At 48.7% G+C, this 60,948-nt stretch overlaps 2 protein-coding genes and 2 long non-coding RNA genes across 4 annotated transcripts; 2 read left to right on the forward strand and 2 right to left on the reverse strand.

Annotated features, from left to right (window-relative positions):
- Positions 1 to 23,293: 23,293 nt before the first annotated feature.
- On the forward strand, positions 23,294 to 26,973 carry LOC135311137 (protein ELYS-like). The gene is made up of 4 exons (XM_064440278.1): positions 23,294 to 23,416; positions 23,504 to 23,685; positions 24,160 to 24,221; positions 26,869 to 26,973. The coding sequence occupies exons 1-4, from the start codon at positions 23,400 to 23,402 to the stop codon at positions 26,971 to 26,973; spliced, it is 366 nt and encodes a 121-aa protein (XP_064296348.1). The 5' UTR covers positions 23,294 to 23,399.
- Positions 26,974 to 37,479: 10,506 nt separating this feature from the next.
- Positions 37,480 to 38,910, forward strand: LOC135311129 (olfactory receptor 14J1-like). Its single transcript, XM_064440270.1, has one exon. It carries the CDS (start codon positions 37,728 to 37,730, stop codon positions 38,682 to 38,684), a length of 957 nt encoding a protein of 318 aa, XP_064296340.1. The 5' UTR covers positions 37,480 to 37,727; the 3' UTR covers positions 38,685 to 38,910.
- A 3,305-nt stretch (positions 38,911 to 42,215) lies between these two features.
- On the reverse strand, positions 42,216 to 43,812 carry LOC135311130 (uncharacterized). The gene is made up of 3 exons (XR_010370975.1): positions 43,705 to 43,812; positions 42,407 to 42,554; positions 42,216 to 42,321 (listed from the first exon to the last, which is right to left on the reverse strand). It is a non-coding gene; the product is annotated as an uncharacterized LOC135311130 (long non-coding RNA).
- A 13,180-nt stretch (positions 43,813 to 56,992) lies between these two features.
- Positions 56,993 to 59,943, reverse strand: LOC135311175 (uncharacterized). The gene is made up of 3 exons (XR_010370987.1): positions 59,757 to 59,943; positions 58,338 to 58,454; positions 56,993 to 57,375 (listed from the first exon to the last, which is right to left on the reverse strand). It is a non-coding gene; the product is annotated as an uncharacterized LOC135311175 (long non-coding RNA).
- Positions 59,944 to 60,948: the final 1,005 nt, after the last annotated feature.

Raw genomic sequence — 60,948 nt, forward strand, 5'->3', positions numbered from 1 at the left:
AATGTCCTCAGGCTGATGGAGAAGCCTGAGCAGCCCTGACCCACGCAGCACCCTCCGGACAGCAGAAGGACCCTGCCCTGCCAGGGTCACTCCTTCCACCCACAGCTTGTCCCCACAGCGCTGTGGGGAGCTCCCCGGGCAGGCTGAGTGCTGAGCCTGGCAGGCGGCAGAGTCCCTGCCCCAGCACACAGACCCCTGGGGCGCAGGGACCCTGCTCGCAAGGACAGCCCTGGGCACCCCTGCCTGCACACGTGCCTGCAAAGCCCTGCAGCATCCCCGGGCGAAGGCAGCCGCCGTGCCCTGTCCTTCTGACAGTGCCGCAGGGAAGTGCTGCTCCTCAGCACGTCCTCCTCCTCTGTGCAAGGGCAGCTGTGAGAGTCCTCCTCAAGGGTCACCTATGCTGTGGGATGCAGCAGCTTTTGGATATCCCTCCCAGAACACCAGCAACATTGTCCTCCACCCAGAGACTTACCATGCAGAGGGCTGTGAAGATCCTTCCCTGCAGTCAGCTCCCAGCATCCCCCCAGCCCAGGCTGCCTTTCCCCTCTCCCTGCCCGGCTCCTCTGCCCTCGGTGCCTGCAGGCAGTGCCCTCAGCCCTGCTGCGCTTGGCAGAGGAGCTGCTCCTGGGCAGAGCTGTCTCTCGGCAGCGCTGCCTCATTGCCAGCAGCTGCCTTTGTCCCAGGAGCCCAGCCCAGCTCAGCAGCAGAGGCCCAGCCCCAGGCAGCCCTTTCTCTGCCCCTCGCGGCTCCCTCCAGGTGTCCCTGGGGCTCCAGGGGAACCTGCTGTGAAACGGGCTGAATGAATCCCTGAGGTTCCCTCCCTCAGCCGGGGGAGTCACTGCTTTCCTGCTGGGTCATTACTCCTATTATAAAAATAGTTGGACAAATAATGACATTTTTTTTGTCCCATCTTTGGACAGGACACTGAGGAAGGTGACAAGGAATGATCTAATTTCTCTGATTATCATGTATATCATTAGATTAGTAGATGGGTAAAGAACCAGAGATGGTGGGGCTGAGAGAGACGTGGTGAATGAGTGGTACTCTGCCTGGAGGCATCTGGCTCGTAGGGGCCTGCAGGGGGCTAGACTGCAACCTGCATTATATGATGTGTTTTTAAGGACAAGAGAAGGTGAGAGAGTGGTTTTTCAGGAACATTTGTAGACGGCAGCACCTTGAGAGGCGCAGAGACTGCACTGGAGGGCAGGGTGGCCATCGCAAAGGACAAAGTCAAGCTGGAGTCATGGGCCAGTAGAACCTCAGGAGAGTCGGTAAGTTGTGCCCTTAGGTGCACTAAGCCATGCAACGACATAGGCCAGAGGGGGTCTGGGTGGGCAGCAGCTCTGCAGGAAAGGCTTTGGTGGTCCTTGGGTGACATTGGGCAAAAGATGAGCAATCAAGAAAGAAGGCCAACAACGTCCTGGTCTGTAGGATCCAGAGCACAGCCATTCTGCTGAGCAGTTTTTACACCGCATCCAGAGTATCGTCCTCAGTGTTGACATCCCACAGTGCCAGAGAGCCCTTGTCAAACTGGAGGCAGTTCAGTGGAGGGCCACCAACATCAGTAGGGTGGGAGAACTTGTACTGTGAGAAGAGGCTTAGAGAGCTGGGGTTGTTCAGACAGGAGCAGAGATGTAGCAGCATTGCACAGTTCCCAGGAAGAAGGAGTCAGGCTCATGTCCATGATACAAGGACAAGAGGCAATGGGCTGAAACAAGAGAGGGTCAGGCTAGATGTGGGGAGAAGCTTTTCCAGCATAAGGAATGCTTTCCCATGGAGCACGCACTGGATCTATCCCAGAATGTGACAAGACGTGTTTCAATAAAGCCCTGAGTAGTATGTCTGACCCTGCTTCGAGCAGGAGGTTGATGAAGGCACCTCCCAAGGTCCCTTCCAGCCTGAATGTTGCTGGCCTTCCTTCCCCTTCATGTTTTCAACTTAAGGAGAGTTCTCAGGGTCTCCCTGACCCCACAACTCGCTCCCATCTGTTTCAGGGCTGTTTCACAAGTGACCCCCAAAATCCCTGACCACGCCCTTTGCTTCCCTTTTCTATTTGCCCAAAGCCAAGGTCTTCTCTTTTACTGTCCCTGTACCCTCCAAAAGTAACAGCCTACCCTGTTAATCCTTTCAGAGGAGGTTGCTCAGGTAATGTCAACACCCATGGACAGAGTCTACAAGTGAGACAGGCATTGAAGCCCTCGTTGAGGAAAAGAGACAAGGCATGTGGCCAGCTCCTTGAAGCCAGGAACTGGTATTCCATGCCTCATGAAATTCCTGGCTACACCTAAACTTGAAGGTGAGTTGTCTTTAGGTGTCCAGGAGACAGGGAGAAGAGAACACGCTTCTGTTTCCCAAATCCCATGGCAGTGCCCGAACCATCCTTCCCTTGGACTCTGGCATCTCATTCCCTGAGATGCAAACCTGGTGGGTCGTCTGTGAATAAGGCATCAACAATTCTGTCAATGAAGGCATCCTTCAGGTGTTCCTGTCATTTCACGAAGAGTGGCAGCATTTATTAAATAATAATAAAAAAAAAACCGGCAGTATGCTTCTGCGGTAGCCCCTGGGGGCAATGCCTATTCAATCAGTATTTGTCATACAAGACATGAAAGCTCATCCTCAGGTACCCATCCAAAGTAGTTCAGATGAAGGGTGCTCTTGCAAACATCACCTTCTGTATCCCCAGGTGACACAGACACTGCTGGTTTCCCCCTCCAGGGACTGGCAGAGGCTGGATGCCCTTCTCAGGACAGACTCCTTCCCAGGAAGGAACAGCCATGGGGGTGGCTCATCAGGTTCTTGCTGGCTCTCCCCACAGCATCTGCTTGGATGTATACGGGGCTTTTCTGTGTCTACGGAAAACAACAACCATTTCAGAAGAGGTGGTCATAAAAGCCCTGTCATGGTCCAGAAAACTCACCATGAGCTCTGGAGGAAACCAGGAATAATGTAACAAGCACCAGGAAGATCACCTTTCAAGCATGACACACAGAGAGTCCTTGCTTTGACGCTGGCTGCCTCTCACAGCACCTTTGGACGTATGGCGCAAATGCAGGCTTGTGGATACGGCCGACTACACCAAGTTGTCACAGATACACAAGGTTGTATCAACCAACTCCACCAAACTGATGGGAATATGATTTGCTACACAGCTTTAGATCAAGTCTGAGACTAAGACTGGACTTAGCCGCACCTAGACTCCTCTCGGAGAAGGAGTTCAGAAAGCAAGGGGGGCTTCCTGAATGAACCTTGGGAATCAAAGGCAGGGTCTCTCCCAAGCCACTCCTCAGACTCCTACCGTTAACACAACACCATCAAATCTTGTCAAACCACTGTCACGTTTGCCAACAAATCTTGCTAGCTCATTGTAATATATTAATAAAATATATATTTTGCTTCTCTCCTGTGCCAGTCGATGTCACATGTAGCTGAGTCGCTTTGAAGGCAGAAGCTGGACCCTGGCTTCTGCACCTTTCTGTGATGTCCCAGGAGTCTGAGTAGGTGCTGGGGCTCAAGAAGGCCCTTGATTGTGCCGGTGCTTGTTATGTTTTTACTTCACATGGGTATACATATATGTATATTATTCTTGGATGAAATAGAATAACGCAGCAGTTAGTAGTTAAGAAAGGCTCATAGGAGTAGAGACTAACAGCTGAGAATTTGAACAAATTAATAAACAATCCTTGGGCCAGAGAGGAGGCTATTAGCAATGACTGCCCCATTGACAAGGACCTCCTAAAAGAATACAAATCAGTAGAACTTCAAGGACTGACAGTGGGAACATCCTGCTACAAAGAAGGGTGTGAAGATAAGGGAAGGCCATAAATTGTCAGCAGTCATAGCAGGGAACATGTTGGCCCAGAAGGCAACGAAGTGTGGAAACCAGGTGAAAGGTAATTCCAGTAGAGAAGAACAAGAGCTGTCCAGACACACGCCATGAGGAAGTTAAAGCAGAAGAAAGGCCAGCGTGGCACACGCTCAAGGAGAGGGCTGCCTATAGCCCTTTGGCAGGGAAGCTTCTCCCCAGCCAAGTGCATTTCTCCTCCTCTCCTACAGTTCTCCTCCCTCTCTGTCCCCGGACCTTCAGCTGGAAGATCTGACTGCAATTCAGAATAATGCAGTGATTATAGCACTTTCAACGCCTGGAAAGTGAACTGTCCCAGGAGCCTGCCCTGCTCCTCAGGTTCTCCCTTCAGGCCCTCGATTGGGGAAAACAAGAGTGCCTCGTACACCGTGGGAAGACTTAACTTCAGTCGGCGAAGCACGGGTTTATTTCAGCTACGTAGTCCAAGGAAGATGAGCACAAGGAGCAGACAAGAAGCTGCACCTTGGTGGCATGCCACAGTTGCCTACTCAATGAGTCTAAGCTGCCACTTGGAAAAGGAGCAGATGTTCCCAGGAGTGGGGGGTAACCTGAGGGTAACAAATGTCCACGGCGATTGGAAGCCAAGAAGGTCTAGGAGGGTGCACTGCACCAGCTCCTCTTCCCTGTGGCTCCTGGAGTTCCATCTTGCCCCATACACTTCCTTTCAAACGGTACATTGGAGGAATACAACTCCAAGGAGCTTGCTGATCCTGTGAGCCAGGAGGAGGCCACAGGCTGCCGGACTCTTTGACCCATACTCAGCCCCAGCTTAGAAATGCTGTGCAACGCCCTGCCCCCCACTCTAGAGAAACAATTTACGTAGGCACCAAAGTCCTTTGGAGCTCTGGAGACACTGTCTCCAGGGAACGCTGTCCATGAAACATGGTCCATGCTGACTGCTCTGTGAAGGACTGGCACAGGCAGCTTGATGAAGACTTGTCCCTGGCTTCCCGGCAAGGGCCAGCAGTTTCCCAGATGGTTTTCAGGCTGGAAGGAGAAGAAACTACATTCACATGGAGAAGGGTGGCCTGGCTCTCATTGCTGCTATCAGCATCAGAGGATTAAGAACTGATTTGGCCAACCAGCTCTGCTCTGAACCGCAGCCAGTACCTTTAGTCGGACCCTGCAATTACGGAACAGAGAAGCAGCCATGGGAATTCATGCGTCACAAGCGCCCTTGAGCGAGAAGCACTTGGATGGCAGGGACCTGGGTGCGCTACTTGTAGAAGCTCTCTGGCCTCTCCCAGTGCGGAGCAACTCGTCAAGAACAAGAAAGGGATGGTGTGGCTGAAAGGCACCTTCCCAGAGCAGGTGGCAACTAAGGGACCACCTGGACGAGCCTTTCCTGTAAGGGGAAGCCATTGCTCCCCCTCATCCAGTCCCACCTCCTCCCACTGGCACCAGCCAACTCTTCAACTTGTGCAGGCAGCTCAGGGGCAGTGCCAGGACAGCTTGCAAACACAGCGTGGGGCCCTCCAGCAGGGCAGGCTCGCAGCGCCCGCTTGTGCTCCCTAAGGGCCCCGCGACCTCACGCCCTAGACCTCTGCAGGCACCTTTTCCATTCTCCTTCCGTGCCACGCTGACAGTTTTCACACTGACTGGGAAGACACAGACTGCAGGACCAAGTGACCCTGTTAGAAGCTTGTGCAGAGGACCTGGGGCACTCCGGGGGAGGAAATACTCAGCAGGGAGACACAGGAGGCGAGCAGGTCCATGCAAGAAGGCAGGAAATGAAAGCTTCAAGGAGCAAAGGGAAGGGTAAAGGCAACGCTCAGCAGTGTGCTTGGTTCCTCCTCCCAAAAACCTTTGTTTCTCAGTTTCTTAGTGCTCCTACCTCAAGAATAAGCTCAGAAGACCTCACGTAATCCAGCAAGGGCAGGGAATAGAAAAAGACTTTTCCTTTCGTATTCTGTGCCGAGAGGAGGTGCGGAGGCAGAGACTGCACCCAGCTGCTCCGACCCCAGCCCTCTGCCACATCTACGTTTCTTGCTGAATTCAGTAAAGGAGTTGGGTGTTGGCTTTGCAGCACCTCTCTCTGCCTACGGGCATTTGCTCAGCGGGAGGCAGTGCGGGGGAATTAATGACCCCTGCCCACACCACGGGTGGCTGAGCTGGGCTGGGGGTGGCTTATATACAGAAAAATGTAAATTTTTGTATAAAATAATACTATTTCAGTATTAGATTTATATAAATATATTTGTATTATGTGGATGTCTATGTATAATATAAATTACATATATATTCATACATAAATACATATGTACCTACATATCCCACCACAGAATCCACAGAGGGAAATGGAAGGGGGGTGTCAGGGAGGGACTGGATGCGGAAGAGGGGTGACATGACCCCAGGGCCCAGGACTCACCGCAGTTCCTGCTCTCTGCACTGCCACGCACATGGCACAGCTCAGGCACTTCTGTCTCTCTCGGTCTGTCTGTCAGTCTGTCCCTCCCTCCCTGTGCTGCAGCCCCGCTCACCCGACTGCCTTCCACCTCAGGGCACCCACGGGTGCCTCACAGCTTGCACCCCACGAGGCCGCCCAGAGGCACAGCTCAGCGGGGCCGGAGCGGGGCCCAGGCCCAGCTGGCTGCTGCCAGGACAGGCCCGGGGGCGGCCTGGGGCTGCGGGACAGGCCTCGGGGCAGGGGCTGGGGCCGGGGCAACATGGCCGCCCGGCAGCCCCTGCCCCAGGCCTGCAGCTCCCAGCATGCCCCGGGGCGCGCCTTCCCGCCCCCTGACCCTGCGCGGGCACCGCGCCCCCAGCCCGAGCCAGCCGCCCCCCCGCAGGCCCCGAGGGAAGCAGGGCCGGCTGAGCGGGGGATACAGGCGGGAGAGAGGGGACAGGCGGCAGCACAGAGGGGAAACAGGCGGCCAGGACGCGGCGACAGAGAAAGGAGAAGGCCAGGGAGCGGGAGAGAGGTGTGGGGAAAGGAAAACATAGCAACAGGCTGCAGGACAGACAGGGAGGAGTCAGGAAATACAGGCGGGGAGTCAGGCAGAGAAGAAAGAGGAAGGTAAAAAAGAGTGATGGGCTAAAGACAGAGAGGGAGGAAATAAATAACAGGGACAGGGAACTAGATAGAGAGTGATGGGGAGAGCAAAAAGAGCAGTTCTGGGCAGCTGCCCCAATTCTTGATCAATCTCTAGTGACTGCCTTACCAGGAACCTCAAGAAATATGCTGCTTGCAGAAGCCCTGCCCTGGGCCCTCTCCTACACCCTAAAATTAGGGACAAGCATCGCCTTGCAGAGGGGCCAGGACTGGGGAAAACAAGCCCAGCTGAGGGGAAGAAAAATCACCCAGCTGGTTTTTGCTGGTTTGCTTGTTGGTTTTGCTTCTAAAGAAACCCGAGGCTTTTCACCACTGGCAATAGCATCTTACTCTCAAGGAGGTGGTCTGCGGTGGAAATTTTGGTCTCAGATTGCCTTGTGTTCTCCCTAGCCCTTCTTCTGTGAGCAAGGTCTCTCAGCTCTCCCGTAGGAGACAGGTACAATTGAGAACAAGTGCCCGCATTTCAGATGTTACCACCCTCTTTGCTCTCCAGCCTGGCAGGGGGAGGAGGAGCCACAGCCAGGCAAGCTGAAGAAGGAGGGGGATGAGGCAAAGCTGGGCTCACAAACCCTGTGGCAAAACAACCCCACCCCTATCTGCAGCCAGTTTCTGAGGCAAAAGCAAGGCAGAAGACTGCTGCCCTAGAAGCAGTCATGCTGCGGTGACTTTGCCTCGTTAGATGCCTGAGCAAGAGGACAAGCCTGAGAGCAGTTTTTGTCTGTGCCCCGTACAGCTGTAAGCCAAGCAGCCAGCTTAGCCATGATCATGGTGGTAACTCCCTAAACGAATACTTGCCAGGCTCTGAAATACAAAGAAGCATCTTCCTACCCTATAACCGAAGCAGCAGCACACGTGCACCCCTGATTTCCAAGCAGGCAGTGGATGTTCCCAACCGGCAGTAAGGAGAAAAGGCAAGCTTTTATTATCCGTTGTTACTGTGTTTGGAGATCAGGGCATGCCAAGGCAGCAGGAAAGGCTTAGTCTGGCCAGTCACAAGAGACTTGCTTTTCAGACTTAGCCAAAAGAAAACGGGTACGTCGAGGAAGAAGTTCCCCTCTAGCCCGTGGGGGATTTGCTGCTGCACAGGTTGAATGTGAGCCTGCTTTCCAGCACTTTCTCCTGTGACTGTTTTTTGCAGAAAGAGAGGCAGGAGGGACCAGGCGCTGCATATACTGATGTCCTGGATGGTTGTGTTGGTTGCTGAGTCAGTCTTCCAGATCAGAGGAGCAACAGGTAAAGCCTGAATATACCATTGTAATTTTACCTCAAAGGTGTATATTCTGCTTGGGTGAAATGGAATAGGGCAGGAGTTAGTAGTGTTATCCTGAAAAGCGGGTTTGTTTGTTTGCTTCTGCCATGCTTTTTGCCAGAATGAATGAAATAAAATACCTCCGAACTGTGTGTAATTTGGCATTTTGCACACTGGGTGAGGGAACCCGCTCATTGGGATAAGAGTAGAAGTTAAGAAAGGATCACAGTTAGGAGTGGAAACTAACACCTGAGAATTTTAACAAGGTAGTACCTAATGCTTAGGCCAGAGAAGAGGCTATTGTCACCTCAGACGTGTCCGTATATGTATATTATTCTTGGATGAAATAGAATAGCGCAGGAGTTATTTGTAGTTAAGGAACAATCATAGTCAGGAGTAGAAGGTAACACCTGAGAATCTGAACAAGATAATAAACAATGCTTGGGCCAGAGAGGAGGCTATTAGCAGTGACTGCCCCATTGACAGGAACCTCCTAAAAGAATACAAATCAGTAGAACTTCAAGGACTGACAGTGGGAACATCCTGCTACAAAGAAGGGTGTGAAGGGAAGGCCCCAACTCAGTCAGCAGTGATCAAAGGGAACTTCTGGCCCCAGAAGGCCCTGAACAACTGGACATTTGCCCACGCAGAGTCACCGGGGGAGAGGTAATTCCGGCAGCGGGAGATTGCGACCCCCGACTCAACTGAGGGATGAAAGGGCTGACCCCCACCCCACTCCTCTTGAGCATGCGCAGTGAATTAAAATCACACTGTACCTTTAAACTTAAGCGGCGGAGATAGAGACCCATGGAAGAAGGGGGTGCCCGGGCAGGTCAGTGATTATGTATTAGAGAGGTGCGGTGTGTTAACTTCCATGTGTGAATGTCAGAAAGGAACTATGGCAGGTGTGCACGCTCGGAGGAATCATCCCGTTTGCCGTGCGGCAAAACGTCGGGCAAAAGCGCGTTGGTTTGGGGATTATTATTTTTTTTTTTTAACTGCCGTGTCTCTCTGACGCGCCTCAGCTGGTACCAGAGTCGCTGTTTATTTTCCAAAGCTCTTTAGTGGCAGGGAGCCCCCTCCCAGCCCCCCCATCTTCGGGACTGCGTGTACCCGGCAGAAAGTTCCCACTGCTCAGGGAAGGGTTTGAAGCCTGTTTGCACAAACGTGCCAGGGGAATGAATGGTCGTGGTGGGGGCTGGGGGTGAGGGCATTACTTCCATAGCCCTTTAGGGTAAACCTGTGAATCACAGCGGGTGTTGTTTTTGTTTGCAAGGAAGTCCCAGTAAAACACCACATTCTTAGTGTAACTCGTTTGGCTCATTTTCCACAGCCAAAAGCACTGATTTCTGGGTCACCATCTCAGCAAGTTGGTCGGAGCGAATGCGGTCGGTGAGCAGGAGGGAGCGAGCAGCCTGTGCTGGCCCCGGGGTTGGGAAGCGGCAGAACCAAAGTGTCCCCAGTTCTCCCCGTTTTAGGCTGAAGTACGTACTGACGCTGTCACTTGGGGCACAGTTGAACCCCCGGCGGGTGGGGAGCACCCTTGGCGCCTGCCTCGGCAGTCCCCTGGGTTTCACCTGCCGCTTCAGCCCAGAGCTTGGGGTTGATGCTGTGTTCGAGTGGCGCTAAACCCTTCCCGTGCTCTGAGACACCTTTGCACGTGAAGGCTTGGGGATGCTGTTTGCATCCTAACAGGTGGCGTACGCGGAGGTGGCGCTGAGGGAAGTGTCCCTGTGGAGTAATCGCTGGAGGTGATTTATAAATGAAACTTATGTTTTTAGAAAAGGTACAGCATGGAAGAAGCTGTCAGGGTGAAGTGCAGCTGCTATGTGAGGAACCCATTCCACGGAAGGTCCCCAGTAGCCATAGGTGTCGGCAATGCCAGGAGACCTTGGTGCCCTGACTCTAAGAGGAGTTGTCCGGAGGGTGGAGCCGTGTGGAGGCACTGCGGCCAGGCTCTGTGATAAATGGGAACTCGAGGTACTGTCACCGAAATCGGGAATGAGCCTCCTAACACCAATGTGGTGTTAAAAGGCAGGCATTCTTTATTTGCGGCGCCGGGTTTAATTGTGCCAGTTAAGCACATGCTTCATATCCATATTCATTCACTTTCTGATAAAAGATACACATATTCATTATATGCAGACATCATTTGCGCAGGCCTATCATTAGCGCATGCCTGTTGGTGTCTCCGGGTGGTCGTCAGGGGTCTCTGGATGAAGGACATACTCTTCCTCCCTGTGTCCGCGTGTTAACCCTTGTGTTTGCGCAAACTCAGTTCTGAGATTACGCACGTGCTGCCCGTGAGGGCTGCTCTGTTCTGGTTTTGTGTCTGCTCTGCAGTTCCTTATCTTTATGGCTCTGTACGTCTGCTTTTCTTCAGGCCAAATGTCATCGTGACTTTGTTTAGGTCCTTCGCATCTTGAGGCCTCTCTGACTCCCTAAAGCAACAAGGTTTTGTCACCGTGCAGGCTGTTCTTGTTTCGGCTACCTCATTATCTTGGCTAAGTTTTGGCTCCGGGTGCCAGCGTTAGTTGATCTACTCTAGATTGTATTAGTAACTCCCAACCGTTTATACCCTGAATCATTGTTACCAAAAAGTGAGGCTTTAATTTAATCATTAAAATAGAAGTTGTACCATAAGCACTAAGAGTGAGGGTTTGGGACCTAAAAATTAGGCTTTGACCCTGTAAGGAGGGGTTCTGACAGAAACACATTATCTATTGCATTAAGGATTAACTAATGACTTTCTGCATACATCTGCTATTTCAGTTAGAGACCCTGGAAGACGGGGAATGAGCCCAGCTTCTGAGCAGAGAGTAAAACTTCCACTTTAGAAAAGCCTTTGCCCAAGCCATTTCTGACGGGGATCTGTCAGCTGGCGCACAGAGCTGTGACTGACAGCATTAGCCTAACCTTAATTTCAGCTGAGGTTAGGGCATGGCCTGCTGGCAGGTTTTTCTGGCCAGTCACTGGAGTGTGTTGGATCCAGTGCAGGAGCCTGGGCGTGAGCCCTGAGGCTTCAGAGTAGGTGGAGAAGTGGCTGTGTCCTCCTCGTAGTTTAGCTTCTGGCAATTTTTAGTAGACATGGAACAGAACGAGCAGGAATGTTTCAAGTTCACGTATTTCTCCTAAAAACAGGGGTAAAATTTCCTCCCCACTGGGCAACTGTTTCCCAGCTGCCTGGACCTGACACACAGGTGCTCAATTAAAGCGCTTCATTTTGATTCTGTTCCCCTGTTTGAATAGACTTTTCTCCATAGTGTGCTGCACATTTGTAACTGTTGTGATGTCCTGGGTGTTTGTCTGGCTCTGCATTCCTGTTTCTTCTTCTTTTTTCTGACCCTTCAAAAAAAAAAACAAAAAAAACCAAACAATAAAAGAGAAAGAACCAAAGCAGCAGCGTGAAATTGCCTGCTGGCTCAGCCCCCTCCAAGCCGTTCGATAGCGTGGTTTGCTGGAGCTGTTCCAGTGTTTGTCGTTTCATCTCCTTTAATCCTGGTTAGTTAATGAAGTGGATTCTTCTCCACATGCCAGGCTGGATGGCAGAGAGGACGGTGGCTTGGTACAAATTCACCATCCCTCCCGTTTTTGCAGCAAACGGGACTGCGGTTCAGCAAAGCCACTCGTGGTGTGTGAAAGCAGGGAGTGGGGGCTGCTGGGAGGAGTAAATCCGACAGCACCTGCTACGCAAACGCTGGGCTGAAACCATGTGTGAAGGCAGCTACGATGCCAAAAGTGCCATAAAATACCTTGTCATGCTCTGACTTCTTTTCCTTGGGCTCCTACAGCGCTTATCAGTTTACTGCTTGCCCCTCTTTGGGCTGTTTGCCTGGTGAGCTTGTTAAAAAAAAAAACGAGTACTTTTTCTCTGCAGCCGAGCTGAGTGTCCAGGTGCCCCTTTCCAGCATGCTCACAGCTCAGGCTGCCAAGTGCCGTGGATATGATTTAGATCCCTGGATGTGTGAAGAAGGACATTTATTCCTGTGGTGAATGGGGTATTCCTGGTGTGCTTACCCCAAAAGTATCTGCCCCTTGGCTTGAAGGACCAGGAAGTTTCTCTAATATTAAAAGCAAAAAAAGCCCTGTGAGATTCAGCTGAGTAAAACCTTTGGTAAACTTAGTAGTTAAAATGTGACTCCTTCTGCAAGGCGATACCTCCCATGAAATACCACATTTTCAGGTCCCCAGAATTCTTTATTGCTACCCTGCAAGGCTATTGACTGAAACATTTTTCTATTTTTGATTTCTACATTTCCATGAGAATAAAAATTGGCATGAGGAGAAGACAGAAGCAATACATTTTTCTGTCCTAACTTTCTCCAACTGTTTTACTTAATGGCCAAAGAGCAGCTTGAAGCCAAAGCCACGTGCTCAGGTATTCAGAGCTGCTGTAACTGTGTTTGTTTCACAGTCAAATTTCAATCTATGAATATGTTGAAGCTGAAAAATTAGGATCACCTTTCCGTATCTGATTGCTGTCAGGGATGAGCTCGGCCCACCTAGGTTTGGATCATAGGATTAGGGTCAGACCAATCTGCTTTGAATGACTTTTTGCTTGCTAATTATGTAACCTTGGCATCAAAGTGCCTTGGTCATGGAATGGGATCCTCCGTGATCCATCTTGCACCAACCAAGAGGATGGTTCTGCCTTAGGGGCATAAGCAGGCTTATGGCTGCTGACCCGGCTGGGCTGAGGGCAGGTGTGGAGGGCTAATTCTTCTTTAGGAAACGGGTCTAGAGGATGAATAAACCATCCTATGTCAGGAGTGAGTTTATGTCACTAAAGTGAGCCTGAAGGCCATCAGGCCCAAGAACGACACTTCCAACATGCCCCACGTCCCTCCATGGGGAGACTTGTGAGCTTGAACCTTTCTTTGCATCATTAGCCTATGGGAAAACAAAATCCTCCAGCCCGTGGCAGGGTTCCCTGTCGTCACTCGTGGAACAAACTGCCGCAGCTGGTAGATAAAGTGAAGAAAGAGGGATTTCCGCTTTCATGCTCAGTCTTTGGGGCTGCCCGTCTTTGCTGCCCAGAGGTGTTCATTTATTTCAGCTATTGCAGCCTGCGCCTTCGGTGCGGCCTTCCCCCCTCTTTCCTTCAGCCCACAGAGGCTGCCTTTGGGCCACCCAGGGTCACTTGAGCAATCGGGTTTATCCCCATTTCTGCTCCCTGTATCCCCTCCGTGCTGGGTCTCCCAGGGGTGGTGGACAGACTCACAGAAATAAAGAAATGGAGACCCAGAGGCTGAACTGTGCACTTTTCAGCACACGCGCATCTCTGCCAGATCAGCCCCCCGTGCAACACGGGGTGTTGCGGTGACCCCACACAGAGGCCTGTGCTGGTTGTTGTGACGCACCTGGAGGGGTGGCCATGCTTTGGTCGCTACAGGTTCAAAGCCACCCTGGTAGGTCAGCCAGAGCCCTGACTGTAGTGTGCCCGGCTGCCTGTCTGCAGTACGGCCTGCCTGGCTGCAGGCAAGGCTTCCCCCGGGCAAGGAGGAGCTCTGGGCACCTGGAAGCGTCAGCAGGGCAAATATAGGATACGTTCCTTTTTGAAATGCCCTTTCATTCTCTGAGACCTGCTCTTATTTGCTCATTTCCATTTCTTTCTCCTGCTGCAGAATACTTGAGGAACGAGATGGCCTTTCTGGGAGAGCTGGTGTTTGGGAGTGGAGATACCGTTGACCTTTCCTGTGACAGCCATGGCTCTTCTGTGTCTGTTTTCTGGTTTAAAGGTGGTATCGGGATTGCACCTCCCAACAGAGCTCGTGCTGGACAAAAGCTGTTGAAGATAATCAGTGTGTCATATGATGACTCGGGGCTGTACAGCTGCAAGCCAAGGCATTCTGACGATGTCGTGGGAATCTTTACAGCCAGAGTTAGAGGTGCGTACAGAAATACAGCTGTCTCGGGGATCTTTTCTTTATTGTATTTTTAAATTTTTGCCCCTTCACATGTTCAGTACCGCCGGTGCTTTGCGGTGTTCATCGGTACTGGGCAGGCCTCTGCCTCCCTGGTGACTCCTGGCAGTGATGAGACTGACAGCACAAACCGGTCGAAGCTTGCTTGCGTGTCCATACCCAATGTTAAAGCTTGACGGTAACGCTGAGAGAGGCTTAGTCACGGTGCTGGTCAGATTAAACCCCAAATCCCCGCTAACACTCAACCAGATGCAGTGCGACATGTGCCTTTGGAGTCTTTTGTGAGTGAGTAAACTCTGGCTCAGGGAGGTTGAGTGAGTGACTTTGTCTACTTCATGTGACAAATCAGTGGCAAAATTGCATGTAAAAGCTGGAGGTTCCTGAAAACTGTTTCGCTGTTGTGGCCGATAAATGTCTTCCCTCCATCCTGGTTATCACAAACTACTAGTTTGTTTTGGCGGCAGCTACTCTGTAAGCTGTGTATATCTCAAATATGCGCTTCACCAAAGGTGCTTACTGAGATTCACACGTAGCAAAGAAGCGCTGTGTCAGCAAAGCACGTGCTGTCATTTGCTTGGCCACATTGTCCATGACGAGGCCAGTGGGAGAGAGCAGCTCCAAGCTGCCCAAGCCCGGATCAGTAACCAGGGAGTGTCAGAAGGGTCTGTTGTCCCCAGGTAGCTGAGCACTGCCACTGAGCTCATCTCCCTGATTTCAGGCTGCGGCATGGGTAGAAGGGTACTCATGGCTGTGAGCAGATAGAAAGCCTCCTGATCACACCGATGAAAAGCCTGATATTTCAGAAGAATTAAGCCACTGTGCATCCAAGCTTTTGAAAACTTTCCTTGCCCTTGCGCTGTTGGAGATTTTTCAGGCATCCCCGAACAGCAGGTCCTTGTCTCCACAAGTTGAGTTCCCTGAAAGATTAAGGGGCTCTGTCTGAAAACCTAACACAGAGATGTTTGGGATTGTAAATCCCATCCACTCCATAAAGGGCTTTCCCTTTTGTGCCAGAAATTTTGTGTAAGGGAGAGACTCAAACCATTGTGAGAATAAAAGCTTGTTTCAGCAAGAATTTTGGAGAGAGAGAGTTTTGGAGACAGAATGGTGAGAAGCCTCTGCTGGTGGGGTGTTGTTTTACTGGTGTGGAGGAGAGAAGACTTGAGTTGGTCGGAGCGAGTGCCCAAACCCCTGGGCCTGTCGCGTGGGCTGCCAACGTTTCCGCAGCTCCCCTCGTCGGGCGGCTGTTTGCAAGGGGTGTGTTTGAGCACTGGGGGTTCAGCAGCCGCCGGGCCCTGGCCCTGGGCAGCCTGCTCTGGGGGACCCTGCCTGCGCAGGGGCTGGACCAGCTGCCCCCAGGGATTCCGGAAGGCCTTTCTCTCCCTTGTGACTCCGTGACTCTGGAACTGGTGCTGCGAGGGGCCGGCGCTGTGGGAGCGCTGGGAACGTTGTGTTCCCTGGGCTCTGCCTCTGTCGGGACGGCTGCGTGTGCGCTCTGCCCTGAGACACTCGGCGCCTGCGCCCGCCTGTCCAGGTACGCCAAGCAGTGTGCAACAGAGCACACTTTCAGGAGTGACCTGAGGAGCTTTTGCTAGCTTGGCCGCGTTGGAGAGGGACTGCAGCTCCTGCATGCAGGAATAGTCGTGTTAGAGAATAACTCGGTTTTTCTCCATTTCTTCTTCTTTGGCTTCTTCCCTCTCTTTGTCCTGTTTCCTTAGACAATGTGACCCGAGCAGTGTCAGGCAATGCTGTCCGTTCTCTGGTCACCAAGTAACGCTCCCCTGAGATCACTTTAGCTTCCACATCTGGCTGAGTGAAAGAATGGCACGCGTCAGCCTCAGCCTTTCTCAGGGAGAGAGTGAGCCCCTACGAGCAGGAGGGAGTTCAAAGGTGACTGAGTGTGCCTTGGGTGCTGCCCTTTCTAAAAGCGAAGGGGTTTCTTGCAGCTCTCCTTGCAAAGTGAGTGTGTGGTTTCACACGTGCATGAGCTAGCAGGACGGCTTACGGCCACAGAATGGAGATGGGCAAATCCCCTCTCCTGCTCCCCGGTGCAGTGTCCTGCCTCCTTCCTTGTGCCGGCTTTTATGCTTGCTGGCTCTCTCTGCAACCCCGTTTCACTCCCTAACCTGGTGGGAAACTCCCTGCTCTTGTGGGAGCGTTCCCTGTCTGCCTGGGGAGTTAATGTGGCTCCTGAGGAGCTCTAACACGTGTGCAGGTCAGGGCAAGGGAAGGCACAGGGATACAGGAGTAGAAGTAAGGAGCAGAAGGAGAGATGGGGCGGCAGCAAGGCCTCTCTTTTGGTGGCACTGAAGTCAGCCTGGTTTGTGACATCACATCTTCAGCTGGGACTGACCGTATCTTTAGCTTTTTCTTCAGTACGCCTGTAACATTGTTGGCCTTTGATCTGACTTTCATGTACTGCATGTCAGTCAAAAGTGACATCCCAGAACTGTGACGTGGCTGTATGTGATTCTGCTCAAACATGTAATTTCTCAAGTTATTTTTTTAAATTTTCTGGAGATTTTTAGTCCAAAAATCAGTCTGTGACTCGTGCCACGTTGCTTTCTTTGGAAATAGTTCATGAAGCTTGGAAGTCCTTAGTACCCAGGGTGGAGAAGAATGGTAATTTTGGCCGCTTGTGCCCAGCCCACGTTGGTACAGGATCCATCTGGGAGGCTGGATTCTGGTTTACTCCTGACCATGGAGTAAGCCTGTGGCGATTTACGCTAAGCTGATTTCTGACAGAAATAGGGATGTGGTTGTAGTCAGTGTTTCAAAAGAGAGCAGAAATGCAGTTCCTGTTGGACATGTCTCTGAAAGGAGAGGCTTCATGCCTTTAACTGATCTCTGTCTCACTATTTTCCCGCTGCTTTGATTTCCCGGTCATCCTTGGTTTAACTTAGCAGGATGATGCAAGTACCACACCCTCATAACCAGGGCAGTATATATAGTGTTCAAAATTCATTATAGATTCTATCTCCCTGCTTCCATACTGCCAAGCACATGCCTAGAATAAAATGTTTACAATGCCCGTGGGCTCACTCGGGGGAACCTGGGCACGCCTGATGCGCCAGCAGTTTCACCTGCTTTTATACGCAGTTAATGATGTCAGCATGATGTACTGCTGTAGTGCAGTACTTGATGTGCTGCAATGGGAACTGGCTGTGGAGCACCTCCAGAAGTGTGGGGAGTGTCTGACAGGCCTAGAAATGGCTGTGAAATATGGCAGAGGTGTGGTAAGGACAGGCAATGGGAAGGAAAGGACTGGAATAGGGATTATGAGGCTTTAAGTGTAGAAAAAATGCAGTGTTTCAAAGTGCTGTGTTATGTTTCCATCACAAGTGTATGGACAACTACTATGTGATTCATGAGCTATGAAAGTCTGTATTGCTTGTAAGGTGAAAATATCAAGAGCACATTTTGTGGAAGAGTTTGAGAATGAAGGTCGTTAAGAACGTCATATTCCTTCATGCTCAAAATAAACATGCCAAAAGTGAACAAGGCATAAACGATGTGTGAAATCTACTAGAAGACAAGGGACCATAAGGAATAAAGTATGAGATCAAGGGAAGGGACAAATGGAAAGTTCTCCCTATCACTGAGAAGCTTTTGAAAAGACGATTTTTCTCAGATCGCATCGTACTAACCTGCGTGAGTAGACTTGACCTCAGCGTCTTGGGATTTTTTCCCCTGTTATTTCTCTTGTCAATACCTCTGCGTCACTTTTTGTTGGTGATCTCGTAGGCATCAGAAAAGCCAAGGATTCTCCTTTTGCTCTGCTGTGAGATGCAAACCTGTCCCGAGTGCCATTTTGTTAAGAGGAAGAGCCACAGGAGGTGGATGGGAGATTATTCAGGGCAAACTGATGAAACTTCTGTCAATCCCAAAAATGTTTATGGCTGTCAGGAGTCTCTTTCTGCATTTTTGTCTTTATTTGCAGTGAAGAATGCGAGACCTCGCGGCTCAGGTAACGAGCAGCCTGCTGCAGTTTCCCGAGGTGACTGTTCAGGCTCTTGGGGAAGATGAGACCACCCGAGGGTCTGTGCTGCGCGGGCAGTTCTGCAGAGGTGAGCATTTCCCTTGAAACTGGGCCTTGCTGTAAAGTTGCTGTTGCCTGGAGGTGGCCTGAAGCACAGGGTCACAGTATCAGCTGTGTCAGGTCGGTGCTGCTCAGATGCATCATGTTTTGAGAGAACAGAAAGGATGGACTATGACAAAACTATGAAAAAAATGCTAATATTAAAACATTCGTTTAGTTAAGCTTTGAACTGGCAACAGCCTGCACCAATCTTGAGCTATTAAAATAACGCGCGCAAGTCAGTGAGCCCTCCTCAATTTCTAGTTGAATGAAAGGCAGTTTTCAAAAAAGTGCTGGCGTGGTTTTGGGCCGTATTTATTTGTACCATCATAACATCCCATGCAGAACTAGTTCTCCCACAGTGGTAAAGAGGCAACCCCGCCCCGCTTTTTCTTTTCTAGCCTGAACAAAAACAGGAGGAAGAGGAAAGCCCTGTTGGGCGCTGCAGCCAGGTTTGCCAAGTATTTAATGGGACGCAGAGGAGTGTCCCGGGAGAGCTGCTGAGAGCGGCTGAGCAGATGAGGTAGCTGACTTTGTCGGTGATCTGAAGGCAGCGCTGGGTGCCCGTCTGGGTGTCCGGGCTTCTGTGAAGACCGTGTAGAATCTCTCTACACGACTGTCAGTGCAGTAACTGAGTTAATGCTTCCTTTGGGTTGGAAGTAGTTCAGTGAAACTAAATGTGCTAAATTCTCTCTGAGATCAGCGTGTGTAAAAGTTGAAACTGACTCCCGCAGTGCCCAATTTAAGGTAATTTCTTGCTGAAGTCCAAATCCCTGCCCAAAGCAGGCTTGTGTCAAGCACAGTTAGTAAACTAGAGAAGCGCTGGCTTAGATTTGCTCTATTTGAAGTATGCTTTAGGAGTTGTATTGCGGTATGTGTTTAGATGATTTCTAGCAAAACCAAGCTGAATATGGTATAAAGTCTATAGATCAAGATATTGTAATCTTTATCCCAAACAACCAGAATTCTTCAGGGTAGGAATGACAAGTCCAAATGCAAAATAATAAGGTGGTTCATTTGGAGATGTATTGGAGGTCATGGACGCTGTGACGGGAGAGCGGCTCTCTGCACACCGTTTCAGCGGAGCCCGTGAGCAGCCTCCCACCATCCGTGTGGTGAAGCAGTTTTCCTGGCAGACGGGAGCGGGACTGCTGGTTGCCTTGAGAGAAGCAGAGGGAAGTGTTCTCTGCCTGTACGACCCCGGAACATCGAGAGTGGTTAAAACAGTTGTTCTGCCAGGAAGGGTAGGTCCTTTTTAATGAGGGGAACGCTGTCAGGTGCTGCATAACGCTGTTTCAGGAGCAGCTTTGGAGTGTCTCTTTGTTAGGAAGTCTATTTTCTGTATGGCTTCACCATACTGTCACTGCAGAGGATCCAGTCGAGAGCACCTTGATGTGAAATCGTGGGGTTAACGGTACCGTTACCCTCTGAGTTTGCTGAGAGTAAAACAAGATTTCTAGTTTCACGGTAGAGCATGTAGTTACCTAATTCTCCACTTTGACAAAAAGGCCTGGAAAACTACCTTTTGTTGGCCAGCTCATGCCAGGTCCTTTTAGAGCTCTGAAACTTTAGGAAACTTGGGCAGAACGAGGTACGATCGATTTTTTTTTTTTTTTTTTGTGGTGGTGTATTTGGGGAATTTTACTTGCTTAGTGGTTTGGTTGGTTGGTTGGTTTTGTTTAGTTGGTTTTTAATCGTAGAGCTGCTATTTGTCCACAATCCACACATCCAACTGCTGCGTTTGGAAAGACAGGATTTCGGTTAATGCTTGCTTTGAAAATGTTGGTCTCAGAGGTTCAACGCAATCCTGCTGGAGTTTCTGTAGATCTCAAAGTAGTTTGCTGACTCTGCAGGAATCTGTGATGCTAAACGCCTTGCCCACGTACATGCCATGTCCGCCGTGTGGTTTTGCTGTTGGCTGCACTTGGTGAAGGAATGGAGGGATGTTTCACCCATTAGACTCTGACGAGGTGAGAGGAGGAGCTGGCAGGAGCTGACGTGGTTTGAGAGAAGATTGTGACTCAGTAAGAAGTTCTCATGGCTACTCCCGAGGGATGTGCTTTCACTCTAGTGGTGTGTGCCTATAGATAACACCTCTCAAGAGAGCTTTAGCTGCTGCAATGCCATGACTTCTCTAACTTCATTGGTTCTGTAATCAAGCCATGGAGCACAGAGCTTTGCATGCCTATGTATTGCATTATTTCAGATCTCTCTTTGTAGACAACTGTGTAGGTTTGTGAAGAAACCTTGATGTTGCAAGGAATTATGCAAAACACAGAACCAATAATGTGAGGGAAATGCTCAATTTTGAGAATGTGCAAAGCTTTTAAGGCCAAACTTACCTACTACGGTTTGACACTTAGTTCTTTTGCCATCAGATTAAGCGCCTGGGAGAGACAGAGTACAATATGCATGTTCTAGTAGACATATACATTCTTTCATCCTTAGGTATAATGTCTGCTTTTACCTCAAAATGACCTTTCTCTCTCCTGTTATTTTTTCTGCAGCGTTTGGCATCCTGTGTTGAAAAGTGCAGTTTGGATCTGACGGGCAGAGCCTTTCCCTTGAGAGGGCAGAGCAGCAAGACCAAACTACTCAGCTGCCAGGCTGTAGAAATCTTTCCCAACCACATTGGCAGAGAAGATAGTGTTGATGAAGGTTTGTTCCTGATGTCCGTGTTTGGTGATTCTAAACGAAATGGTTGTGTAATCTAAGCAATGAACGCTGTTCTATACCCACAGCCTGAAAGTCTTCAATATCTGTGTAGAGTAACTTGTTGGGCTTATTTCAAAGGAAAAATTGGGTGCTTATGTTCTGTGGGACTTGTTAAAATAAACCCTCTTTTTTCCTTCAGTGCTGGCTGACATGCTGTAGCGATGTATGGTGGGGTCACCTCTGTAATGCTTGTCAGTCATTTTATTCCTCCAGCTCTCATCTTTGAACAGTAAGACCATCCCCTCCATTGCTTAGGAATGTTCCCTGAACTATCTTTTTTCCCCTCTTCAAACCTATGCCTGCACCTGCATCCAGCTGGCGGCCGGTCACGAGTGCTCTTCCCCAGGGCTTGGTGTTGGGGCCAGATCTGTTTGATACCTTCCCCAAGCACCTGGATGAGCCGGCAGTGTGCCTGCGTGGCCAGGAAGGCCACCAGCATCCTGGCTTGTATGAGAAGGAGTGTGGCCAGCAGGAGTAGGGCAGTGATCGTCCCCCCCTACTCGGCGGTGGTGAGGCTGCACCTCGAATCCTGTGTTCAGTTTTGGGCTCCTCACTACGAGAAAGACACTGAGGTGCTGAGTGTGTCCAAAGCAGGGCAGCGAAGCTGGTGAAGGGTCTAGAGCACAAGGTTTAGTAGGGATCTTAGGAAAAATTTATTCACGGAAAGGGTTATGAAGCATTGGAACAGGCTGCCCAGGGAAGTGGTGGCGTCACCATCCCTGGAGGTATTTAAAAGGTGTGCAGACGTGGCGCTTTGGGACATGGTTTAGTTGTGGGGTTGGCAGTATCAGGTTTACAGTTGGGCTCGATGATCTTAAGGGTCTTTTCCAACCTAAATGATTCCATGAGTCTGTGATCTGCCTGTGCACTTTGCCCTCTCTATGTCTAATAGGTTCCTACACCTACAAGTTCTTACAGCAATAGCTTCTGGCTTCCCTTGTCCGTATAGACAGATGAACCTCCTCTGGTGTCTTTCATTACCTTGCAATAATGAGATGTGCATCTCTGGGTTTGCACATCCAGTGATGCTCTGAGCACATCTCTGAGCCGGCTGCAGTGATAACTTTCACAGCCTTTTGTTTGGGTGTGTGAATCCCCTTCCCTCTCTTCTTACTGGCCTTAACTTATGCCTGATGGGACAAAGAAGACACTGGCATGACTTTCGAGGCTATTTGTGTTTATTAGCTTTGACTTAGTCCTGAAGAGGCACCTTCCACCTCTTTTGTGGTGCCACCCTCTAACAACAGCGTGTTTAAATCTAATGAAAACCCTTTTGGATTTTCTCCACTTGTGTCATGATTCTGAGGAGAGTGCCTTCTAAAAACTTGTCAAAAACAAAAAACACACGTACACTGAAAAGGAAAAAAAAGAAAATAAAACAAAACCAAAATGACCAAAACAAAAACAAAAAGGCCCTTTCAGTCTCCTTTTTATGACGTGTGAGGCATGGAGAAATACTTGTAATTTTTCTGATGGCTCCTAATGAGCTTTTATCCAGAAACTATTCAAGTTGTAGGCACACAGGAGCTTCTGTTGGATGTGGACTGAAGTTAGAAATGAAGCTGGCTTCTGATTTATGAAACTACTTGATACCTTCAAGGGCAGTTTCAGCAGCTCACACAAGTGAAAGGGCCCAGGAGTTCATGATGAAACCCAGTAAAGCGTGGGAGGCTCCCTAAGCAGCACTGATGAATTCAACCGAGAACAGAGACACATTTTGCCAAATGACCTGTCTCCTGGTTCCCTGCTCTGTCAGGGTAAAGGATGCACCACCTGCTTTGCTCACATCTAGAGCATGCCTTCCCCAGAGGGGACAGACCAGCCCACTTCTTGAGAGAACTCGAGTGTAACATGGTCAATGTTTGATGTTCAACTCTTTGTTCCAATGTCCTGTTTGTTGGGTTTGGGCTTTGGTGTTTGTTTTGTCTGATAATTGTGTTCTTTCGTTCTGACTATGCCGGAAAGGAGCTATTTGAAAAACTTGTAATTGAGTCAAATCTGGAAATCAATAATGCCAGCTGCGTGATCGAGTGTATACGACAATTATTTGTATACTTTCTAAATGAAGCAATGTATGTTTTCCTAGGTTTTTTTTTTGTTTTGTGTTTCTTGCGGGTTTTTTTGCTAAATGTCTTGATCCACTCTTCCTGTATGGAAAACTTGATTAGCTGATAATTGTGTATTTTGTTTGGCTTAGGACGGATACAATTTGAACTTGAAAAGGGGGCCAGTATGACTGAAACCTCTCACAGAGGTGTAAATTTTCTATATTATTCTTAGTCAAGTGTTGCGTTTCACGAGTGATGTAACAGAATGAAGCCAAAATAGAAAGTGATGTTTTGAAAATATCAGAGATATCGTATTTTCTCCCAATAAGAAACAATGTCTTGTCTTTCACAGTCATATCTCCTGACACCAGTGTATCAGTCTTCAGCTGGCAAGTGAATACACGCGGTCAGGGAAAGCCATCTACTTATGTGGGTGTATTTGACTTTGACTGCTGGTATCATGCTCAAATGCCAGGCTCACTAAGGTAGATTTTGACAAAGTTGTTTTCAATATCCCTACCCATAATTCATTGGAAAGTCGGCGTTTAGCTTCTGCACTTGTTTTCTTTCAGGCCAGAAGAATCCCTTCAGGACTGCCCCTATTTTGCACGGTGGTCACTGGACACCGTCACAAGCATGACTTCTCCCAACCACATTTTGGATATTGTGGTGCAGGAGCGCAGCCTAAATTGGACAGTTCCTCCTTCTTATCCACTACCTGAGCAGTGTTTTCATCCAAGCACCTATAAATTTGGTAGGTGTTTCACTGCTTTGAATAGCGATAACCTTAAACCGAGCTCAAATGCCATTTATTGGTTCTCTTGTTCATTGGTTGTCACGCAAAAACCCAGGGAAACCAAAAACCCCCAACCCCCCACCAACCCACCTCTGATGACATTGTGCTGACAAAGCGTGTGCTGTTGTGACACCTGTCTGACAGTCGGCTGAGCCTGGGGGTTGGGTGCTTCTGTAACGCAGCCTGTGAAGTGGTGCTGGCTATCAAATGAAACGACTCTGGGCTGAAGCTCAAAGCACAGCACCTCGGTAGCCCCCGAGATACAATTTCTACACTCAGCCATTATTTTTCTGAAAAAGGCTGTAAGTGATGTGATGAGGAGAACGGGTACTCAGTTGTACCTTTCCAGATGTTGCCATGACAAAGCTGTAAACTGGTGCTACCATCACTGTGAGAGTGTGGAATGTTGTCCAACGTTCGTTGTCTCTGCAGATGGCACGTGCTTGCTGAGCTCTGGAGTTGTTCATATGACTTGCAGCGGGTTCCGGAAGGAGGTGAGCTTTTACTCTCTCTTTATTGAGAATGTCAAGAGATGGACCTTTCCTAAGCTTTCTGTGGCGCTGCTTTCAGTGTCAGAGGCCATTTCATGCTCCTCCTGCCCATCCACACGCGTAACTGCAATTGTACCCTGCCAGTTGTAGGCAAATGGTGATGTTTGCGGTCCCCTCTTGGGAGTGTAAACCCACCGTTGTCTCCTGTTGCAGCACGATCAGGGCCTGAATGTCTAGAAAGGAGCTCAGCGCTGCTCTAGGAGCAGGAAGAGAAAGTCGGGGAAAGCTGTTCCTTCTCTCTCATCGATGAGTGCAACTGCCTGCGTAGTCCTGAGTTCGGGTTCTGATCCCTGATTGACTTGGCAAAGGAGGGCAGACTGGAGAAAAGGAAGCATCGTTCCCTCAGAACAACCTTCCCCCCGTCAGTTTCTCAGAGCATTAGGTTCAGTGCAGGAGCTGACAATGGGGTGTCTCACTCGGATGCGAGTGGCTGCAAACATCCGCTTGCGGCGCTGTACACGATCGTTTGCTTCCAAGGCAGTGAGCTGCGGCAAGCACTTTCTGTTGGCAGCTCTACCTGATGACTTCCCTTCATCTTCCCTTCATCGGTCAGCTTTTCTGCAGCCTCCCAAAGCAGATCTTCACCTCTGTAGCCTTTGCCTTGTGCTACAGGCGCCCAAGTTACTCCTCTTGGACTGCCCTCTTGTTGCTGCAACACCTCAAGCACCTTTAGTTCCTGACACCCACCACCTTCTCTCTGCTTTCTCCCACCGTAGTGACTTCACCCCCCTCCTTCAGAGGTTTCCCATTTGCAGGGCACCAACCTTTCTCTCTCCTCTGAAGGACTTTCATGAGAGATGGAGCCTTTGTGATGAAGAACCCATCGTCACCCAGGCAGGCTCTAAGCGAAATGCTCAGCGAGCGAGTCATCAGGCAGTGGAGCACTTAGTAGGAAGGGGAGAGCGGTCTTTCCCTGCCCTCATCGTCCTGTCTACTGGATTCTCCACCAGACTGGTGGGGGTGCGTTGGGGCAAAGAGCACTTGTGCACAGCGTGGTGGCTAACATGGATTTCTTGGCAAGTGGACCTGGCCCATAGGCTGTTTGTTTTGCAAGCCTGATGTAGGCTCTTCCATTCAGATTGGGTGATCTGATGTCAGCTCCACTTTGGAAATAATTGGGAAATGAAGACATTTTTGAATACCCTTTGCTGAATTGTGACTCTATCATTCAGAGACTTGTTAGGCATTTGAGCAGGGATTGCTTGTGACTGTTAGTAAGGCAAATTTCAGAATTTGGGACAAGAAGCTTGGTTTGGAGTTTTGTTTGCCACCATAAGCCGTACTTGGTGTGTTTCCTTGTCTGACACCGGTTTTCTGAAAAAGATGGAAATCTCCCGTGTGTAACCTCATGTGTAGAAATGGCTTTGAATGTGATGATTTTACCTAGAAGGGAAAGATACTTTTGAATGTGCTTGAAAAAGCAAAGAAACAAGCCAACACAAAACAAAACCCCAGAGAAGGAAAATTTGGGCCCCTCAGGACAAGAAGGGCATGGAGTTGCCGGAGTGTGTCCAAAGGAGGGCACCAAAGCTGGGGAAGGGTCTGGAGAGCAGGTCTTAAGAGGAGAGGTTGAGGCAACTGGGGTTGTTTGGCGTAGAGAAGAGGAGGCTGACGGGAGACCTTATCGCTCTCTACAACCACCTGAAAGGAGGTTGTAGTGAGGTGGGGGTTGGTGTCTTCTCCCAGGTCACTAGTGATAGAACAAGAGGAAACGGCTTCAAGCTGCATCAGGAGAGGTTTAGATTGGATACTAGGAAAAATGTCTTCACTGCAAGAGTGGTCTAGGCATTGGAAGAGGCTGCCCAGAGAGGGGGTGGAGTCACCATCCCTGGAGGTATTTCAAAGACGTGTAGACGTGGCACTTGAGGGCATGATTTAGGAGACATGGTATTGTTGGGTTGACGGTTGCACTTGCTGATCCTAGAGGGCGTTTCCAACCTTAATGATCCTATGATTCTATGTTTCTGTGACCATTTCACGTGAAAGACGTATCAGAACAGCAGCTGCAATAAGCTACTCCTTAACAGTGCACGTCTGTGCCTGCCTGTGCATTGCCCGTCTGAAGGATGGCCACGGCATTAACACACAGTGTTTGAAGCGCCGGAAATTGAAACCTATTAGACCGTCAATGTTTCGCTTCTTTTCTGTCATTTTAGGAAATGACAACTTAATGTTTGGGGTGTCATAACTCCTTCTTGTCTTCATAGTCTGGGAAGCTGCTTGATCTTGGCTTCACTGCTTCCATGCAAACGTTGCAGAGCTCTGTTTGTTCTGTCCCCTTCATGCACCCCTGATGGCAAACTTCTCTGCACCCCGTGTGCCGTGGGCATAAGCAGGGCACGTTGCTGAGAACAGTTAATTGGAACGCAGTAAATGGAGACTATCATGCAGAGGCATGCAAGTAAAGATCAGAATTGGCCTTTGCTAAGTTGGCGTGTCAGAGGGAAGATTTCATGTGCTCCTCAAAGCAACAAGCAGCCCAGCCTGTGATGCCTGAGTGAGTGTAGAGTCAGGAACAAGCATTTACTGTTGATGGTGTCGATGTTGAAAGCAGGTAGGATTCTCCTTTTATTGTGTCTGTTACTTTCAGGAGGAGCAGTTAGACGCGGTCTTGTCAGCTGCTGCTCAGACAGGTTCTGTAGGACTTCTGACTGGCTGCATTAAGCTTTGGACATCTAAAGGGAATACTTCTTAGGTTGTTTTTACGTTGCATATTTTTTTCCGTTTGGAATTCTTGATTCATTTCTTTTTTGTTCTCTCTTTTTAAAGAGCTGCCAAGTTCTGCTGCTAATTTACAGTTTGCCCTTGACTGGACGTGGAGCAAAGTGATCTATACACAACACGAACTTGACGACATCTGTGAGTACTAGTGCAGTCACTCTGCAAACATGGAATCATTCTTTCCAGCTGAGCTTATTCAGGAATCTGCTGGTAGATGATCTTGCCTGCAGATCTTGAAGTGCACTTGGAAACTCTGAACTTGCTCTGTAGGCTAACGATTTCATACTTGCTCTTGAAAAGGTGTTGCGCTGTTTGACGGCTCCTGCAGCTCCACTGACGCGCAGAGGTTACAGGCTCTGCAGCACCGCCAGTTGCTTTTGAGCTCCCTAGAAAAGGTTTGTCATAGTTTTTGTAACTCTCTGGTATGTTTTATTAAGATTTGGAATGATGCTGGGGCTGTAATTGTGGAAAGAGGAGCTGCTGTTGGTTTTGCTGATTGGCAGAAAGTCAGCTGCAGCTGGGAGAAGGGGCTTAAATGGGAGAAGTTGGGGCTGCCACTTCCCAGGCGTTGGGTTCCGGGACAGAGTTTGTTGGGGAGCCCGTGCGAGTGGGTGGGGAGGCTGCGTTCAGAAGGAGCTGTGTAAGCAACTGGCTTGAAATTACAGCAAGGGAATGTGGCACTGCGAAAAATGCTCCCTTTGATTGTCAGCTAGCAGTGCGTGATTGCATGCAAATATTGGATTGTAAATTACTAAAACCAGAAAGGAGGCCTAAATGAGTAACATGTAAAGTGAGTTGCGTGAGTTTCTGTAGCTGTTTCTATTACAAATTGTTCTTGGCCTATTGAGGAGAAAAGAGAACGTCCCTTTGCTAGAGTAAACATCTCTGCTACGTGAAGAACTGATGTCTTATCCATGAGTGGATTTAACAGTTCAGGCTTTACTTTTTTTTAATTTAACCTTTAGAATCTTCTTCATTGTAGGGGTTGCTTGTGATTGTGGGCTTTTCCTTCAGATAAGGACGTGATATGGAGTGAAAAATGCAAAGGCAAAGATTTCTACCATGTGATTTTTCTACTTTCTCTCTAGTGCGATGAGGGGAGTTTTATAAAAATCCAATAGAAATTGCATACCAACAGTCCTCTCAGGCTTTTTTCATGTTTTGCAGACTTGACAAATAAGCTGGCGGTGACCAGCCTCACAGCTTTGTATGCACGAGTGGTCCCCTGGTTCTGCTGGTCCCGTCTCCTGCCCGAGGGCTCAGGTAAGCCTAAACTGTCCTGCATCTGTAGCAGGAGGTGCTTCCTATGAACACATGCTTAGCCGTGGTTTTGTCAATGTTTCATCAATACCAAGTCGTGCTGGTTCAGTGACAGCAGATGCTGAAGTTCTGCTGCTGAAATTGAGATTGTCCTGGTTTTTTCAACTACGTAGCATAGAATAATGCCAGCAGTTTCTGCCTGGGATGTTTGTCAGAAATAGCAATAAGCCTCTGACTGAAGGAGTTGCTCATGTCCACAGCTTGAAATACCTGGGATTTTAAACAAGTAACTCTTACAGCACCAACACTGGAATGCTTGATTTTACAGTAAAAGCATGACCTGCCTGTTTCGAACTTTTCATTGATTGCTTAGAGAAAAAACTTCAGCTTGGAAATAGTTCACCATTTGGATGGGTGATAAATTCTATTGTCAGCCTGAATTGTCTAATGCATGTTCACCAGACATGTATAAAAACCCATTCCCTTTGAGAATTGGGGGTTTTTTAATAACGAACTTTGGCTGACACTCTGTGTTCTGGATGTTACATCAACTGTAAGCTTGAACTGGCACTTGGGACAAGCAGGACTTGAGCCTTGTGCCTTAGGTCTCTTTTAGCAAAGGCAGAAAGAGGATTGGCTTCGTTCAAAGTCGGAGGCTTGCCTGTGCTTTTGATGCTGAGCTTGTATGTTCTTCTGTCTGTTTAGTCCAAAAGTGTAGGTTGAAAATGTGATGTGACTTCTTTAACTCCCTTCTTATTTATTGCCTGTAGGTGATGAGATGCGTTTCTGTAGACCGTTCTACAATTCTCCTCTGATTCAGAGCTACTGCGTGGCTCATCGACAGGAACTTGAGTGTTTATCAAGGTAAGACCTACAGGAAAGCTCTGGAACAGTTCCGCTGCAAATTCAGAGGTGGCAGCGTGTGGCTTTTCCATCAACAGCTGCATTTGCTACTGGAATGGAATGCCAATGGAACAATGCCATTGGAGGCGTTAGATTTGGGTTAGAGAATAGTCCTGGCATTCTGGTACTGTCACGTTTCCTCTGTTAGTCAGTAGGAGCGTGGCTGTTTCTGGCACTTAAAAAGCTTTGTTTACACTTCCTTTGTATTACAAGTAATGTGACAAAAAAGAAAACCCAAAATCTAAGAGGTCATTGCAACTTTTCCCTTAATAAGGGAGCTTTTAGGATGTCTAGTTGGGACTCCTTTAACAATTCACTATGATCTAATGAACACCCTTTATCGGACTCAGAAATGTCTTTCCAGTCGATTTCAAGTCACGATCATGCCTGTGTGTGTTTGTTCCTTTCTTGGACTCGTGGGAGCTTTAGCTGGTTTTGTTTTGGCTGGAGGAAATCCGCGACACTGAGAGGCTGGAATTAGTGATTTCCTCTGTGCAAATCCTCGCTACGTTTTGTTCCAGAGGCAAATGGGATTCTGACTGCCTGATGATCGATGGGATGGTTTCCCAGTTCGGAGAGCAAGTTGAGGAGCTGTGGCGGGGGGATGAAGGCGGAACTGGGAAATACCCACCTCCTAGTTTACGGGTGAGTGTTGTGTTCCCTGAAAACAGCCACCACCACCACAAACCCCAGCCCCAGCCCAGCCCTCCCCCAAAGCCAATCATTTCTCAGAGAGAGGAGTTTGTAAAAGCCTTTTCCCTTTTCATTCCAGGCACTGCTGGAGCTCTATTTGCTAGAAGGCGTTGAAGAAAGCCACAAACATGCAATCGTACCCCTTGGAGGTATTTCTATGACACCTTCAGTATACGCGCATCGGTGGTCTGAAATGTCTGTCACCTACGTGTTCGATGCATTTTCTAATTTATGCTTCAACCACAATGCAAGTGAAAACACCTCCTTTAGAATGACGTCATAGATGGAAGCATTGTTTTATTTCTTTGTACTGTGGATTTTTTTTTGGAATTTATAAAACATTTTGTTGCAAAGCCTTTTCTGATAGGAGAAAACAGGTTTACTAAGCAATGTTAAAGGTAGAAAGCTCCCTGAGATCTTCTCAAAATTTAGACCCAGTTTTTCATTTTTGCAGCACCCACACCTGTAGCAAACGGCTGCTTCCTCGAGCGATGCACTAAAAGAGAGAGAAGAGAAAAGTCATTGGGCAGAAACTGAATTTTTAAGCTGCTGAAATACACTGTGTTGCTTCTGTTGTTTGTTGCCTGACCCGAGAGGGGAGCCTAGAGAGCAAGGACTTTAAAAACTCTTGCACCCCGCAGCTCTCTGATGAGAATACATCCCTAAAAACAGCTGTCAGAAAGAGAAAGTGACACTGCCGATGAGTGACCCACGTGCTGGTTTAAACCCAGTTTTAATCATTCAGAGCTAAGCTGTCCTGTAAGGACACCGTAATTTCAACTGTTTTATATTCCCTGGAAAGGAGGGAAAAAGCCAACTGTAGAATTTGTTTGCTTTAATAATCAAGCATTGGCTGTTTGCATGTTTTGAATGTCCAGCTGGTGGCTCCAGTGACTAAAGAGAGAGCCTGAGTTTCCAACGGGACTGTTTAAATAGGGAAAGGCAACCTTTCTGAATGCCTGAGAGAAACCAAAGAGTCTGTCTTTCTGGCTATTTATTCAGACTGCAATTTTGTTGTCAGGACCTGACTATCTTCAGGTTACAACAGCATAAAATGGCAAGACTAAGACATGAGTATTTTCTGAGTCCTACCACTACTATATTCTTATTTCATTTTATGATTTATTAATATTATATCAAGAATATTAATAATATTATTTCATATGATAAATTGTTGGTCTTGCAAATTTATTACCCTTAATTAGATACCTGATATCAGACAATTTACTTGCTGCTTGACATCACGCATTCCTCTCCAAATAAAACAGAAACTTCAGTCATCATCATGTGGATGCTCATGTCCCCAAGAGTTGGGCCACTGAAGAACGTCGAAACAACCAGCAGGTGGATCGGGCTGCCAAGATTGAAGTGGCTGAGGTGGATCGGGACTGGCAGCATAAGGGTGAACTCTTTCGAGCTCGGTGGCCCAAGTCACCATGGCAGGTGGTAAAGCCCTGCTTTCCTGGCAATGGCTAAACACCTGCCTGCTGGTGGGAAGCAGTGAATGAACTCCTTGCTTTGCGCTGCTTGCATGCGCACCTTTTGCTTGAACTATTGAACTGTCTTTATCTCCACTCACAAGTTTTCTCACTTCTACCCTTCTGATTGCCTTCCCCATCCCACTGTGAGGATGTGAGTGAGCGCCTGTGTGGTGCTCAGCTGCCTACTGGGGTTCTACCACAGCAGTGACTCCGTTAGACTCGCTCCATCCCAGCACGCTCAGGTTGTGGCGCTCTGTTTCTTCTGGTGCCCTGTCCTTGCTGCCACCTTCTGCACATTTCCACTCTGTGCTCCATGAGCAAGTCCCTGCTCCTCCAGGCTGCCTGGCACAGCCCTTGCTTGACTTTCTGCCCACTGCAACGGGACATTCTTGTGACATGAGGAGGGGATCCCTGACAATCAGGCAGCTGCTTGGGGCATCCTTGTCCCTCCAGGATGGCTCCAAGGACATTCTTTAAGGAAGATCCCTGCACAAGCCCAGATCTGGTCTTCTCAAGTCCAGGATGGACTGCCACAGTTTGTTTTGCTCACTTGTATCAGAGTTTTCATCTCCATCGCCCTTTCTCTGCTCAATTCTGGCATGTCACGGCCCCTTAAGGGCCACAGTTGCCTTCACAAGGGTCTTGGGAAGGGTTGCCTGGGTCCCATGTTCTTCACTTGCAGAACAGCCTCTTTCTTCCATGAGGGCTGAGTCAGAGGCCCGAGAGGGGTAAGTTCCCTCCAAATCCACTGCTACAAGCATCAGCCCCAGAGGGCAGTGAGCAGCAGGAAGGAGAAGCAATGCAGTGGAGAATCACCTGGTGAAAAGAAGAGCTCTGGGGGTCCAGTTCTTGGGGTAGGGTCTCCAGGAATGAGATACAAAAGGAGTCCCAGCCATGACTCCTTCCCAGCCTGTTCCTGCTGGCTCCCTGGTGTCCTCTTTCACCAAGGGCAACCTCACACCTTTTCTGGAAAATCATCTCGGATTTGCACAGGAGCCTGCAGACCTGCCGAACCGCAGCTTCTCACATCCAGATAAAAATTCTTTTCCAGTTCTGAGCACAAACAGTTTTATAAACAGTTGGGAAAGGCCTCAACCACTTCCTTGTTTCTCATTGCCTTCCCTGAACGCTCTCTGCCAGCCAGACATAGTGCCCGGTGCTGCCTCCCAGCTGGGAGCCAGTCACCCTTCAGAAGAGGCCTGGGGCTTCCTGAATTGTCCGTGTGTGTCCTCCCACCTCCCTGGCTCCCTCCGGAGCTCTTAGGGAGCATTATTGTTCACAATAGGAGCCGTAGGACCATCTCTTCTGAAATGTTTCTCTCTTTATCTCTTCTGCGCAGGAACAATAAGCACAGAAGCGCCCCAAATACATCAGAAGAGAGTGTGACGTGCCAGTGAAAATCAGGGGAGCTTCCCTCAGGCTGGAGGCTTCCTGGCAAGAAGTGTCTCTTGAGAAGGGATCCAGCTGCTACCACTCTCTGCAGAGGGAAACCAGCAGTGTCCGTGCCACCCGAGGGCTCAGGGTATGAGTCCTGCAAGACCACCCTCCAGCTGACCCTTGCTAGAGAAGTACTTGAGGATGGGGTATCGTGCCTTCTCTTACAAACACTGATTGAGGTGGCACTGCCTGCAGTGCATTCCCAGAGTGGCTGCCAGAGATGTGTGGCCCCTGCCCTGCACCTCACAGCAGGAATGCATTGGAATCAGTGCTGCTGCCACTAATAACAGTCACCGTGCCATGTGCTTACAGATTTGGTTTTCTTCCTGATGGTGATGGTGATGGTGATGGTGAACTCCAGCTCTCTCATGTTATTCCTGTCACTCACTCTTACTTGACAAGGCAGAGGTAGTCTGTTGCAGGCCTAAGCAGGCCGGCCTCTGGGACAGAGTGAAAATTGAGTTGTTCTCTGAAGTTTCCACTTTCTCAAACGGCTTCAATAAGACTTTGTCGACGTCCTCACCTGATTCCAGGCACTTACCTCCTACCACGATGTCGCCCCAGCTGGCCTCTCCTCTGACCCTCACGCACAAGGGCTCACGCAGCCTGTCCCCCATCCCACAGAGGCTCTCCCTTCATCCAGGCAGCGCCTTCACACTGCGGGAACCCCCTCCTGGGCTTTCCTGCCTGTCTCTTCTGAAAAGGCTGTACCCCCATTGCAGCACCCCAAGCTGCGTGACCTGTCCCACCAAACCTCAGCAGGTATCGCATCAATGCCATGGACCTGTGAGAGCACGAGGGGCTCCAGCCCCTCCTCCCCGTGCCCCACGCTGAGAACGTTGGTGCACACGTGGGCTCTGTGCCAGCAAGGCCAAGCTCAGCCTTGTCAAAGCTTGAAGGCCCGAGACCCTGTGTGAGCAAAGGCTTTCCCTCAGAGCAGAGACGTGCTGCAGCGAGTGGCAGGCGGCAAGGTCAGGGTGAAAGGGGGGGCTCACAAGGACAGCAAAGACGGGTTCCCCCAATGGCTGAGAGAAACCCAGCTGGGCTCTGCAGCTCTGCCAGGAGGGGGCTTTGCTGTCTGTGGTGCCTCTTGCAGCCCCTGGGGCCTGTGGCAGATGCAAAGCTGATCTCCAGGAGGGCCAAGGGGCTGCTGAAACTGTACTTGGCGATGGGCATCCTGTGATGCAGGCACCTTGTGGAAATGCTTGGCCTGTTCCTTGAGTGTACCATCAGGGGTGCGAGCAAAGGATGGGGTGAGAAGAAGCAGCAGAGGCTAAGAGAGCTGGCACACGAGTGGAAACCCTGATGTGACGTGGCTCGTATTCCTGCGTTGCCGGCACCGACTGCACAGGCACGGGACAGACGCTGCCTCGCTGCAGTGGTGGGAACGCGTCACTTGCTGACAAGGGAGGTCTGTCACGTACCGACCGTGAACAGGGACAGCTGCCCGGTAGGGCCCGCACTGCCCTACCAGCTGCACGCTCCGGTTGTTCTGGGCAGCTTTGGTATCGAGGGAACACTACAGGCCTGTGTTTGGCCATGACATGCAGCAGCTGCACTGGGTGGGTGTAGGCACTTCAGGGAAGCCCATGAGAAACCTTCAGGTTCAGTCAGTGGAGACGGACAGCTGACAGACAAGAGGAAGGGAAAGCCTGAGCTGTCCCTGTGGCACAGGACTCCATTTGCTCCGATGAATACCTCTGTCAGCTGCCCTAAACATACTGAGGAGGGACAGGTCTCCCTGTCCTTAACACGGGCCTCTGCGGTCATTCCATTTGGGCCAAAGAATTGCCCACCAGCCCCCAAGGCGACGCCCCCAGAAGCTAACTTGTCCCTAAGAATTGATTCCTTGCAGTCTGCAGTCACCTGCACGTGTCTTGCACCACCTCTGGCACCTCAGATGTCACCAGGGATCTGCACCTGAGCAAACCACTCCTGGCCTCCATCCCCATTAACCAGCATGGATGCTTAGAGAAGGAGTTCACAGGTGACTTGAGGCAAGAAGAATCCCACATGCTGTGGGTCCGTGGGTGTGTGTTGGAGGAGCTGAAGCCACCTCCTGCCTGAGGGCTGCTAGGGAGAGCTGAGACGCCTGCATGAGCTCAGCTGGATCCCTGCCCCACACAGGGGAGGCATGACCCCCTTCCCGTCACTGCCATCATGTCCTGTCGGAGAGTGGGGCAGGAACAGGGGCTTCCAAAGGGCAACATCGACACCTCCCACAGACCTGCACACCCTGGTTGGGCAACTCCTGCTGCCGGACACAGTTTGTTCAGTGCTGAGAGAGGAACAGTCGGTGCTGGCATCAGTGTGCTTCCAAGTATATTCACAGCAGAGACCCTCCTGCCCCTCAGGAGCTGTCAGCCCTGGAGCCCCAGGGACACCTGGAGGGAGCCGCGAGGGGCAGAGAAAGGGCTGCCTGGGGCTGGGCCTCTGCTGCTGAGCTGGGCTGGGCTCCTGGGACAAAGGCAGCTGCTGGCAATGAGGCAGCGCTGCCGAGAGACAGCTCTGCCCAGGAGCAGCTCCTCTGCCAAGCGCAGCAGGGCTGAGGGCACTGCCTGCAGGCACCGAGGGCAGAGGAGCCGGGCAGGGAGAGGGGAAAGGCAGCCTGGGCTGGGGGGATGCTGGGAGCTGACTGCAGGGAAGGATCTTCACAGCCCTCTGCGTGGTAAGTCTCTGGGTGGAGGAGAATGTAGCTGGTGTTCTGGGAGGGATATCCAAAAGCTGCTGCATCCCACAGCATAGGTGACCCTTGAGGAGGACTCTCACAGCTGCCCTTGCACAGAGGAGGAGGACGTGATGAGGAGCAGCACTTCCCTGCGGCACTGTCAGAAGGACAGGGCACGGCGGCTGCCTTCGCCCGGGGATGCTGCAGGGCTTTGCAGGCACGTGTGCAGGCAGGGGTGCCCAGGGCTGTCCTTGCGAGCAGGGTCCCTGCGCCCCAGGGGTCTGTGTGCTGGGGCAGGGACTCTGCCGCCTGCCAGGCTCAGCACTCAGCCTGCCCGGGGAGCTCCCCACAGCGCTGTGGGGACAAGCTGTGGGTGGAAGGAGTGACCCTGGCAGGGCAGTGTCCTTCTGCTGTCCGGAGGGTGCTGCGTGGGTCAGGGCTGCTCAGGCTTCTCCATCAGCCTGAGGGCATTTGCAGAGGGTCATTTGAAAGATGGAAGTCAAGGTCGGGGGTTTCCTGAAAGGGTGTGAAAGAAGTCTGTGCTTTGTGTCTTCTCTTCCTGGTTGTCTGGGTGGGCAGTGGGAGATGGGAAGTTGTTTCTCTGCTCTGGCGTAGGCACTGAGACCCCTGTTCACGTTAGGACCTGTCTGAGCTGCTCCTTAGCCCCCGCACGCACAGAGCTGTGCCTGGGCAGTGCCCTGCTGCCAGGAGGTGTCTGCAGGGCAGAGCTGAGCACACAGCGGGTGGGACGGGCTCTCTGAGCACTGACAGGGAGGAGAGGTGGGGACAGAGAAAGAGGCCCTGGCCAAGGAGAGCTCTAGGCAACAGAAGGATGGGCAGGACCAAAGAGAGAATATTTCCCAGCAATGCCATGGGAGGAGGGACTCAGGCATCTCCCTGCCATCCCCTGCAGTGCAGATGCTGTCCCTGGAGCAACCCCTTGTCTCCCCCACACCCACAGAGCAGAGCCTGTGCTCTTAATACACTGGGGCCATGACCAGGAGTTGCCCTTCCAGTAGCCTGACCACCAAAGATTTGTATTTTGTGAGGCTGGCAGTGATCTCAGCCTCTCTTCAGGACGTAACAAATGTAGGCGATGGGAGTCTTTCCTTGGGAGGTGCTGCTGGGCTGCAGGCTGCCCCCCAGCAGGGCAAAGCTCTCCATGGCATCTCTGTGCTGTGCAGGAGCCCCATGGAGATGACGCCTCACTGCTGAGGCCATGGAAATGCTGCTGGGTGGCTGTATGTGGGCAGGTGTAATGAGCCCCCTGTGCCCCTGGCTGGGAGGGCAGAGCTGAGATCCTCCTCTCGTACGATGAGGTTTGGAGGGGTTTGGAGATCTGCACTCCGAAACTGGATTCCTCTGCTCCCAGCAGCATCCTGTTTCTTTTGGAGGGAACACCCGAGTGCAATAGTCCTCCAGCTGAAATACCTCATCTACTAGGTGGGTCACCTGGTCATAGAAGGAGATCAGGTTGGTGAGGCAGGACCTGCGTCTCATGAAGCCATGCTGGCTGGGCCTGATCACCTGGTTGTCCTGCACATGCATGGTGCACTCACTCAAGATGAACTGCTCCATATTCTTCCCCGGTACCAAGGTCAAGCTGACAGGCCTGTACTTCCCTGGATCCTCCTTCTGTCCCTTCGTGTGGATGGGTGTCACATCAGCAGTCCTCCAGTTACCTGGGACCTTTCCTGTTACCCAGGACTGCTGATAAATGATGGAGAGTGGCTTGGCAAGCTCCTCGGCCAGCTCCCTCAGCGCTCTCAGGTGGATCCCATCCAGCCCATTAAACATGTGATTGTCCAGGTGGAGCAGCAGGTCATAATCTCCATCCTCCTGGATTATGGGGGGGTCAGCACAGGGCAGCTGAGATCAGGGTTGATGCAAAGGCTGGCTGTCTTCACTTGGCACTAAGGGAAAGTCCTTTTGCCTCTCATCACCCACAAGATTCCACGTGTAGCAGAAATGCCAGGGATTTCTGCATTCAAAGTGCTCCTCACCTGTGGTGGGCAGCTGGAACAGAACACACAAACCAAAATCCCTGCAGCTCTGCTCTACACTCAGGTGAGTTGGGAGGGAAAATTCTAAAAAGTTCTTTGATATCATGATGGATTTAATCTGAGATCAACCCGTGTTCCTATTACCCGGTTGCAGTAGGACAGGACTTACTCATGCAGAAGGGCGGTTCTGTAAGAAATGGTATAGTTTTTTCTCAAAGAAGTCTGCCCTAACCTCTCACTTCCTTTATCTCCTTGTTCAGTGCTCCTCACCCAGAGGCAGCAGATGTCCAACAGCAGCTCCATCACACAGTTCCTCCTCCTGGCGTTCACAGACACGCGGGAGCTGCAGCTCCTGCACTTCTGGCTCTCCCTGGCCATCTACCTGGCTGCCCTCCTGGGCAACGGGCTCATCGTCACCGCCATCGCCTGCGACCACCGCCTCCACACCCCCATGTACTTCTTCCTCCTCAACCTCTCCCTCCTCGACCTGGGCTCCATCTCCACCACTCTCCCCAAATCCATGGCCAATTCCCTCTGGGACACCAGGGACATCTCCTACGCAGGATGTGCTGCACAGGCCTTTCTGTTTGTCTTTTTGATGTCAGCAGAGTATTTTCTCCTGACGGTCATGGCCTACGACCGCTACGTGGCCATCTGCAAACCCCTGCACTACGGGACCCTGCTGGGCAGCAGAGCTTGTGCCCACATGGCAGCAGCTGCCTGGGCCGGTGGGTTTCTCAATGCTCTGCTGCACACGGCCAGTACATTTTCACTGCCCCTCTGCCATGGCAATGCCCTGGAGCAGTTCTTCTGTGAAATCCCCCAGATCCTCAAGCTCTCCTGCTCAGACACCTACCTCAGGGAGGTCGGGGTTACTCTGGTCAGTGCCTGTGCAGCATTTGGGTGTTTTGTTTTCATTGTGCTGTCCTATGTGCAGATCTTCAGGGCTGTGCTGAGGCTCCCCTCTGAGCAGGGACGGCACAAAGCCTTTTCCACGTGCCTCCCGCACCTGGCCGTGGTCTCCCTGTTTATCATCACTGCCATGTTTGCCTACCTAAAGCCTCCTTCCATCTCCTCCCCACCCCTGGACCTGGTGGTGGCAGTGCTGTACTCGGTGGTGCCCCCAGCAGTGAACCCCCTCATCTACAGCATGAGGAACCAGGAGCTCAAGGATGCAGTGTGCAAACTGATGACTGGAAGTTTTTCTGAAGCAATTAGCTGTCCATGTCCTTATGCATAGCACTTATAATGTATGTCATTACAGTCTCAGCCTGTCTTATGGAGGATTGTTGGTTGTGGTGGGTGGTTTTTTTTCTTGCTTTTACTTATGATAATGTTGTGTGCAAAGAAATGTTATTATTCGTACCATTTCTAATTGGGAAACTAATTTTCTAGTGTTACTCAGAGTCTTGAAATGAGAGACATATTCTCTGTGCATTTAAAAAAATAAAGGACCCTGCAGCGACTTTTTTGTTTGGAAGACATAACATCTTGAAGAGAGGGAGGTGATTAGAGAAAGCCAACCTGGCTTCACAAAGGTCAAATTGTGCCTGGTGAATCTAGTGGCCCTCTGCCATGGAGTAACTGCATCAGTGGACAAGGGAAGAGCTACACATGCCATCGATCTAGACTTCTGTAAGCCCTCTGATATGGTCCCCCACAACATTCTTTCTCCTAAATTGGAGAGAGATCAATTTGACAAATGAACGTACAGGGACCGGGACTATTTAAGGTCTTCATCAATGACATAGTCAGGGGGATTGAGTGCACCCTCAGCAAGTTGGCAGATGACACCAAGCTGAGTGGGACAGTTGGTCCACTTGAGGGGAGGGATGCCATCCAGAGGGACCTTGGCAGGCTTGAGAGGTGGGCCTGTGGGAACCTCATGAAGGTCAACAAGGCCAAGTGCAAGGTCCTGCACCTGGGTCAGGGAAATGCCCACTGTCAGGAAAGGCTAGGAGATGAACGGATTGAAAGCAGCCCTGTAGAGAAATACTTGGGAATATTGGTGGGCAAATCTTGAACATGGGCTGGCAATGTGTGCTTGCAGCCCAGAAAGCCACGCATAACCTGGGCTGCCTAAAAAAACCATATCCAGCAGGTCGAGGAGGTAACTCTCCCCTCTGCTCTGCTCTCCTGAGACCCCACCTGCAGTACTGCGTCCAGCTCTGGGGCCCCCAGTACAAGAAAGACATGGACCTGTAAAAGCGGGTCAAGGGAGGGCCACAAAAATGGTGTGAGGGATGGAACACCTCTCCTCTGAGGAAAAGCTGAGGGAGTTGGGGTTGTTCAGCCTGGAGAAGAGAAGGGTCGAGGGAGACTGTATTGCCACCTTTCAGTACTTAAAGGGGGGCTATAGGAAAGAGAGGGAGAGGCTATTTAACAAAGCCTGTAGTGAAAGGACGAGGGGTACTGGGCTGTGTACCACCAGCTTCTCTGCAAGACTCATGGACTGGAAGGTCTGTTGTTCCACTCTCTTGGAACAGGCACTGAGGTGCTGGCTGGTTTCATGGCAAGGCCTCTCTCAAACACCTTGTAAAAGCCAGGGCTTTCAGGAAGATTGCGTACGTGAACTTTAGAAGGGCCTTAACATGGCCTCCGTGATACCCAGACTGGTGATAATCTGGACTAAAGAAGTAGCCGCTGAGGTGGGCGGGAGGTTGGCTGGATGATCAGGCTCAGATGCCATGGGTGGCACAGAGTCCTCCTTGCAGCCAGTCACTATCGGCATCTCTCCGTGACCAGCACTAAGTTCACCCTGCCTTGAGCAGGAGCGTTGGACGAAACAACATTCAGGTCTCTTCTAACCTGAGCTATTCTACGATTCAATGAAGCCTCTCCTTGGAGAGCTCTTGACGACAGCATAGGCCGAGGAAGGAGAAAAGACAGAGAAGCAGAAGTAGGGAGATAAAATATGCCACTATGCATTGAGTAGTTCTTCTGAGCAATGTTTCTCCGTTTGAACTCTTGGTAAGAAACGTACTGTGATAAGTGGGTGCATAAAACCGTTCATGTACTGAGAGACAGCGCAATCAGCTTGCTAGTGTATAGCCTTGGTGCTGTTAAGAAAACAAGTATCAAAAAGGTCATGAAAATTCCTAAAAGTCCTAGCAATGCTGGAGAGGAGGACTTTTTCAGCTATTCCATTGAGTTCTTTTCTGCAGAGGTTTCAAGAATTTCCTTCAATCTACATTCGCAGTTGGATTTGCTTCTCCACACAGAGGCTGCAAGTGCCCTGGGGTAGCTGAAGAAGCCGTGTGTGCCAAGGGATATGCTAGTCCTTCTGGAGCACGAGCTGCTCTGCAGGCAGAGTACCTCGGGGTGGTGGGGAGCATCACCTGCCTCCAGCACTGCCGGGGCGGCTGAGCCGGGACCTCTCCAGCACAGCAGCACGTTGTGCATGGCTGCTGGCTGTGAGGCCGTGCCTGCCTGGCCAGCAGTGGGGAGAGAGATACTTGGAGGTCTTCAGAGCCGTTACAATACAGCCCCCAACAAGATGTTAGTGTTAGGGATAGGGTTAGGATTTGGGGTTAGGGTTAGGGTTAGTGTTAGTATGAGTGTTAGTATTAGTTTTAAGTTTAGTTTTAGTGTTAGGGGTTAGGGTCAGGGTTAATTTTAGGGGTTAGGGTTAGGGTTAGTTAATATTAGGTTAGTTTAAGGGTTAGGGTGAGGCTTAGGGTTAGGGTTAGGATTAGGGTTAGGGTTAGGGTTTAGGGTCATTGTTCGTTTTAGGATTGGTGTTAGGGATAGGGTTTGTTTCGGGGTTAGCATTAGGTTTAGGGTTAGTATTTGAGTTTGTGTTCGGGATTACCAATCAGGGTTAGTGTTAGGGATAACATTAGTTGTTAGGGTTAGGGTTAGGGATAACGTTAGCTTTTACTCTTAGGGTTAGTTCTAGGTTTAGGGTTAGTGTTAGGTGTAGGTGTTAGGGTTTGTGTTACAGTTAGCGTTACTGTTAGGGATCAGTTAGTGTTAGGTTTAGAGATAGGATTACCCTTTATGGTTAGCATGGGGCTAGGTTGAGGTTTAGGTTTAGTGGTTAGCGTTAGGGTTATGTTTAGGGTTAGTTTTAGTGTTAGGTTATAGTTAGGTAAGTTAGGTTACAGGCAGTGCCCAACAACTCACAAGAAACTATGGATTGGCGCCTGCCTGGAGCTTGTTTCTTCCCCACCAGAAGCTATTTATGGTTGTCGACATGGGAAGGGATGAAATTGCAGCAAATAAACTGATTGCGCTGACAACCCTGAGAGTCATCTTCCATGAGAAGAAGTTCTGATGGGGGATTAAACGGCTTAGTTATCTGCGGCCTGATTTGCACGCTGGGCATGTCCTTGTAGTACGACCTGTCCAAGGCCTTGGTCTTTTCTCGTGACAAAAGGAGAGCAGAGAAGGACAGTAAGTGACCTTCATTGCCCTCAAGTCCAAATATACCAGAATTGAGGGTGATTTGGCCATACCACCTGTAGGAAAATCATCTGACAGCTACTGGCCTCTTTTCTGCTCTTTATCATTCTGCCCGTTTTTAAGTAGAAGAGGCAGAAACAAAGCAGAAACATGTTCAGCAAGTGGGAAAAGGTTACTATTTGATCACACAATCAAGTCTATTCAGATCCATACACCAATAGCTTGATGGTAATCCTTGTTTTAGTTTCAGCTCTCTTAAATTCTCTAAACACATTTAACATAATATAAATGTATGTCTTCTGAATAACAAACACCACATAACAGAAAATCTCTCTCTCAGGTGGGTTTCTGCTCGTTTCCTACCCATAACTCTCTAACTTTGGCCAGTACACGACTGCTGAAAGGTGCTCTGGGAGGCACATCTCCTGCATTAGCTTGTCCTGTTACTGTTGAGAATGGCTTTGGTCTTGCGGCTGTCAAGCAAGAGGGAAAAACGATCAGCCTTGTGTAATCAAAGTGATGGGGAGTTGTGCGTTATATTCCCCCCCGAAAATTTACCTCCTCTTGGTCCGGATGAAGGCAGATGGTAAGGCTTGGCTCTCTCTACAGCCAGCTGCCTCTGACCTCGAGGAAGGATCTTGCCATGTTTTGCTGACAGAGAATTTCTGGCAGCTGCCCCCTGTCTCCAGCGAGGATCACAATCGATCTGATGAACGAGAAGCGTAAAGCAAGAAGGTAAATAATTACAAGCAGTTCATTGCACGGAACTGTCGGTGCTGTTTCCAATTAGTGAATACGTTTCCTCTACAGGTGCAGTAAAATACACCCACGGCACAGAGCGGCAGCCAGTTCTGCCCATCAGCGCACACCAGCTCCACCCGGTATTTTGAGCCAAGTGGAAGGAAGACTAGAATAATAACAGAAGCTACAACTTTAAGTTAAAACCATGCCGGCACTCTGCAGAACCTGATCCTGACCCACCTGTCAGCACCCACAAGTTTCACATGGCTGACAAAACAGCAGCCTTTCCCTTGTTTTTCCCGAAACGCCACTGCCCCAGGTGACTGAATCTCCAGGGCAACAGCGGGTTACGTTGGACAAAAGGAAGTGAGGATTAAAACAGGGAAGAGAAAGCCCCCTACACACCCCTTCCCCCTGGATGGAGGCTTTCAATTGCAGGCCCTAAACCTTCCAAACCCACCCCATAACTTTGCTTCCCTGGAAAACTATGGTTCCACAAACCACCCAATGGATCACAGAACCACAACAGAAGTTCCCATAAATCAAAATTTGACCTGGCTATTTTGAGATACAGAAGTTACGTAAGATTTTCGGTCCTAAAAGTGGTAAAATGAAAGTTGTGGAATTGCAGAGCTCATGCTATAACTTGAGCAAATAATATAAAGAACAACACATAGTGTACATTTTGCCTGTGGATTGGCACCCAGAGTTGCGTGCAAGGTACAAGAGATGACATACAACACACTCTTCATTCCACAGTGACCCAAACAACTTCCCATAATCCGAACCCTACACAATGTATGTCGCTGAATAACTGAATGCTAAGCGTGGCTGACAGGAAAGATACTTATTTAATCCTCAGACACAAACAAACTCTTTGAAGTGGAGTCAACAACAGCCTGTAACACTGAATTTCCAACTGCACGGGGAAGCTTTGGAGTAGTGACACATTTTGTTCAACTTTTAGGTTCAGCCGTAACGTAAGGTGCAGAGGCTTATTCCAAGTAGTTCAAAGAAGGGTGTGATAAAGAAAGCAGGATTCTTACTGAGCGCTGTTAAACCGGTCAGTAACACCTGAGAGAAGCTGGCACACTTGGCAGGACTTTTACGCTTACCATGAGATGAACGTTCCTCGCCTGGCTCAGCTGTAGTGCTGCCATACAGTTGGCACGCTGCAGATGCCGGATTAAAACAATTTCATGATTCCGTAAGAATTTCTCCAAACACTTCTATGAGAAATAACACATTTTAAAACATACATGATGATCCTGCCTCATCTCTTGGCAAAGAGGGGATTCAGGTTTCTTTCTTGCCCACGCTTCCTTGTTCAGAGTCTGTGAAAGGCAGCTTCAGGAAGTCTCCCACTAGTCCCATCTCCCGACAGATGTCATACATGTCTCTTCATAGCTCTTCCACGTTTATCTTAGTGGTGTGTTGCTGCAGCAGACCCCAAGCCTCCGCCATGCACCTAGAATTAATTTTTTCACATGTAAAGGAATATTAGTGGTATCCCCAAAAAGATGCCCCACAATTATTGATATTCCAAGTTTAAAGGAAGTTTAGGGGATCTGAATTTCTAGTATTTGTTCTCCACCTTTCACAGTATCTGAATGCCAAAACGGTGGCATATATTTCTTTACCTATTGGACAACAGCACAGTGAGGAAAAGCCGCACTTCACGACTGCTTGCGAATGGTGGCTTCATCATCTGCAGGTAGGTGAGGGCTCGCCCATGCTCTCCTTGGCCCATGAGGGACTGAAGAATTCTCACGTCTTGCCACGACACAGGTTTGATTGCAGCTGGTTCAAAGAGCAGGGCCAGGGAATTCTGCAGACGTTACAGATCAGGTTGATTAAGATATATAGACACACACGCACACAACAAATCTATTCAAAAGTTTCTTCCATAAGGGTGAATGTCTGTGGAATAAACTCAGAGGATGACTAATGAAGGACTTGATACGGGACAGGGAAATAGAAATCCTGAAGTATCTGCAGAAAAAACAATGCAGTGAGCCGTCCAGAACAAAGGGAGTCTTTTGAAAGGAGTGATTCTCACTTTTCTAGGATCACCAAATCTCCGTATGCAAACATCACCTTTCATAAAGACAAGTTATTCTCCCAGGCAAACAGGTCATACAAACATCGTGACAGGCAAAGAACAGCCTCCAGCATCAGAAGGAACAGGAAGTAGCTTGAAAAGTCACTTTTGCAGCCTTCCACCTCAAATCATGCTGCCAGGATGGCAGTTTGAATAGTTCAAGTACCTAAACCCCTGCTTTTGAGAAAGTGCTCGACTGCTCTGCTGAAAACAACCCAAACAGACGGATTTGGCAATTCACATGGCAAGCGCTATTAACCTTGACTTCTTCATTGTCTTAATCCATTTCCTGTCAACGCAATTAAAACCAAATTGCAAATCATCACGTATTGCTGAAGGTGCTGCTGAAGCATATTTCAAAAAACGCTTCCGATGCTTTATCACCTGTTATTAGCTAAGCACCAGGGTTTTTTGCATCATTGGATAGATCCTAGCTTTGTATTGCAATGTGTGCCCAACTCAACTGTCACATACTTACGTCATAATCCTTGTGGTCCAGAAGCCAAAAAACTTGAATAAGCTTAACAAGGCCGAAAGGGATGGCAAAGGCAGCTGCGAAGGAGTCGACTGAAGTTTCTGTTTTATTCCAAGAAAAACATGTGATGTCAAGCAGCAAGTAAATTGTCTGATATCAAGTATCTAATTAAGGCTAATAAATTTGCAAGAACAACAATTTATCACATGACATAATCACATGACATAATAGTATTAATATTCTTGATATAATATTAATAAATAATAAAATAAGAATATAATCGCGGTAGGACTCAGAAAATACTCATGTCTTAGTCTTGCCATTTTATGCTGTTGTAACCTGAAGATAGTCAGGTCCTGACAACAAAATTGCAGTCTGAATAAATAGCCAGAAAGACAGACTCTTTGATTTCTCTCAGGCGTTCAGAAAGGTTGCCTTTCCCTATTTAAACAGTTCCATTTGAAACTCAGGCTCCCTCTTTAGTCACTGGAGCCACCAGCTGGACATTCAAAACATGCGAACAGCCAACGCTTGGTTATTAAAGCAAACAAATTCTACAGTTGGCTTTTTCCCTCCTTTCCAGGGAATATAAAACAGTTGAAATTACGGTGTCCTTACAACACAGCTTAGCCCTGAATGATTAAAACTGGGTTTAAACCAGCACGTGGGTCACTCATCGGCAGTGTCACTTTCTCTTTCTGACAGCTGTTTTTAGGGATGTATTCTCATCAGAGAGCTGCGGGGTGCAAGAGTTTTTAAAGCCCCTGCTCTCTAGGCTCCCCTCTCGGGTCAGGCAACAAACAACAGAAGCAACACAGTGTATTTCAGCAGCTTAAAAATTCAGTTTCTGCCCAATGACTTTTCTCTTCTCTCTCTTTATTATTCTGTGTGCCCGCACTTGTAACAGCACAAAAGCAAGCCCTCTTAGCTGTGCTGGAAAATGGATGATGTCAGCAGAGTCGGGTACTGGTAAACCACTGTCAGAAACCCTTTTGCTCTGGAGCAGCACATTTTAGTGCATCGCTCGAGGAAGCAACCGTTCGCTACAGGTGTGGGTGCTGCAAAAATGAAAAACTGGGTCTAAATTTTGAGAAGATCTCAGGGAGCTTTCTGCCTTTAACACTGCTTAGTAAACCTGTTTTCTCATATCAGAAAAGACTTTGCAACAAAACATTTTATAAATTCCTAAAAAAACTCACAGTACAAAGAAATAAAACAATGCTTCCTTCTATGACGTCATTCTAAAGGAGGTGTTTTCACTTGCATTGTGGTTGAAGCATAAATTAGAAAATGTACGGAACACGTAGGTGACAGACATTTCAGAACACCGATGCGCGTATACTGAAGGTGTCATAGAAATACCTTCAAGGGATACGATTGCATGTTTGTGGCTTTCTTCAACGCCTTCTAGCAAATAGAGCTCCAGCAGTGCCTGGAATGAAAAGGGAAAAGGCTTTTACAAACTCCTCTCTCTGAGAAATGATTGGCTTTGGGGGAGGGCTGGGCTGGGGCTGGGGTTTGTGGTGGTGGTGGCTGTTTTCAGGGAACACAACACTCACCCGTAAACTAGGAGGTGGGTATTTCCCAGTTCCGCCTTCATCCCCCCGCCACAGCTCCTCAACTTGGTCTCCCAACTGGGAAACCATCCCATCGATCATCAGGCAGTCAGAGTCCCATTTGCCTCTGGAACAAAACGTAGCGAGGATTTGCACAGAGGAAATCACTAATTCCAGCCTCTCAGTGTCACGGATTTCCTCCAGCCAAAACAAAACCAGCTAAAGCTCCCACGAGTCCAAGAAAGGAACAAACACACACAGGCATGATCGTGACTTGAAATCGACTGGAAAGACATTTCTGAGTCCGATAAAGGGTGTTCATTAGATCATAGTGAATTGTTAAAGGAGTCCCAAATAGACATCCTAAAAGCTCCCTTATTAAGGGAAAAGTTGCAATGACCTTTTAGATTTTGGGTTTTCTGTTTTGTCGCATTACTTGTAATACAAAGGAAGTGTAAACAAAGCTTTTTAAGTGCCAGAAACAGCCACGCTCCTACTGACTAACAGAGGAAACGTGACAGTACCAGAATGCCAGGACTATTCTCTAACCCAAATCTAACGCCTCCAATGGCATTGTTCCATTGGCATTCCATTCCAGTAGCAAATACAACTGTTGATGGAAAAGCCACTCGCTGCCACTTCTGAATTTGCAGCGGAACTGTTCCAGAGCTTTCCTGTAGGTCTTACCTTGATAAACACTCAAGTTTCTGTCGATGAGCCACGTAGTAGCTCTGAATCAGAGGAGAATTGTAGAACGGTCTACAGAAACGCATCTCATCACCTACAGGCAATAAATAAGAAGGGAGTTAAAGAAGTCATATCACATTTTCAACCTACAGTTTTGGACTAAACAGACAGAAGAACATACAAGCTCAGCATCGAAAGCACAGGCAAGCCTCCGACTTTGAACGAAGCCAATCCTCTTTCTGCCTTTGCTAAAAGAGACCTAAGGCACAAGGCTCAAGTCCTTCTTGTCTCAAGTGCCAGTTCAAGCTTACAGTTGATGTAACATCCAGAACACAGAGTGTCAGCCAAAGTTCGTTATTTAAAAAAACCCCAATTCTCAAAGGGAATGGGTTTTTATACATGTCTGGTGAACATGCATTAGACAATTCAGGCTGACAATAGAATTTATCACCCATCCAAATGGTGAACTATTTCCAAGCTGAAGTTTTTTCTCTAAGCAATCAATGAAAAGTTCGAAACAGGCAGGTCATGCTTTTACTGTAAAATCAAGCATTCCAGTGTTGGTGCTGTAAGAGTTACTTGTTTAAAATCCCAGGTATTTCAAGCTGTGGACATGAGCAACTCCTTCAGTCAGAGGCTTATTGCTATTTCTGACAAACATCCCAGACAGAAACTGCTGGCATTATTCTATGCTACGTAGTTGAAAAAACCAGGGCAATCTCAATTTCAGCAGCAGAACTTCAGCATCTGCTGTCACTGAACCAGCACGACTTGGTATTGATGAAACATTGACAAAACCACGGCTAAGCACGTGTTCATAGGAAGCACCTCCTGCTACAGATGCAGGACAGTTTAGGCTTACCTGAGCCCTCTGCCAGGAGACGGGACCAGCAGAACCAGAGGACCACTCGTGCATACAAAGCTGTGAGGCTGGTCACCGCCAGCTTATTTGTCAAGTCTGCAAAACATGAAAAAAGCCTGAGAGGACTGTTGGTATGCAATTTCTATTGGATTTTTATAAAACTCCCCTCATCGCACTAGAGAGAAAGTAGAAAACTCACATGGTAGAAATCTTTGCCTTTGCATTTTTCACTCCATATCACGTCCTTATCTGAAGGAAAAGCCCACAATCACAAGCAACCCCTACAATGAAGAAGATTCTAAAGGTTAAATTAAAAAAAAGTAAAGCCTGAACTGTTAAATCCACTCATGGATAAGACATCAGTTCTTCACGCAGCAGAGATGTTTACTCTAGCAAAGGGACGTTCTCTTTTCTCCTCAATAGGCCAAGAACAATTTGTAATAGAAACAGCTACAGAAACTCACGCAACTCACTTTACATGTTACTCATTTAGGCCTCCTTTCTGGTTTTAGTAATTTACAATCCAATATTTGCATGCAATTACACACTGCTAGCTGACAATCAAAGGGAGCATTTTTCACAGTGCCACATTCCCTTGCTGTAATTTCAAGCCAGTTGCTTACACAGCTCCTTCTGAACGCAGCCTCCCCACCCACTCGCACGGGCTCCCCAACAAACTCTGTCCCGGAACCCAACGCCTGGGAAGTGGCAGCCCCAACTTCTCCCATTTAAGCCCCTTCTCCCAGCTGCAGCTGACTTTCTGCCAATCAGCAAAACCAACAGCAGCTCCTCTTTCCACAATTACAGCCCCAGCATCGTTCCAAATCTTAAGAAAACATACCAGAGAGTTACAAAAACTATGACAAACCTTTTCTAGGGAGCTCAAAAGCAACTGGCGGTGCTGCAGAGCCTGTAACCTCTGCGGGTCAGTGGAGCTGCAGGAGCCGTCAAACAGCGCAACACCTTTTCAAGAGCAAGTATGAAATCGTTAGCCTACAGAGCAAGTTCAGAGTTTCCAAGTGCACTTCAAGATCTGCAGGCAAGATCATCTACCAGCAGATTCCTGAATAAGCTCAGCTGGAAAGAATGATTCCATGTTTGCAGAGTGACTGCACTAGTACTCACAGATGTCGTCAAGTTCGTGTTGTGTATAGATCACTTTGCTCCACGTCCAGTCAAGAGCAAACTGTAAATTAGCAGCAGAACTTGGCAGCTCTTTAAAAAGAGAGAACAAAAAAGAAATGAATCAAGAATTCCAAACGGAAAAAAATATGCAACGTAAAAACAACCTAAGAAGTATTCCCTTTAGATGTCCAAAGCTTAATGCAGCCAGTCAGAAGTCCTACAGAACCTGTCTGAGCAGCAGCTGACAAGACCGCGTCTAACTGCTCCTCCTGAAAGTAACAGACACAATAAAAGGAGAATCCTACCTGCTTTCAACATCGACACCATCAACAGTAAATGCTTGTTCCTGACTCTACACTCACTCAGGCATCACAGGCTGGGCTGCTTGTTGCTTTGAGGAGCACATGAAATCTTCCCTCTGACACGCCAACTTAGCAAAGGCCAATTCTGATCTTTACTTGCATGCCTCTGCATGATAGTCTCCATTTACTGCGTTCCAATTAACTGTTCTCAGCAACGTGCCCTGCTTATGCCCACGGCACACGGGGTGCAGAGAAGTTTGCCATCAGGGGTGCATGAAGGGGACAGAACAAACAGAGCTCTGCAACGTTTGCATGGAAGCAGTGAAGCCAAGATCAAGCAGCTTCCCAGACTATGAAGACAAGAAGGAGTTATGACACCCCAAACATTAAGTTGTCATTTCCTAAAATGACAGAAAAGAAGCGAAACATTGACGGTCTAATAGGTATCAATTTCCGGCGCTTCAAACACTGTGTGTTAATGCCGTGGCCATCCTTCAGACGGGCAATGCACAGGCAGGCACAGACGTGCACTGTTAAGGAGTAGCTTATTGCAGCTGCTGTTCTGATACGTCTTTCACGTGAAATGGTCACAGAAACATAGAATCATAGGATCATTAAGGTTGGAAACGCCCTCTAGGATCAGCAAGTGCAACCGTCAACCCAACAATACCATGTCTCCTAAATCATGCCCTCAAGTGCCACGTCTACACGTCTTTGAAATACCTCCAGGGATGGTGACTCCACCCCCTCTCTGGGCAGCCTCTTCCAATGCCTGACCACTCTTGCAGTGAAGACATTTTTCCTAGTATCCAATCTAAACCTCCCCTGACGCAGCTTGAAGCCGTTTCCTCTTGTTCTATCACTAGTGACCTGGGAGAAGACACCAACCCCCACCTCACTACAACCTCCTTTCAGGTGGTTGTAGAGAGCGATAAGGTCTCCCGTCAGCCTCCTCTTCTCTACGCCAAACAACCCCAGTTGCCTCAACCTCTCCTCTTAAGACCTGCTCTCCAGACCCTTCCCCAGCTTTGGTGCCCTCCTTTGGACACACTCCGGCAACTCCATGCCCTTCTTGTCCTGAGGGGCCCAAATTTTCCTTCTCTGGGGTTTTGTTTTGTGTTGGCTTGTTTCTTTGCTTTTTCAAGCACATTCAAAAGTATCTTTCCCTTCTAGGTAAAATCATCACATTCAAAGCCATTTCTACACATGAGGTTACACACGGGAGATTTCCATCTTTTTCAGAAAACCGGTGTCAGACAAGGAAACACACCAAGTACGGCTTATGGTGGCAAACAAAACTCCAAACCAAGCTTCTTGTCCCAAATTCTGAAATTTGCCTTACTAACAGTCACAAGCAATCCCTGCTCAAATGCCTAACAAGTCTCTGAATGATAGAGTCACAATTCAGCAAAGGGTATTCAAAAATGTCTTCATTTCCCAATTATTTCCAAAGTGGAGCTGACATCAGATCACCCAATCTGAATGGAAGAGCCTACATCAGGCTTGCAAAACAAACAGCCTATGGGCCAGGTCCACTTGCCAAGAAATCCATGTTAGCCACCACGCTGTGCACAAGTGCTCTTTGCCCCAACGCACCCCCACCAGTCTGGTGGAGAATCCAGTAGACAGGACGATGAGGGCAGGGAAAGACCGCTCTCCCCTTCCTACTAAGTGCTCCACTGCCTGATGACTTGCTCGCTGAGCATTTCGCTTAGAGCCTGCCTGGGTGACGATGGGTTCTTCATCACAAAGGCTCCATCTCTCATGAAAGTCCTTCAGAGGAGAGAGAAAGGTTGGTGCCCTGCAAATGGGAAACCTCTGAAGGAGGGGGGTGAAGTCACTACGGTGGGAGAAAGCAGAGAGAAGGTGGTGGGTGTCAGGAACTAAAGGTGACTGAGGTGTTGCAGCAACAAGAGGGCAGTCCAAGAGGAGTAACTTGGGCGACTGTAGCACAAGGCAAAGGCTACAGAGGTGAAGATCTGCTTTGGGAGGCTGCAGAAAAGCCGACCGATGAAGGGAAGATGAAGGGAAGTCATCAGGTAGAGCTGCCAACAGAAAGTGCTTGCCACAGCTCACTGCCTTGGAAGCAAACGATCGTGTACAGCGCCGCAAGCGGATGTTTGCAGCCACTCGCATCCGAGTGAGACACCCCATTGTCAGCTCCTGCACTGAACCTAATGCTCTGAGAAACTGACGGGGGGAAGGTTGTTCTGAGGGAACGATGCTTCCTTTTCTCCAGTCTGCCCTCCTTTGCCAAGTCAATCAGGGATCAGAACCCGAACTCAGGACCACGCAGGCGGTTGCACTCATCGATGAGAGAGAAGGAACAGCTTTCCCCGACTTTCTCTTCCTGCTCCTAGAGCAGCGCTGAGCTCCTTTCTAGACATTCAGGCCCTGATCGTGCTGCAACAGGAGACAACGGTGGGTTTACACTCCCAAGAGGGGACCGCAAACATCACCATTTGCCTACAACTGGCAGGGTACAATTGCAGTTACGCGTGTGGATGGGCAGGAGGAGCATGAAATGGCCTCTGACACTGAAAGCAGCACCAGAGAAAGCTTAGGAAAGGTCCATCTCTTGACATTCTCAATAAAGAGAGAGTAAAAGCTCACCTCCTTCCGGAACCCGCTGCACGTCACATGAACAACTCCAGAGCTCAGCAGGCACGTGCCATCTGCAGAGACAATGACCGTTGGACAACATTCCACACTCTCACAGTGATGGTAGCACCAGTTTACAGCTTTGTCACAGCAACATCTGGAAAGGTACAACTGAGTACCCGTTCTCCTCATCACATCACTTACAGCCTTTTTCAGAAAAATAATGGCTGAGTGTAGAAATTTTATCTCGGGGGCTACCGAGGTGCTGTGCTTTGAGCTTCAGCCCAGAGTCGTTTCATTTGATAGCCAGCAGCGCTTCACGGGCTGCGTTACAGAAGCACCCAACCCCCAGGCTCAGCCGACTGTCAGACAGGTGTCACAACAGCACACACTTTGTCACCACAATGTCATCAGAGGTGGGTTGGTGGGGGGTTGGGGGTTTTTGGTTTCCCTGGGTTTTTGCGTGACAACCAATGAACAAGAGAACCAATAAATGGCATTTGAGCTCGGTTTAAGGTTATCGCTATTCAAAGCAGTGAAACACCTACCGAATTTATAGGTGCTTGGATGAAAACACTGCTCAGGTAGTGGATAAGAAGGAGGAACTGTCCAATTTAGGCTGCGCTCCTGCACCACAATAACCAAAATGTGGTTGGGAGAAGTCATGCTTGTGACGGTGTCCAGTGACCACCGTGCAAAATAGGGGCAGTCCTGAAGGGATTCTTCTGGCCTGAAAGAAAACAAGTGCAGAAGCTAAACGCCGACTTTCCAATGAATTATGGGTAGGGATATTGAAAACAACTTTGTCAAAATCTACCTTAGTGAGCCTGGCATTTGAGCATGATACCAGCAGTCAAAGTCAAATACACCCACATAAGTAGATGGCTTTCCCTGACCGCGTGTATTCACTTGCCGGCTGAAGACTGATACACTGGTGACAGGAGATATGACTGTGAAAGACAAGACATTGTTTCTTATTGGGAGAAAATACAATATCTCTGATATTTTCAAAACATCACTTTCTATTTTGGCTTCATTCTGTTACATCACTCGTGAAACGCAACACTTGACTAAGAATAATATAGAAAATTTACACCTCTGTGAGAGGTTTCAGTCATACTGGCCCCCTTTTCAAGTTCAAATTGTATCCGTCCTAAGCCAAACAAAATACACAATTATCAGCTAATCAGGTTTTCCATACAGGAAGAGTGGATCAAGACGTTTAGCAAAAAAACCCACAAGAAACACAAAACAACAAAAAACCCTTAGGAAAACATACATTGCAACTTTTAGAAAGTATACAAATAATTGTCGTATACACTCGATCACGCAGCTGGCATTATTGATTTCCAGATTTGACTCAATTACAAGTTTTTCAAATAGCTCCTTTCCGGCATAGTCAGAACGAAAGAACACAATTATCAGACAAAACAAACACCAAAGCCCAAACCCAACAAACAGGACATTGGAACAAAGAGTTGAACATCAAACATTGACCATGTTACACTCGAGTTCTCTCAAGAAGTGGGCTGGTCTGTCCCCTCTGGGGAAGGCATGCTCTAGATGTGAGCAAAGCAGGTGGTGCATCCTTTACCCTGACAGAGCAGGGAACCAGGAGACAGGTCATTTGGCAAAATGTGTCTCTGTTCTCGGTTGAATTCATCAGTGCTGCTTAGGGAGCCTCCCACGCTTTACTGGGTTTCATCATGAACTCCTGGGCCCTTTCACTTGTGTGAGCTGCTGAAACTGCCCTTGAAGGTATCAAGTAGTTTCATAAATCAGAAGCCAGCTTCATTTCTAACCTCAGTCCACATCCAACAGAAGCTCCTGTGTGCCTACAACTTGAATAGTTTCTGGATAAAAGCTCATTGGGAGCCACCAGAAAAATGACAAGTATTTCTCCATGCCTCACACGTCATAAAAAGGAGGCTGAAAGGGGCTTTTTTGGTGGTTTTGGGTGTTTTGTGTTTTCTGTTTTGGGGGTGTGTGCGTGTGTTGCTCGTTTTTGACAAGGTTTAGAAGGCCCTCTCCTCAGAATCATGACACAAGTGGAGAAAATCCAAAGGGGTTTTAATGAGATTTAGACATGCTCTTGTTAGAGGATGGCACCACAAAAGAGGTGGAAGGTGCTTGTTCCAATGCTTCATAACCCTTTCCGTGAAGAAATTTTTCCTAAGATCCCTACTAAACCTTGTGCTCTAGACCCTTCACCAGCTTCGCTGCCCTGCTTTGGACACACTCAGCACCTCAGTGTCTTTCTCGTAGTGAGGGGCCCAAAACTGAACACAGGATTCGAGGTGCAGCCTCACCACCGCCGAGTAGGGGGGGACGATCACTGCCCTACTCCTGCTGGCCACACTCCTTCTCATACAAGCCAGGATGCTGGTGGCCTTCCTGGCCACGCAGGCACACTGCTGGCTCATCCAGGTGCTTGGGGAAGGTATCAAACAGATCTGGCCCCAACACCAAGCCCTGGGGAACACCATTCGTGACTGGCCGCCAGCTGGATGCAGGTGCAGGCATAGGTTTGAAGAGGGGATAAAAGAAAGTTCAGGGAACATTCCTAAGCAATGGAGGGGATGGTCTTACTGTTCAAAGATGAGAGCTGGAGGAATAAAATGACTGACAAGCATTACAGAGGTGACCCCACCATACATTGCTACAGCATGTCAGCAAGCACTGAAGGAAAAAATAGGCTATATTTTAACAAGTCCCACAGAACGTAAGCACCCAGTTTTTCCTTTGAAATAAGCCCAACAAGTTAGTCTATACAGATATTGAAGACTTTCAGGCTGTGGGTATAGAACAGCGTTCATTGCTTAGATTCCAAAACCCATTTCATTTAGAATCACCAAACACGGACATCAGGAACAAACCTTCATCAACGCTGTCTTCTCTGCCAACATGGTTGGGAAAGATTTCTACAGCCTGGCAGCTGAGTAGTTTGGTCTTGCTGCTCTGCCCTCTCAAGGGAAAGGCTCTGCCCGTGAGATCTAAACTGTACTTTTCAACACAGGATGCCAAACGCTGTGGAAAAAATAACAGGAGAGAGAAAGGTAATTTTGAGATAGAAGCAGACATTATACCTAACGATGAAAGAAGTATATGTCTACTAGAACATGCATATTGTACTCTATCACTCCCAGGCGCTTAGTCTGATGGCAAAGAGAACTAAGTGTCAAACTGTAACGGGTAAGTTTGGCCTTAAAAGCTTTGCACATTCTCAAAATTGAGCATTTCCCTCACCATATTGGTTCTAAATGTGTTTTGCAGAATTCCGTGCAACATCAAGGTTTCTTCACAAACCTACACAGTTGTCTACAAAGAGAGATCTGAAATAATGCAATACATAGGCATGCAAAGCTCTGTGCTCCATGGCTTGATTACAGAACCAATGAAGTTAGAGAAGTCATGGCGTTGCAGCAGCTAAAGCTCTCTTGAGAGGTGTTATCTATAGGCACACACCACTAGAGTGAAAGCACATCCCTCGGGAGTAGCCATGAGAACTTCTTACTGAGTCACAATCTTCTCTCAAACCACGTCAGCTCCTGCCAGCTCCTCCTCTCACCTCATCACAGTCTAATGGGTGAAACATCCCTCCATTCCTTCACCAAGTGCAGCCAACAGCAAAACCACACGGCGGACATGGCATGCACGTGGGCAAGGCGTTTAGCATCACAGATTCCTACAGAGTCAGCAAACTCCTTTGAGATCTACAGAAACTCCAGCAGGATTCTGTTGAACCTCTGAGACCACCATTTTCAAAGCAAGCATTAACTGAAATCCTGTCTTTCCAAACACAGCAGTTGGATGTGTGGATTGTGGACAAATAGCAGCTCTACAATTAAAAACCAGCTAAACAAAACCAACCAACCAACAAAACCACTAAGCAAATAAAGGTCCCCAAATACACCACCACAAAAAAAAAAAAAAAGAAAAGAAAATCGATTGGACCTCGTTCTGCCCAAGTTTCCTAAAGTTTCAGAGCTCTAAAAGGACCTGGCATGAGCTGGCATGAGACAAGACATTCTCATATGACCTCATATGTTACATGTAACTCACCTACTCTGAGAACAGGCAAGCTTTCTCTTAACCATTCTAGGAAGTACTACTAATAAATATCAAGGCTGTAGAGCACAGATCCTGTCCTACTGCACCTCAACAGGAAACAAATGCTCTGAATTAAGGTTACTTTCCCCTCAAAAGCATTTTGCATGGGTTTCAGGCATACTACTGAACAGAATTATACGGTCTAGAAACGCATCTTCTCTCTGTTAGATAACAGAGAGGCAAGGCTAGTTCATCTATTCTTTAAGCACAACATCTTTGGAGCCACTTGTAAACATTTACATACACTTTTCTGACCAAATCAGACCACTCTTTCCTGTATTTACGTATTTTGCTGGCGTCAAGAGCAGACTTCATTGGGAACGCAGCCAGAAAGTAGAAAGAGTTCTCTTTAGAGCTACTGAGATTCAGGATCAGCACCGAAGAGACCCTGCAGGTGAGCTTCATTTGAAGTCCTGCTGACAGAGCTCAAAACAAAAACAAGAATCTAAACCTGAAGACCAGAACAGAGTAAAGCCGTATGACCGTGTTTAAGGCAGGGAGACAGACAGAAGCATATTCAAGTCTGCAGTTTGGTTCAACAGAGCTACTCAAAGCCCTGCCTTCCCTTCCTACATGCCATTCAGTTGGTGTTTAAATGAAGAATCATTTATTTGTAGAAGCTGCTGCCTCTTCAGGAACTGAATTTATACGGGCTCTTTGCAGACGACTCTAGTTGGAACACACGGCACTGCGGTATGAAATTGTACGACTGGTTTTCAAAAAGTATGGGCAAAGGCCATGCCCAAGAAGACTCAGCAAAAGATTCTTTTCTTTTAAAGTCATCTCTGAATTTTCATGGCAAATATTACCCCTGCCGACTTCACCGATACTCCCTTAGAGAAAAGGACTGTTTCCGTCCTTTCACGGACATGCGCATCTTACCTCATACATGACTTGTCCTGATGGCAAGCGTCTCCTGTCACCGAATTCTAACCGCAGCAGGTGTAAACTCACAGCATCGCCTTCACTGAAAAAGGTATAAATGATGGCATTTGGTGACAAAGCTGCTTTATAGGCCTTGTTATCCTTTCCTTAGATCTAGGCTGAGGTTTCCTGAATAGCACTGTCTTGCTGAAAAGAAAAACAGCCCTTCCCAAAACATGAGAAATGGCCACATTTAGCCGCTAAAACACAAAGGAGGAAATTTGGACACTAACAGCTTCTGGGGCAAAGGCTAACTGAACCATTTGCAAGCTTTAAGATGTTATGTGGACTAAAAGTGGTTGGGAATAGTTTTTCACAGTGAAGAGTTCTCAACCACAACTACTTTACAGTCAAACTGGAAAAGATTGCCACTCTATGGGCAGCTGAGCTGAGGAAATAGCTTGCTGATGCTGAGAGGGCGAGATCGCTCTCCCCTTCCCTTCCCACCAAAGCTCCACTCCCTCCCCTGCACACACGGCACCTTCCACACCCTCCTTTCAGTCCTTAGACCAGCGGGAAACCACTGACTTGGCTGCTGAACACCTTCCCTGCCAGCCGAGCTGAGCTGGCTCACCAAGGCTCAGGCTGGCACCAGGGAACCGGCCATGCTGTCACCTCCTCCTTTAGGGGCAGCAGGCTGGCGGACCCGCACCTTTAGTGCTCTGGAGCTGCAGCCTCGACTGCTTTTGAGGGTGTTTTCCTATCATGGTGTGAATATCAAGCAAATCGTGAAGCAGTCATCAAGGAACAAAGGAAATCTTTTAAGAATGCAAGCACAGAATATAGCAACTGTGGCTTTGCCTCCTTTCAGCAGGGAGGAACGAGTAGGTCCCTCTTCATCTCCCTTACATCCTGTACAAATTGCACCGCAAGCTCCTTCCATGCCTGAGAGAATCTCCTGCACAGCTAATTAAACAAAACCAGCACTCCTGCGTCAACTCAATGGGAACAAATGCCACCAAAAAAAAAAAAAAATTAAGTGGCCTATAGTAAGTTTTTATTCACCTTTCTTGTGTAGACTGAACAGCCCACAAGTAGCAATAGTTGTGAGGATCCTTCTCAGGCTCTTGAAAAGTAACAGCGTAGACAGACACCCTTCCTCCTTCAAGCTGAGAGCAGTGCCTACAGGGTTAAAAATAATAATAATAAAATTATAACCACACAAAAAGACACCAGGTGAGCCCAGTGGCACTGCCTGTTTGTAGAAGGACAGAAGCATCCTCGGAGCAAAGAGCACCTGACGTGCTTCTCCTCAAAGCACAGAAGGTCACACTCCCATCTCAAACAAGTGAGTCGAGGAAGCGGCTACTTTTGATGCAACAGCCCAGAGGTGAGGAAATTACTCTCCATCACGTGCAACCATAACCTGCGTTTATCTCCTCCTCTGCCTGCGGAGGAGGACGAACATGAAAGATTCCTTCAGCTTCCAGGCAAAGGATTGTTCCCACTGCTGTCGCCTGCTTCAATATTCCACTTAAAATGCAGCGCCTCTTCTGCACAAGCTGAAAACAGCGCCAAACACAACTAGCATCCTGTTTCTTTACTTGGGCTATGTAAAGCACTTCTCCTCCAGACTTCTGAACCTTCTGTGCACCTTCACAATCTATTCTTGCCACCTCACTATCCCTCCACTCTCTATTTATGCCTCCAATAGTTCCTGCCGAGTCACTGCAGATTTCCTTAAGTGAATCCCTGTCTGAAGTGGGTCAAATATTCCAAGGGAGATTGCTCTTTGGCACATTTGAAATCATGTCTCCAATTCCTCAGTTGCTTATCACTTGACATGACCCTTATTCTCATCTCCAAGTGTTCCAAGCAGACTTTCATTCCCATGCATCGTTGCCTTGGCATGGGTCAAGCCCCTCTTTTGGTCAAGGCTGAAATGTGGGAAAGAATGTCTTTTCAGACACAGAGCAGCTCTTGACCTTTCATGTCTCACTAGCTTCTACCTGGACACTTTAAAGAATATTATCACCACAATCCCATCATTAACACGCTTCAGCCTTTCCATGCCTGCCCTCATTGCAGGAACTGGTTCTGAGAAATAATGTCTAAAACCTCTTTCACTGAAACACATACATTTCCTCCTTTCACTGAATACTACTGACAGAACAAGCTGTCTCACAGAAAGGAGCTCCATCACATCCTAACTGCTTGACAGAACCCAAAGAAGGAGCTTTCCCCAATTCCTCAATCCACAGGCACAATAAGGAGAACAATCCGAGTCCACTGGGGACAAGGCGGCCCACTTAATCCACGTATGACTTAATGGTTGCTTCAGAAGGGGATTCCTAAACATTCCAGGGTTACACTCTACATTTCCGTCCCTGAAAAAGTGCTCTTCAAATTAACACACTTCCTCCTCAAGCAAAACCTTGACAGCCCAGCACCTCCAGGCATGACCAAGTGCAAAGGCCGACTTACTCCTGCTTCAGAGTTTTCACATCCCACAGTGACAGGCAGCCATCGGAAGAACCCACAGCGAGCTGGTTGCTTCTGCTGATGTAGCACAGGGTCGATATTGCTGTTCCTGAAGGGCTTTGCAGTTGAAAGCAGAGATGTCTCCCTTCTCTGGCCACAGTTTCTCTTCCTTGTGGAACTCCAGTAGCAATTCTGGCGGCAACTGTTAGACCTGCATGCACAAAACCACACAATAAATGAATGTGTGATGCCATTTAGGTTGCATTTCAAACACTGACGTGACAACATGTATAATCTAATTCTACCGTCCCAGGCAAAATACCCATTGATGCAACACTTGGTTTGCTCTTTCCATTTTGTGTCTGGACTGGACAGGTATCCTCACTCGTACTTCAAAAGCAGGTAAAAGCGTAACCTCCATAGACAAATTCTTCCTGGGCTCTGCACATCAGGAGTTTGGGCCTCATGATGAAGCTACTCCAAGTGACACCAGCTCCTGAGGCCACTGTTGTAAGAGCCAAAGCGGCGAATGCAAGCCAAATACACCAATTACAGGTCTCGTTTGTCCAAATGTAGGGATTTTGGTAAGGCATTTTTACTTTAAAGAACAAGCCTAAACTTTGCCCCACGTCAATGAACAGAAGCAGAAGGACATTCCCAAGGAACAGGGCACGTCCGACACACCTTCCTGTCAGGCAGCTGCACCGACTCGGAGGGTCAAATTCCTGCTCCTCACTGGCAAGAACCACAGTGACAGAGGGACCCTGGTGGGAGGGGGTATTTGTGACCTTAGAAGGAGTATGAAGCCGCTCCCATTTTTAACCCGTTCAGGACTAGACGATGTCAAACCGCCATCTATAATCAGCAGTCACAAATGTCTGCACAGCAGTATCTTCAAAGTGGGATGCGTGTTGTTGATTTAAAAGACACAGGTTTTCTTACTTTTCAATTCAGGTTTAAAAACTGCAAGCTTACCCGACGGTTCATTTTTGCTCTGGCTGCAAGAGGGATCATCCAAACACAGGTCCACCAGAAGGAGATGACCACCATCTGTTGCCACCGCTGCCACTCCAAAGAGCCCTTGCAGAGCCCGGTGTAGGTGCTGAGGGCTCACGCTGGCTCCTCCGGGACTAGTTATGGGCTCTATAGCAGTTACCTACAGGAAAAATACAATTCAATATTTTAAGCTGTTTGA

This window comes from Phalacrocorax carbo, unplaced genomic scaffold (assembly GCF_963921805.1).
Source record: "Phalacrocorax carbo unplaced genomic scaffold, bPhaCar2.1 SCAFFOLD_54, whole genome shotgun sequence".
Lineage (NCBI taxonomy): Eukaryota > Metazoa > Chordata > Aves > Suliformes > Phalacrocoracidae > Phalacrocorax > Phalacrocorax carbo.

Coding starts and splice junctions, on each gene's coding strand:
- LOC135311129 (XM_064440270.1), top strand. CDS start 37,728: ATGTCCAACAGCAGCTCCATCACACAGTTCCTCCTCCTGGCGTTCACA.
- LOC135311137 (XM_064440278.1), top strand. Junction 23,686..24,159: donor TCCAAGCACCTATAAATTTG/GTAGGTGTTTCA, acceptor TTGTCTCTGCAG/ATGGCACGTGCTTGCTGAGC. Junction 24,222..26,868: donor GCAGCGGGTTCCGGAAGGAG/GTGAGCTTTTAC, acceptor TGTTACTTTCAG/GAGGAGCAGTTAGACGCGGT.